Raw genomic sequence first — 72,089 nt, forward strand, 5'->3', positions numbered from 1 at the left:
CTGGCTCCAGTATCCTGAGGGAATAAATGGCGTATGAATCAATCGTTGGTCACCGGCTACCATGGGACTGCATCTCCTCACGATGCTCCACTGCCTTGTGGATCAGACATTTAGGTCAAAGGCTCCGGGTGTGGCCTCCTAAGAAAACCACCTGCTTCAGTTTGTGCACCCGGGCAGTATCACAGCCCTCACATAAATCATATGAGATTTGTGTGGCGCGTATATATCTGGTGCCCCTTTGTACCAATATTTATGTGTTTAAATAAATAAATTAAGGGTAGTCGATAATCACAAGTTAATATGACCACTAGACAGATTTATATATATTCCCTAAAGTAGAATGTATTTATTTGATTTATTTACAAAACACTGAGAAGTATCAAAGCAATCATGTTACTTTACCAGATTTCAACATAACAAATTAATGCATTTTACATTCAACATCTTGTGAATGTATTTGAATGAAAAAGTAAAACAAAACTGAACAATGAATATTAATGAATTACAGTCAAGTTGATGATTATGCAACAAAAGTTATTAGTTTGATTATGCAATTCAATTAATGAGACGAATAAATAATGGTGACCAAAAAAAATATTGTATATACACATAGTTTAAACAAAAAGTCAGTATTCCAATGAGATTTAGAAATTATATTTCAGCTTTCCAAAGCTTGTCGATTATTAATCTTTTAATTAACAATATAGGAGAAAATCAACAGTTATATAGATTTTAGACAACTCAACCAGGACTCCTAACTAATGTTATATTGTCAGGAAAGAAATCACTGATGGAAAGAGATTTAAATAAATCGTCATACCACATGTTAATTTAGTAAACTACGTTCACTGAAGACACGAGTACGTTGTGCTTCAACATTTCCTTTCCAACGCTGTTGTTGATCTCGAACACGATTTACAACACTAGATACTCCAACAGATGTAGAAGGTATCGTGGTAAGATGTAATCCATTAGGATCTTCAATTTGATCATTTGAAATTAGGCCGGAGCGACTACGTAATCGCCCCCGATTTGAAGGAGCTGCTTTAAAGAAAGTAAAACCGAATCCTCACTTTTTACAGTAAATGGGTGAACATAACAAAATCAATAAAATCTGAGCATAAATTATCTGAACGGCAATTATTTTGTATATAAAGTCAATGAAATTGTGATAAAGTACTAAGGTCATGATGGGAAACAGTTATCTTTATTTGAACGTAAGGTTGTGATATCACGTTTCGAGTGAAGTATATTGCAGATGGATAGAAAAACAATAAAATTATGATGAAAATTACAAAATAAAACCATCAATGAATACTGATAAAGCAATAAAACGTGTAAGCAAGATGTTGGAATGTCATGATCTATTTGATAATTTATAATAGATTGGTTATTTGGACAAAAAGTAGTGGAAATTAAAGCACTGTTGATTGACTTAATTCTGGTTAATCTGTTCGAAGTAGTGCATTTGTTGAAAGATTAACATACTACCCTAGCGCAACAGTAACAAAAATTCTGTTAACAATGTACCATGTATGAAGCTCCCTGAACGAGAACTTAAAACCAGGTTACTAAGAAAAAATATGATGGAGTTATAAGTAACGTTTAAAATCTTTTTATTATTGAATTAAGATACTGATTAGAACATCGATACGAATTGTGTACCAGTATGGGTTGAGTTAAGTGGATAAGGCAACTTTTAACAGCGTATGATACAAGCTGCCATAACCAATAAGTGGTAGCAACCACAAGTCTGTGGTCAAAATCACGCAAGAAGGTATGGACAACTCTCGGGTCGATAATAATCAGCAGTTGAAGTTAAATTCATCAAAATGGTACACGATATGATAAAAACTAGTCAGTCTGATATTCAGGTAGTAATTTTATAAGTTGGTTAATCGTCAGCAAAACAAGAATCACATGACCAATTTACGTCTTACAAGAATTTTAGTTATGCTTGTTTTGTGTTCAATATTTTGTACGTGTATAGTCTTGCTTTGATAAACGACTTGTTTTTTGTTGACGAGTTATCGCCTTTTGAAACTCGTTCACTAGGTGCTTATCGTGTTAATAATCCGGAATTTCGAAAGTAATCTTCACAAATCTATTCTATCTATATTAATTCGGGCGTTTGATTACATAATCCATGGAACAAATTTTCAACTATAATAACACAGGTTCATTCAATCATCATACGTCAAAACTTAGGAAATTTTGTTATTCGACAGCTATTTTTCCTTCTGGACTCGTATTTTTTTTGCTTATTTTGAAACATAGATTTCCTCTAGAAATACTATTAAGAATGTGTTACATTCTATATTTGTCTGTTTATCTGATAACATTTAAGAACTATTACATCAGATTTCTTATTTATGATATTGTTCTTGTTCAAAAATCAAACACCGTCCAGTTTGGCTCAGCAGAAGACAATTAAGATTGAATAAAAAATTTATTCTTGTTCACTTGATTGATAAAAGATATCAAGTTAACTTGAATAAAGCTTTCAAAGATATTCATCGTATTCCATCAAATTTACCGCGTTATTTAAGCGCAAATCTTTTGTATACTGTTGAAGTTATGGTGATCTGCATTTAGAAATCTCTGTACTCAAGAAAATTTGTACAACGGCTCTCTCTAGTTTGACCACAGATATATATATATATATATATATATATATATATATATATATATACAACCAAACACTTTAAAACTTACTGATTATTCTCAAATTGGAATCCATTAATTGTTTAGAATTCAACTTAGTTTTATCCCAAATAACGGCTTTATCAATCGCTTTAGAATAGACAGCTGAATTGCCACAGTCACTACTACTAACGGGAATATTTATATTAACCCATGAATTAGTTGATCTTGCATCATTTATCTTGTCATTATTATTACTATGTTGATTGATAGTAAAGTTACTTGGTTGTTGTGGTTCTGAACATATTCCCATATCAATTATTGTTTTATGTGATAAATATCTTGTGGATAGTAATGGTTCAAGTAGTGAGAGAAATAGCATATACAAAACTAATGCTGTAATGATTGTTAGAATAAGGCAAACAACAACCTAAAATAATATGAAAAGAAATAATAGTTGATAGATCAAACGTACTGTAAACGATTTATTGACCAATAAATATAATGTAATTAAATAAACATTTGCTGATATCACTATCTTGTATAATATAGAAAGAGACATTATTTAACCATTTAGTCATAGAAAAACATGGACAAAAAATATTTGAGCAGAGGAAAAAAATGTAACACGTACAGGCTAAACTGATCATTCTGACGCTGTTGGGGATGCTAGATCCCTAGAAATCACTTGGTAAACACCTTATTTTTGTAATTTCATTTTGAAAATTTGAATTCCTTGTTTTCGCACCGAAAGCGTCTATTTTCATCTTCATATTGTATTCCCCAGTTACTTACGCCTGTTACCCCTCGTGGAAGAGCATAGACCACACACCAGTATTCTCCATCCAACCCTGTCCTGAGCAATCCTTTCCAGTTCTTTCCAGTTGTTATTCATTTTTTTCATATCTGCTATTTCTCGGTGTAATGTGTTCTTTGGCCTTCCTCTTTTCCGCTTCCCTTCCGGATTCCAAGTTAGGGATTGCCTCGTGATGAAGTTTGGTGATTTCCTCAATGTACGTCCGATCCACTTCCAACGTCCTTCCCTAATTTCCTCTTTAGCTGGAAGATGGTTTGTCCTCTCTCATAAAACGCTGTTGCTGATAGTATCCGGCCAATGGATGTTGAGTATTTTGCGTAGACAACTGTTTATAAATACTTGTACCTTCTTGACGATGGATGTAGTAGTTCTCCACGTTTCAGCTCCGTACAGTAGGACTGTCTTGACGTTCGCATTGAAGATTCTGACTTTGAAATTAGTTGACAGTTGTTTTGGGTCCCATATGTTCTTCAACTGTAGAAATGCGGTTTTTGCTTTACATCTGCATCGGATCCTGCTTGTTCATCAATGATGCTTCCCAGTTACGTGAATGATTCTACATCTTCCTGAGTTTCTCCATTAAGTGAAATTGGGTTGGTGTTCTCCGTGTTGTGTTTGAGGATCTTGCTTTTTCCTCTTTTGTATGTTGAGACTTATTGATGCAGTGGCTGTTGCTACATTTGTTGTCTTCGTCTGTATTTTTGTTTGTGTGTACGAGATAGGAGGGGTAGGTCATCCGCGAAGTACAAATCGTCTAATTGATTCTGAGATGTCCATTGTATTCCGTGCTTCCCCTCAGATGTCGAGGTCTTCATAATCCAGTCAATTACCAGAAGAAAGAGGAAGGGGGAGAGTAGACAGCCTTGTCTGACTCCAGTCCTTACTGGAAACGCATCTGTCAGCTGTCCTCCATGCACCACTTTGCACTGTAGTCCATTGTATGAGTTTTGGATAATGTTGACAATCTTTTCAGGAACTCCATAGTGTCGAAGAAGTTTCCATAATGTTTTCCTGTCCACATTATCAAATGTCTTCTCATAGTCAATGAAGTTGATGTATAGTGACGAGTTCCACTCAATTGATTGTTCTACGACGATCCGTAGTGTCGCAATTTGATCTGTGCATGACTGATCCTTACGGAATCCAGCCTGTTGATCTCGAAGTTGAGCGTCTACTGTGTCTTTCATCCGATTCAGCAACACTCTGTTGAAAACTTCTCCTGGTACTGATAACAAACTGATGCCTCTGTAGTTTTCACATTTGCTCAGATCTCCTTTCTTTGGTATCTTGATGAGATATCCTTCTTTCCAGTCCATTGGCACTTGTTCCTGTTCCCAAATCTTCTTGGATAGAAGATGAAGCATGTTTGCTGTTACTTCAATGTCTGACTTCAGTGCTTCATCTGGTATATTGTCAGGTCCTGCCGCCTTCCTACTTTTGATTTATCTGATGGCCATCTTGACTTCTTCGATCGTTAGTGGATTGACAGCTATAGGAAGGTCTATGTGTGCTGCTTCGATGCCCGGTGGATTCAATGGGACTGGTCTATTAGGCAGTTCCTCGAAGTATTCTGCCCATCTTTTCCTCTGTTCTTGAATCTCCGCAATTGTCTTTCCTTCTTTGTCCTTGACTGATCCCTCTGGTTTATTATATTTACCTGCTAGTTTCTTCGTTTTATCATATCGTTGTTTCATACTCCCTTCTCTTGCAGCTTTTTCTGCCGTCATTGCTAGTTCACCCATGTATTTCTGCTTGTCAGTTTTAATGCTCTTCTTCATTTGCTTGTTTGCTTCTGCGTACTCTGCTTGCGCCTTGAGTTTCTCAGTTGGCAGTGTAGTAAATGAGAACACGGGTGGGGACAATCCAATGTATTTAACACGAAAATTACAAACTACGTCACTAAAATCTAATAACCATACAGTAAACAGTTAATTTGCAAAATAATAATCAATTGTCTCAATCTTGACTGTTCCTTTAACAAAAATCAGTTCATCTTCACTGATTTCATTGTTCATGCATTTTCATACCGATTGCGCTTCGTTTCTGTTATTTCCTTATCGATCTTCTGCCAAAATACATTCTCTGCTTGACCATCACCATATACTACTCATGTGGATATAAGTAACGCACACCACAGTAGGGCCATAAATGTCATTGGTTCGTTTCCTCCTTTGTGACGTCTCCCAAAGACATTTTTATGCGGTATATATATACGCCTGAGTTGCTTGATTTTTTTGTTTGTGCTTCTGGCTGCTAGTGGAATATTTATTTGCTGGAAATAAGCACATTTTGATTGCAACATATCTCCGCTTGCATACTCATGGTTATTTAAAACTAGTTACTACAATAGAATATTATTAGGTTTAACGGCTAAAACAGGTTTTAGATTACTTCTGACAGTCAGTCAGCGACAACGTGGGACCAGGCACATATATGCATCGGTCCAAGTTGCCATATCTCGTTAGCACAAGATGAATACCGAATTCATTGTAGTTAATTTAGTGGTGGCAATGTATAAAAGAAATATTGTATATGAGGATATAGTATAGGAAGGAAAAAAGTTATGAAGCAATTTTAATCTCAAGGTTTAAGGGAAGATAAAGAGTGTATACACCTACGCCATTGTGATCGATTCTGAGCCATGTCACCTAGAGTCTCCAACCATTGGTTACGATAGTCACGCGGACCCCAACCAGGTAGTCTGCATCTGCCAACATGGCTCAGACAAGAAGTTAGTGACTTCAAGCACTGATGCCATGTTTTGGTTTGGCCACCCCTAACTCTCTTCCAACCATCCCCTACACTAGTCAGCATTGCGCGTCGTGGTAATCGGTGTTCAGGCATACGTAACACGTGGCCCAACCATCTCAGTTGATGAAGATTCATCACCTCATCAACTGATTTACCATCATTCCCTAATACCCTGCGTCTAACCTCACTATTACTTACCCGGTTATCCCAGCAGATGCAAGCAATATTTCTAAGACATCTGTGGTCAAATACTAGTAACTTACGAGTATCTTCTACTCTTAATGGCCATGTTTCGCAGCCGTAAAGTAGAACAGAGCGAACTACTGCGCAGTATACTCGTCCCTTAATTGATAGACGGATATCTCGTCTTCGCCATAGGTGATGCAAGTTGGCAAAAGCCAAACGAGCTTTTTGAATCCGTGCTGAGATTTCGTCAGACACCAACCCATTAGGGCTGATCAGACTTCCAAGATAAGTGAAGTTGTCGACGCGTTCGACTACTTCACTCCCTATCCTTAGTTCAGGTGTTGACGCAGGCCAGTCCTGGAGTAACAATTTACATTTGGATGGGGAGAAACGCATCCCAAACATCCTGGCATTATTACTCAGTTCTAACAGAAGACTCTGCATTCTGCCAGAGTATTCACCAAACAGAACTATGTCATCTGCGTATTCTAAGTCGATAAGTGAACCTCCTGGTAGAAGATCAATCCCTGAAAATTCAGTCGACGAGAGTGTTATTTCCAGCAACAGGTCTATAATGAAGTTAAACAAAAATGGGGATAGTGGACAGCCTTAACGGACACCACTTGAGGTTGTAAAATCATATGACAGTTCGCCATAAGCTCTCACTCGACTGGTAGTGTTCGAGTAAAGAGCCTTCACAAGGTTTATGTACTTCTCAGGTACACCTTTCAATGACAGACACTGCCACAGAACCTCTCGGTCTACAGAGTCAAATGCTGCTTTTAAGTCAAGAAAAACTATCATTGTCGGACGCCGATAAGCATGTCTGTGCTCTAAAACTTGACGAATGGTGAATATGTGGTCGATACAGCCACGACCAGGTCTGAAGCCAGCCTGATTTTCTCGTGTTTGCAGTTCACGAGTCTTAGTTAGGCGCCCGATAATTATTGAGGCTAGTATTTTAGATGCTATGTTAGTCAAACTAATCCCTCTATGGTTATCACAGGATGATTTTGGCCCCTTCTTATATATTGGGACAATCAGAGATTGTGACCAGTCAGATGGGATTACGTCCAACTACCAGATTTTAGCCAGAATATTAGTCAACCTAATCGCTAAAATTGGACCACCATATTTAAAGACCTCTGGAGCCAATCCATCTGGACCAGTTGCTCTTCCTCGTTTCAGATTACTTATAGCCTTTTGAACTTCAAGTAGGGTCGGGGGGCCTACTTCAATGTTCCATTCAGGTTTTCTGGGAATAGTGGGTAGGTGTGCAGTAGCTGAAGGCCAGCTAAACTGTTCCTTAAAGTGTTCCGCCCATCGTTCTAAACATTTGGGTTGAGAGCAGATAAGGGTCCCGTCTTTTTCCGAGATTGTCTCACTTACACTTGATTTCTTAATTCCGGTTTCTTTTATTAGTCTGAATAGTTGCCTGGTGTTGCCTACAGCCGCTGCCTTTTCCATCTCTTTTACTTCTGACGGTAAAATACGATCCCATTATGAAAAATAGAGAACATACACGCATGTATTACACATGCCTCGTCGTAGCTTTTTATAGGTTCATTACGATTAAGAAAGAATAATTAATAGAAATCTTATTAGTTGGACTTTGAAAATACTTTCGCGTTATTGTGTATCCCATTTTTTATCCTATTAACCTACGTAACATTATCATCATTATCGACACGTAATACAAGTGACAAGGCAGATACTTATTAATGTACTTACCACCTAAAAACAAAGAAATAGCAATCTATTCATGATTACTTGGATTTGAAAACTGTTACTTCGTTAAGCAATTTTTTTATAGATACGGAAACTTCACAGCTTATTTTTAAGTCAACTCGTGATACAAAAGAGTAAACATGACACTAAGAAGTAAATTACTTGTTTCTTATACAAGTAGCAGAATATTGAGCTATTATTTACAAAATCCAACTAAATTCAATTAGTTACGGATTTGAATCAACCATCGGAATACATCAACTATCTGTCGACATGGATACAAGACGAAGTTTCTACAAATAGTGAGAAAGACGATTGTGAAGACAAGTATATTCATTCTTTTTTCCGACGGCTGATAAGAAATATTACAGTCCTGATTAATTTTTAAGATTCTTCTATCACTATTTTATAGTATTGAACAAGAAATCAACTAAAACAAAATTTTACAATACTCTCTTAACTATTTTTATAAACGTCAATAAATTAATTATTTTAGTACGAATAATAAAACCTACTTTTATGGTAGCGGTATTTCTAACCTGAAATTTGCATTCACAATAACGACAAAGGTCTTTATCATTTTGTAACATATATTCACAGGTACTATATTAAAGAAAAATATTGGACAAAAGTCAATTTAAAGTAGTATACCATTTCTCAGAAGGAATGGCCTTGACATATATCTTCTTTGATGATTTGGTATTATTCATATAGGAGCTTGGGAGTAAACAAACACATTTACATCGAGCGTCTTCATAAGCTGCCTATAGTGTGATAATGAAATTAGCCCAACAAACAATATGGATTACCGAAGCAGTATTTATGATTGATACACATATGAACACTGTATAAAACTTCATTTATAATGCGCGGTCCAGAATTATATCATGGATAATAATCTAAAAGATGATTAACAGATCAACAGGTCAAAATCTTCTCAAAATATATGTTTAAGAACAGGAGTGAAATTCATAAGGCATATGTACTAGTGTTCCACCTTGGCTGACAGTGACTACTTAATCTTCTAGACTGAAGCTTTACTTTGACGTTAAAAAAAGTGAAGCAGGAAAACCATGATGAAGTGCCGGATAATGTGACTATCTTCCAGGTTAACAATCTTATTTTACTAACTGAGCTTTACTCGCTTTATTCTTATCAGAGTTTACTAATTATGTAATCACTTGTTCCTTACCGTTTGAACTCTTGTTACAATCAATGTTGTAGAATGTTCTTCCATATAAGGTGTACATATACAAAATTCAGTCTATTGAATTTATTGACATCCTTACTATAGTGTACTGACATGTCTTCAAAATAACTTCCAACCAAACTCTTTCACGTAAGTAATTTAAACCAATTTTGTAAATATGCTTTTAAATATCACAGGTTGTAAGCAGCTGAAGACAACCAAACGAAATAAAGTGAGTTCATGCTATTCTGTTGGAATCTTGGTTTTTGTCCTCTTCCACATGAGTTTTCTCGTTAGCTATCCATTTTGAATCAAAGATGCAGTTTTTAGGTGTTAGTTGCTGTTCTCACGCAGTATCAGGGTGCGATCTTAGAAACCAAAGTTACCAAGAACTGTACGCCCCCGAATGCCCTGGTATGGCCGAGAGTGGGGAGAGTTCGCTCTCTCTCTCGAAATACTCTCACATGGCCACGCCTATATAGCCTCTGTCAAGGAAGTCCTACTCACTGCCTTCTCGTGCCATCACTGTTGTTTACGAAATTGAGAGGACGAAAAGCGAATTTCCGGCGCTCTAACTGGGTTGGTGGACACGGAAAGTTCACCTAGGGAAGTTGGAAAACCCTCATTCCAAACCAATGCTGCACATGGACTGGCTCCAGTATCCTGAGGGAATAAATGGCGTATGAATCAATCGTTGGTCACCGGCTACCATGGGACTGCATCTCCTCACGATGCTCCACTGCCTTGTGGATCAGACATTTAGGTCAAAGGCTCCGGGTGTGGCCTCCTAAGAAAACCACCTGCTTCAGTTTGTGCACCCGGGCAGTATCACAGCCCTCACATAAATCAAATGAGATTTGTGCGGCGCATATGTATCTGGTGCTTCCTTGTACCAACATATATATATATATATATATATATATATATATAAGAACTGTATGGCTAAAGAGTGATTAACAAAAGCCCTAGTGTGTATCCAATACAAGTATTCTCATTAGCGAGGCATTCGACAATGTATCACTTAGGAATTATGTAGGGTCCTCCCGAATTTTGAATGACAGACACACTACAATATTGGATAAGAAACAATGATTCAAACGAACCAAACGATCCCAAAGCTATGGTTTGGATATTTTTGTCAGAAATTGCGCACCGACGTACGTTGACCAATGTGGTAATCAAAAAATGGTCGATGGGACACTTGTTCAAGTGAAAGAACAAAAAGAAATGAAAGGCTAATTCTCATGAAAACGAGCTCATACAGCAGCAGAGAAAACAATGAAAGCCTTTATGTGCTATGATCGATGGGTATAAACTTTAAGTAACTTGATGAAGAGGTTTCGGATCATATAACCCACTTGTGCGAGAACTCCCCTAAATATTACATCCAAGCTGCAGGTCCGTATCATACTGAAGATTGTGAAAGAACCTTCTTTTCAGCGGAGAGAAAGAGCCAGTTTCAGTCCCTTCTAATTATACGATAAGTGAAAAAGTCAGTCAGTCACAACGTAAGTGAAAAAACGATTGAGCTATTAATTTTATTTGATAGCAAAACGCAAGGTGATCTTAAATTAATATCCAATATCTCATAAAATGTTTTGGATATTATCTAATCCCTTTGCTTTTTTATGATTACTTTCCAAGGCCCTGACGAAGGGCTCAGGAACTGCGACAGAAATAAACCAGATTTTGACCTCGTTCCTCTCTCCCTGAGGTCCGCGACTGAAAGACCAGCATGACCGAGTGGTATTACACATGACAGGCAAACGCATCCCAAAAAATCTTCATTTTTACAGTAAAAATAATACAGACACCAACACAGGTCAATCAACCTTAACGAAATCCAAACCAGAAAATTAGGTCGGTAAGGTGTTATAACTTGACTAAGCATTAATCTTATGAATTGACGAAGTGAACTTATCAAGTATGCCAAACCAAAGCACTTCTGTTTATATAATATTACATTTAGGTATAATGTTCATTCAACAAAACAATCTGAAAACTTACGTAACACACACTTCAAAAGGTACGCGTGACAACTCAAAAGTTTAAATCTGTTGTACATAGGTTAAATGCTCTCACTCTCATATATAGTGATAATGCATCTCTTATTTCCCCATAGACGTCTTGATATTGCCTGAAAAATCGTTGAGATGAGTTTGTCGAAAAACAAAGCTCTTGTCAAACACGACCTTGTGTAAGATTTCCGGACTGTGCGACATGTTTAGGAGTACCAAATTTCTCTGACGTTCCTTCCGACGCATCTAAGATTTGGCAAAACATATTGAAGTGTCAACTAGGACATTTCACACTAGTAGTAAGACTGAAATTCGGCAAGTTTTTTCAATGATTGGTATAATATATACATGGTGCTATATGTTAATAATATTATTTTCCGGCCAGAGCATGTAAATGCCATTTTTACAGGCATAGTCTGTAACTTACAACATTTGTCTGCATATAAGATGTTTTCCAAGCAGGGCAGTTGAATAGATGGAATCAATAAAAATAAAAGACCGTACATTCGTACAGATCTCCCAGAGGGTTAATAATTAGGCTTATGTTTTATTATTACACTGTGAGCACAGTTTCTATAATCTGTTTTCAAAATGGTATCGCGGCCTCGTTGCGACTATGGGAAACGCACATCATATTCAAACTTGGCATTGTTGTGTTGGGATTCTGGTCCTGCTAGATATTTCTGCAATACAACTTCTCAAGAAATTTATAGTCGGCATAAAGTAAAGGGTGCTTGATATGGGCTGTTACCTTCAAAAATGAGTACTTTGACTTTGTTTTAGGATTACGAGGCTCTAAAGCTGTGAAATAAGAGCTTGATACTGAAAAACTGAGATAAAGGAACAGTAAAGCATTTGAATATAAACCCTAAAGAATGCCTAACAGTGGAGTAGATAGTGATATGTAACAAGGTAACAAGGTGGAATGGGTTCAAATGATGGAAGGGAATTATAAGTTAGGATAGGAGAGACTGTTAATTAAGATAGGAAGTGCATCAAAAGAGAGTCAAGGGTCAATAAACGCTAGTCACCATATCTTTATTGCCTGTCTTTTCACCATCTTTTATCTCATCTGATGCCAACCACTAGGTCATAATTTAAAAGTCTGAGTTATAATTTTATAGATTATCTTAGTCGATTAGCAACATAAAACCGGAGATATGATTCTGAGTAGCAAGCGTAAGAGAACAACTTCAGTATCACTTATTGACTGCTTCGTCCTCAATTACAAACAGCCTGAAACAAACAAAATGTTGAGGATAAATATATAAAATAATAATAATTTGTTGCCGAAAAATTATTCCCGAATATAAATTGTTAGAAATTGCAATTATCATTAAACTAATCCGCACTTTATGCTGCAGCTTGTTCGTTTTAGTTTCATCTTTCGGTGAAAGGTCAGTTAAGTTGTTTTCTGATCTTAGATTTGGTCGTAAACATACCTACCATGACACCATAAATAAGAATATTGTCTCGAATATAGTTTAACATATAAACTGATTAGTCTGATGATAAACTTGCATTTGAAAACTAATCAACAAGTTTATGTATAACCATCTGAGAAAACTTAATTTTACTACAGAAAATTAGTGATAGGTTGTGTAAATTTAAGCCTAACCTACAAACTTAGATTTCAAACTATGATCTACAAAATGGTTTTTCTTATGTCATCGGATTATTAGTCTCTATATACTTGAGTTGGACAAGAATAATGACTGCTTTACATGCGTAATCCTAAGTTGAAATTACGTCCCTCAAGAACTCCCCAGTTTGACTACACGTGACCTTGCATAAATTCAATTAATCAATTAACATTCAGTGGGACGCCTCCTGAGTAGAGATATTTTCACTTCCTCCTAGATTTCAGTATTAGCTCACTGGTCCTACATAATGGGTTTATAACCACTAAGGCATTTAAGATACTACAGAAATAACTGGTTCAGACAATGCTGATTTTCAGGGACCCCAAAAATGATATTCCAAAGAAATGTAAAATAGAAAAGCTATGATAGATCCCGGAAACAATATGTTGGAATATAATACTAAATGGAAGAGACGCCCGACTATTGAGTTGTTAATCTAGGGAATAAGGTGTGTTTGCTCGACAGAGGCGTCAGGGTATTGCTATGGTATTTGACCAGGAGCATTTAGCTTATAGGGTATGTAAAAAATGACAGGTGCAGAAATGTTTTAGCCCTATTTCTATGCGTCCCAAACATTTTGATCAAACTTCTAAAAAATGTATATGTTTCGTTCGTTTACAGTCCATTGAATACTGACCAACTTCGTTTCTGTTCGGATGTGAATAGCTGCTTCCTTCTGGCTTAATTCTCTGGTGCATTTGAAATCCAGTATCCACCAACATTTCGTATCCGGAATCTGCAAGATTTTTAGCATAGGGAGTGTAAAATTATGGCTCAAGTTCGTTACCAGCACTGCTATAATGATAGGCCTAATCCCAAAATTGTAGATTCGTCATCGTGTGACTAGCTAATCTATGAGATCTTACGTGTCAGTTCCATCGTTGTGTACCCCGAATTGTCGCATCATAAGAATCAGCAATATAACATCAAGCGTGTTTGAAGAACACATTTAGGCTAAAGATAGAATCATATATATTTATTATGAGTAAAGAAACGTTATACGGAATGACCACGTCTAAAAGGCTGAGTCATGCCAGCAGATTGAATGAATCTTCCCGCGTTCACCATTCTTGATCATCTCTTGGCGTTACATGTTGAAAGTAGATCTTTTCAGTAATTATGTGTCTCGTTTCGAGGAAGGTGTGGTTGGGAACCAATACCAACACAGGATCACTTGCTAGGTGAACACTGGCAGTTTCAAGATCGGATCATGTATGGACACATTTTATCGCTCTTTTTTAACGCTTCTCATGAACTTTGCAATATCACTTTTACCTTTCTCCAATCATCAGCTTTAATCCCGTTGATTGTCATAGATGTCCCCGCACCTATCAGCTAAAAAGTATTTTCCGGCTTGTACTATTACTTTACATGGTCATTCTTACAAACACTGCAAAGGAAATTTGCCTTGGTCAACTCTGAACCTCTCAAGATGCTAAAGGATGTACGTTGCACGTATGTACTGAAAGTCGTTGATCGAAAATGTTATTGTCAGAGAGCTTTGTCTCATGTACTGGAGGAACCAGCTTTACTGCAACAGTCAGGTTAGTCCCATGAACAAATCGAGACTGTGTGCTCTTTAGATATCTATTAGTTATGAACCAGATACTAAGTAAGATGGTGAGACTATAATTCATGGACGGCCTTTGAGGGACGCTAACGTAACCCTAGGAATGGCCATCTACTAAGACTAAATGAGGGTTATAATCCAGTGTGAGGATTTAGAATTATGATTCACGGTTGATGGTTAAGATTGGGAGTTAGACTTAGGGTCCTCATCATGAACTGACATCAGCTTAAATGCCAAAACGCTATTTAGCGAAATAAATGAATTTCGCGTCAAAATCCGAAACTTTCTATCCTAAATCTGATTGGTTCGTCCACAATTATATTCTCGCCGCTATGGGCTTTTGTGAACATTTTGCATGTTATAGAAAGATTTTGATGCCCTTATTTATCAACTGTTAACAGCATTTTTGCTGTCACATGTCAATTTTCGCAATCTCTGTGCTTGTTAAAAAGCTTTTATGCCAGTTTATTAGAAGTTTGAAGTTGTTGTTGCTGTTCACTAACTGAGAGAATCTTAAGTCTATTTTAGTGTGGTTACTTGTATCATTCTGAATCCAAGCAAGTGTAATGCGCTATTTGTAAAGTCCTAGATAGACTATAATCAAAAATTTTTATACAAAAAATGAGTCCTAAAAACCCTTAACATATGATTTGTCACCCCCAAATAATGCTGATCAACAAGGATATCTGTTAGTTGTTTAGTAAGTGAAGGTTGAGGCAACTCTGCGTTAAACTGTTTTTGAACATTATACAAATTCATAGTATACAAACATAAACAATTCTAACCGTTGTAAGTAATGTGTTTTGGATCATAACTAGGAACAAGATCTTCATTTCTGAATGCCCGCTGACGTTACTTTATATTCTACCTGAGCGAACAATTGCCGTGTTGATTTCTGCAGCAGAAGATTCGCACTTGATACTCCGACTGTGAATTTCAGTTAAACTCAAGGTAGTTAATCCATTTGTTTATACTTATAAATATAACAAGTATCTTCACAAGATCATAACCAGGAACTGATAGTTAATAAGATGAAAGAGCCTTACAGCTGGGTGTCACTATCATCCTTAAGAATGAGATAATTGAAGGATACATGGAGTAAGGAGATTAAGTATAGACTGTCTCAACTCTGTGACAACAGAGCTGATTAATTATATACTTAATTTCAATAACAACAATTGACAACTAGATAAAACAGCATAATTGTCAACAAAGACGGCCACACGACAGTCAAAGAAATGCGAGAACAATTAATAGAAGTTTTACTCAGATTTGTATAACCCCCACAATCCTTTAATATTTTTCCACAGCGAACATACGTGAGTTAATAAAGAGCCAATATTTATGCACTAACTAAAGGCAGTTAGATACGACCAAACAATAGTCGATGGTTCTAATATTTTATCTTTATTGACAATGATGTTTATAGTGCTCAAAAAGTCACTAGCCCACCATTGTCTTGAACTTACATGAAGGTGTGTTATAGAGTGCATATGTTTGGAGGGTAAGATTTCCAATATTTAGCCTTCAATCGACTAATTGAACGAGTAGATATGAGTCAATGGAAGAAGGGAAGGCTTGTTTGCAGGAAGTATTCAACACACTAGGAAAGCGGAATGGGGAGTGCTGAGATAAAATCACAACTCGTACTCCCACCAACAGATAACATCAACTGAAAGACAACACCTGAAATAGCTTTCAAAATGAGCAGCCACAAAGTTGTATCTTCAGAACGAAAATTGATCAGACAGTTAAATACTCTTAACAGAGAATTAATAAAAAGAAGCTAGATCAATGAAGTAATAAAGTTAAAATTTAATTGATTTCTTGAAACTATCGAAAATAACATATTTACAATAAATCATATGAAAAAACAACAAAATAATCTTAACGTTTCAATCAACATCTTCAAGTCCAAGTGAGTCATTATCTGTATCAGAATTTTCTGGATCTGATGAAGATGTGGAGAGTGACGATGACGAAGAGTCCATTTCCTCCAACAACTGAAGTGATGGATCACGGTAACTACAGGGAATAAAGAAATAATATTATCAAGACATAAAGAGTGACTTTATAGAACAATAAGAACTGCTTAATATTTGTATGATATGTAGTTTCAGTAGTTAGGACTCATCAGCTAGCAATAGTATATCAACTAAAAAAACATTTCCGTTGGCCTGTCATATAACGAAAAATAAATGGTTCATGAATCTAATTTCAAAGACAATTCAGGAAAATACCATGAAGTCGTAAGACTGAATGTAAGCGGTTAAGAGTCAACCGATAATCTGGTGCTAGAAAAGAACCATCATAGCTAGAAGTTTGGATAATTTGCTCCTCTATTTTATGTAAGCATTACATTCCTTACTTTCCTCTACTGAATGATGAAATGTTTGTGTATTGAAATATTATAGACATGTAATAAACGGCACAACAAAACTCTTAGACCATTACATTATTTAATGAGGGGGTAAATATTGTTCTAAAAAGGCAAATATTGCACAAAAATTGGTGTTATATAACACACACAAAGAATCGAAATTAAAAAGTGAATTCCACTAACTAGATATTTTTATGCAGAATGATTTCAACTATTTTATATAAGGGACAATAAAACCACTTAATTCCTCAAAATTTGGTAGATGAAATGGAATAGGAACCTACAGTTCAATAATACAAACCTTGAGATAAGTAATAATAGCACAACTCGATTTAGACTTAAATCATGTACTGTACGTTAGTACATGATAAACGTATGTCCAAATAAAATTATATGCATATATAATCCACTAAAATAATTTTCAGATAGACCAAGTAGGCTAAAATGGAAAGAATCTTGTTACAAATAGTGATTGAATCATTTTCACTGCTTAAAATAGACAGTTCTTTTGGATATTTTCCTAGCTTCTATAACGGATCACATAATATTAGTTCGAATTTAAAAGTAGAAAAAAAAACTCACCGATTCAAATTGATTGGTTCTGTCGGCATACTGGGATAAGGCGGTAATTTAAATTTGATTCGAGATTTCTAAATAATAAAAATAAAGGTCATATAAAAGGATAAAAAATAATACACAACTATTATCTAACAAACCACATTTTAACGTCATTTATACTTCATTACGCCTGTCACCCCTCGTCGAGGAGCATAGGCCACACACCAGCATTCTTCATCCAACTCTGTACTGAGTAATCCTTTCCAGTTGTTTCCAGCTGCCATTCATCCTTTTCATATCTGCTTCCAGTTTTCGGCACAGTGTGTTCTTTGGTCTTACTCTTTTCCTTTTCCCTTTAGGATTCCAAGTTAGCACTTGCCTCGTGATGCAGTTTGATGACTTCCACAATGTATGTTCTATCAAGGTCCAGCGTCTTTTTCTAATTTTCTTTTCAGCTGGAAGTTGATTTGCTCTCCCCTACAGTAGTAGGTTGTTGCTGATAGTATCAGGCCAACAGATCTGGAGTATCTTGCGTAGACAAATATTTATGAATACTTGTACTTTTTTATGATGGCTGTGATAGTTCTCCAAGTTCCAGCTCCGTACAGTAGAACCGTTTTGAAGTTCGTATTGAAGATTCTGGCTTTGATATTGGCTGACAGTTGTTTTGAGTTCCATATGTTATTCAACTGTATGAATGCAGCCCTTGCTTTCCCAATCCTTGCCTTTACGTCTACATCGGATCCTCCTCGTTCATCGATGATGCTGTCCAGGTACGTGAAAGTTTCCACCTCTTCCAGAGTTCCTCCATCAAGCGTGATTGCGTTGGTGCTCTTCATGTTATATTTCAGGATCTTGTTTTGTCCTTTTTTATGTTGAGGCATTTTGCTGCAAAGGCTGCTGCTACGCTAGTGGTCTTCATCTGCATTTATTGGTATGTATGGGATAAAAGAGCAAGGTCATCTGCGTAGTCTAAATCGTCTGGTTGCACACAAGCTGTCCATTATATTCTGTGCTTCCATAATCTGTCCAACCACTAGAAGAAAGATAAAAAGACAGGAGCAAGCAGCCTTGTCTGACACCAGTCTACATATGAAATGCATTTGTCAGCTATCCTTCAAGCACTATCTTGCAGTGTAGTCCGTCGTATGAATTCTGTATGATGTTGACGATCTTCTCAGGTACATCATAGTGTCGAAGAAGTTTCCATAATGTCCTCCTGTCCACAATGTCAAACGCTTCCTCATAGTCAAGGAAGTTAATGTATGGTGATGAATTCCATTCAATTTACTATTCAACAATGATCCGTAGTGTCACGATTCAGTCTGTGCACGACCGATCCTTACGAAATCCGGTCTGTTGATCTCCAAGTTCGGCGTCTACTGAATCTTTCATTCGGTTCAGCAATACTCTATTGAAAACTTTCCCTGGTACCGACAGTAGTGTGATGCCTCTGTAGTTTTCACGTTTTCTCAGATCTTTCATTGGTATCCAGATAAGGCATTCTTTTTCTAGTCTGTCGGCTTTTGTTCTTTTCCCAAGTCTTCCTGAACAGAGTATGGAAAATGTTTGCAGTTGCTTGTAAATCTGACTTCAATGATTCAGGTGGTATATATTACCAGGCCCTGTTGTATTCCCACTCTTGATTTATTTGATGGCCATCCTGATTTCTCCGACCATTGTTGGAGTGACATCTGTAGGTTGGTCTCTAGGTGCTGCTCTGATGTCCACTAGATTCAGTAGAGTTGGTCTATTCAAGAGTTCTACTCATCTGTTCCTCTGTTCCTGAATCTCAGGATTGGTTTGCCTTCTTTGTTCTTGACTAGTCTCTGGTCTACCATATTTCCCTGCTAGTTTCTTCGCTGTGTCATATAGATAGTTGTTTCATATTTCCTTCTCCTGCAGCTTTTTCTTCTGCCACTGTTAGGTCTTCCAAGTATTTCTGCTTGTCGGCTCTAGACGTCATTTATACTGAATGCAAATTTACAAATAAATTATCGGTTCACCATTTTCTGTCGAGAAAATAAAAACAATCTTATTATTGCTTAGCTAGCGATTTTATCAGTTAAGCGATAGAGCGAAAATATAGGTTATCAAATACTAGCAAGCTTCTCATATCAATGACCTTCGAAGAAGACAGATGTGAACGAGGATATAGTGCATATTTTATATCCCTTTCCTTAACAGACAAATGACTCTTGATTATCGTATCTAGTGTAAGCACGTTGACCATTTCTGTTTACTAAAATGAACGAAACTGTTAATTGTTTACAACTCACATAAAGTTAGTTTTAAGGTATGTACATGTGCCAGTATTAAGAGGTATCAGTCTGTACACCAGGATAAGCTTAAGATGTTAGGACACGTTACGATTTCTGAGAAATGACTTTTCGTAACTGTAACAATCGCTGTTCTTGATAAAATCCTTTAGAAGACTTTCTTTTTATGTGTCTGATGGTCGCATTATGGTGACCTGCACGGTTTGATCAACATTTTTTCCAATCTCGCTGTTGTTATAATCGTAGATGGTTAGAGAAATTATGAAGTAGGATTGAAATGAAATTAAGAATTTTACAAGACATTTACTGATAAGTAAACGTTTAGTGACTAACGCGTAAAATCAGATGGCAGAGAATAGCTGTCTTACGACTCAAGAAGGAAACTAAGATAACCCACCCGTTTGATACACAGGTGAATGACGGTTGACTAAGGGTCCTTACAGATTACAAAAAGCTAAAAATTAAAACACTTCCTATGGACTATCTAATAACTTCAACTCAAAATGCTACAACAGATATGAGGAACAATCTAACATCTAATAAATACGTTGTTTTCTAAATGAATGTCCAACGACGGATATCCAGTTCAATGGACAAGAACTTTACTTAATATGTGTGACGTTTTTCTCAGTACTCGGTTGATACCACGTTCTCTATGTTTACTGAAACTACGTAAATATATGAAAGTTTGTATGATAAGCCATTAATTATACTTGTCATTGTTAAGACTAAAGAGATTATCCAACTGTTCAAATACTGAACTAGGAGATATAGACCGTATAGTTAGAGTTTATTTGTTAAATCAAGTGTTTAAACCAATAAAGAAAAATTGCAGCATTGGTTTATTGCTACCTAGAATTAGTAAATAAATCTATGTTTATGAGCACTCCTTCTCCTTTATTCAGGTTCCAGGGGGAGTTATAAACATATTATTAAAATAAAACAAATCTGATGTCTTACTTCATAGTTAGCTTGTACACTTTTCATTAGGTTTATTGATTGATTTATATTGAGTGGGCACAATTGACGATGCCCAAGTGGATCAAATAATTGATTACCAGAAGATATCCATGCTTGAATTTTATCACTTAATATATATTTTTTATCATGTTTATTAGTAACATCACTAAATTCGGCACTTTCATTATCACAATGATAATCTAAGTAGGACAATAAAAATGGATGATGCTGTTTACCAGATAACTTGGTCGATGGGAATGACTTCATTAGTTTATTATGATGATTACTGTTATTTTCTAAATAACATCTTTCATGACGATCAAGATGTCTAGTTAGAAAAAGAAACAACAACAACAACTAGTAGAAAAAGTGAACAGAATGAATGAGTTTAAAATGATCGTATCACGTTTTGTAGCAGAAGATGGTCTTAGAGAAGTATCTATTCGAGGTATTTAAAACAAAACTTTCCACCATGATAACTGTACGGGCTAAATAAAAACGGAAGCATAGGGTGTAGGTAAATGGAATAAAAAATGATAATTCGCCAAGATAAACAATAGATTTCACACAATTAGGCATTATTATAAATATAAATAAAACTATATTTAAATGTGATAAGTTTAATAAATTATGAAGTCCTAGAGACTGTGTGACTCAACAATATAAACCAATGATAACCAATATATAGTTTCAATGTTATCAAATGCCAACATTAATTTAGAATGAAGCTATTGTATTAAATCCAGACCAATTTTCATTCAAATAACTCCTGTACAATGGAAGTAACTAACAGTCAACCAACTAGTAGAGAATGAATAATTGCCAAGATAAACCGAATAAATTTCAACCTAATAAGAGAACACTTTCCAGCCAATCTCCTTCATACCACAGTATCTGAAAGCATACAACTCCGACTGAGTTAGTTAAAAACAATTCCGAATATTGAAAAATATTAGTAAACACTAGCTTACTTGTAAACATCACGAAAATAAATATAAAGTATACGAATAGTTTCTAGATCACCAGTGACGAAAGCATTTCTGACGATATCCGCTTCTTCATTTGTGTGACTAGTAATCCTGGAATTTCCTGAAATCGATGATGACGACGACGGATGATAAGATAAAAATCCAGCAAATTGTTTCCAACCGCCTAGACCAGCTAAACGGGTTAAACGAGTTCGACCTAAACCAACAAGGGCTAATCGGCGTAAAATATTGTCAGGTATTTTATTCAAATCATTGACTTTATTATTTGTTGAAGCCAAAGTAGATTTATTCGCCATGATATTGCAAGCAGTTTTAAGTTTACGCAAAAGATATAGCTCAATAGGTGCCTGTCAAAAGTGTATAAAAATTTAGATAAGTATGAAACAATGCTGATAAACATACCCATCGAAATAAACGATTTAGTCTTGCATTGTAAACATTTCAATGAAAACTAGTGGATACAGCAATATCTCAGACTTTAGATTTGAATATCAGGGTGTTTTGGTTGTGATAGCTTCAAACTCAGTTCAGTAAATGAATACAGTCCATGTTATTACCACAAATAAATAGTGGAACCTTGTTTCCCAGATAGTTTTTCTTAAATGTTCTAGTTATTTTTAGTAATCACTCGACTGACTTCATCAACAAGACCAGAGAAACAATGATACCAGCTATATGACTATTGAGAACCAAAGAATATGACAACTGTTTCTCCGTAGCTGGGAAATTCTCAAAAGCGCCACAACACAACGCCATATTTGGGGTCAGACCAACAACCTTAATGTCGTATGGATGATATAATACTGTTAGATCATGGAATCAGAATCAAACGGTTCAATGTGTCCTCACTAATGATTGGCTACCATATGAGTTTCCTTACATTCTAACAGGAAACTGTAACCTCTGGAATCAACTAAGTAGAAAATGTAGTTACTGAACGATGACATTGCTTAAGGATCGTTATAAATGACGAACAGGCTGAAGATGAGACTATGACTTAGTAGTCCAGCGTACAATGCTTGTAGCGATGCTTGAAGATCCTTTACTAAATCCCATAGGAATTCATAAGCGTCCATTACTGAAGAGTTCTAAGGTAGAAAGAAACAGTTCAAATGTGTTTTCGGGTTCTTAGTGGAAGTCGATAATGAAGTTTATTTGAATTAAAATAAGTAAGAATCAATAGTGCTGAGTATAAGTCGATAAATATATAGACAATCGCAGAAAATGCTGTTAGCCGAATCTAACAGACAATTAAAACTTTACAGTTCACTGCAAACAAGTGAAATGAAACAATTATAAGAATATTTATGTGTTTAAGTTAACAAACCCTATTTTTTCGTATTTACAGGGGATACTTCTGTAAACAAAAGAAACTCAAAGAAATCGGAAAGGTCAGAATTTATAAACAATTCGAATATTAAACAAATAAAAAAAGTAGTTTACCTCCATCCACATGATGGTTTTAGCTTTGGACAACTTCAAATATTCTAAAGAATTTGAAAAATACCGTAATACTACATTATTTATTGTCTTTTCATCGTTATTCGAAGGTGAAGGCAACTTGTCAAATAGCAATTCATAAAGTTTATAACATTCTTTAATAAATTTTTGACTGATGTGCGTAAGTGATGTTTTACTTTGTGACAAATGATCATCTTGTTTTTCCACATCATTCATGGATTGAACAATTTTATCAATTTCACTATTACTAATATTATTATTAGTAGTATTATTATTACTGAGAGTTATTGTATTTAAGGCATAAAAAGCATTAGAGAAGTAACAATCATGCGGCTGAGCTGAACGAACAATATTTGAATGACGCGTAGAACGTATTAACCGACTAAGATAGATTATATCATCGAAATTGTTAGAATTATTATTGTTATTATTTGAAGAGTAGCATATAAGGCAATAGGTCCTTGCATTAGATACTGCAACTTCATTTTTATCACTGGTGGTTGATATAAATAACCATAAATCATGCAATGCATGTGTTGGTTGACTAAGTGATACTTTTTTCGATGGTATCTCATTCAAAGTGGATTTCTAAGTTTTTTTTAAAAAAGAGAATAAAATAGAAAGTTAAAGTTCCTATAATGACAGATTTAGTTTTTGGAAAAAAAGGTTATAATAATATAATGAGTCATATTCATGTGTCCTATGAAGGCTTAAAATTACATGGTTTTCGTTAAGAAATGGTAGATCTTACGCGTTAGGATAACCGTGATAACTTTTTTCCAACCCATATTTCTGCACTAAACTTTCCGGCTATCTGATTGATTACCTCTGCTTTAGCTTGCTACTACTAAGATGTCTCAAGGTTATATAACTGTCGCTATGTAAACATAATTGTTTTTCTATTAAGGATATAAAAGCTATGCTGAAATTCCTATCTCCTCTCTTTTCCTTGTTTGTGAGTGCGGAATATTAATGTTGAAGTATTGCAGTGCATTAGTTGTTCAGTCCAACTAGTTTGCATGTATCCCGTCTTACATTACAATCTCCCAATGGTTTGCAATTTGGGATTACAATAGGCCATCGCAAATTGTAAAAGTGCGATTTCACCTATAAAAACTCAATTGTTACGAGAACTGAGTTTGATTATTCTTGTCTTGATAGTTGGGAAAATGAATTGCGTTGTCAATAAATAATATCAACGAATAAGGAAAAATTGCTTTCAAAAATGTTGGTAATAGGGAACTTTGCAAACAAGGTAAGAAAAATATATGCAGAAATGTGATTGGACTTCAAGAAGCTGAGATAAAAATCCGATGGTTAAAATGATCTTTAATTACAAAGGAAATAATAATTGCCGACAACTTATTTGTGTATTATTGAATGAAACAAACAGATTAGTACTTTACATAACATGGACTAAGTGTAATGTAATGCATATAACTATATGCGATACAAATTTCCCTATGATCAAACATTTAATGTGATGTCAATTTAGGATAGAATCTGGTCACATATTGCAACTAGATTAGTTAAACAGATCTGAAAGTTTATTTAATTCCTAAATGAATACTAGGTAAGTAAACAATCGGATAGAAACAGAAGAGAATCTTGTATAACACTGTAAAGATTGAAGTTGTTACACTTCACAAGCAATATAGCCAAAGAAATGAACAAGAAGATAGTAGTAAGCCAATTAATCAAAAAAAATAACATCAATAGTAGTAAAGGACTAAGAGATAAAAGAAGAAAAGATATTGGGATATTATTGTTTATTTAAAACAATAAAGATTAGATGTGTCTGCCATAACCCAATCAATTTTAAGCCACATAACAAACATCAACTTTACATATTTCGCTTGTCGTATTTACGAAATTAGTGTGGTTCCGATCAAATACTCGTATAATGAACAAATATTCTAACATAGATTGATGAATTCGGTGTAGCAAATGAGCAACGAGAAATTAAAAAATTTAATACACATTAATAACCAACTTGTATGAAACTTTGAGAAGGAATTGTGAGTCAATAATTTATTTCCAATGATACGATATTATTTGTGTACTTTATAACCGTCAGTGTGTTTATAAGTATAGCAAATATTACTTATTTGTACATATAAATTTACTCACTGTGTTAATACAATTCATATTAGGAAACCATGTGTTTACAAGACCAGCACGTAAAAGGCTTCGATTAGGATTGCTAAAATAAATAGAAATAATTCTTTAATAATTACTAACTAATTAACATATTTTCTCCGATTGGTAAATATTTTTGACCAACTCGCGCCATAAGAATATTAAAAGTGAACCAGACTACAGTATCTCAAATTGAAGCGGATCGAGTTGATAAAGTGCTTACAGATTTTAGGATATAAATTAAAAATGAATTTATGTCAGGAAACTTGACATGGATCTGAGATTCTGTTTCAGATGAATGCCTTTTACACCAATTGAAATTCAAATTGACCAACGAATGGTTGATTCTGAACTTGTAATTTCTGTGAACTACACTTAGAGCTCCATCAATGCATGAGGAAGATACTGTTCAGCTCTCAAGATTGACTCTCGAGGGAGAAATAACCATAGGGAGCTGAATACTTAATCTACAAGATGATATTTTCAGATCACAGTATCATTGTTTTTTAATGTTGGTCTTTTGAGCTACACAGTATCTCAAGCACCCAAACAGTGTGTGACTCAGAGCTTAATTTGAAAATAAACACAATTTACAATCTACGAAGTAAGCACAAGAAAAGTAGTTCATGATATCTGTAGAGCCTATAGAAGATTTTGTTTAAAATGTGTAGGGATTATTTTGGTGAAAAATTAGTCTTTTTTATTAAGCCGCTTGCTTGATAATGTAATGCGAAATCTCGATACTTCCTTTTTGTAAGAATTCTAGTAGAAAACATGCTTGTATTTTATGCAGCGATTATTAATCCACATATTTACCTACGAGGTGTCTGTACTTCATAAAGACCGACAAAGTACCTCAAAACACATTTATGGAGAATTCATTTTCATTTTCTTGAAATCGACGAATAAACGACTGTCAAAAAACATAAATGAGTATCTCATGAAAGGCACAGAGAGTTCTACAAACAACGATGAATTATCCGAGAATACCGTGGAAAACAAATGTATGGTCAACAAATTCAAACCAAACAAAAGAAATTTCGGGATGTCTAGTTAATGAGTTAAGGAAGCACATAAACATTAAATTTTCTAGATATGTGGTGATCATCACATCTACATGAAAAAAACGAAGTAAAATCGTATTGTCGCACATTACATTCCATTTGGTGTTTATTATCCCTAGCCAGATAATGGGGATCAGGTTGACCATAGTATTAACAGAAACCACTATCAGAGCTAACCGATAACTGCTAGTTATATTCCAGTTGTAATTTAAACAGCTAAACGATTGTGATCAATGAATCCAATAGATGCTGGAATCAACAGCAAACAGGTTCCTCAATATACTGAACTGTTTCTTGGCAACCCTCCATACTAGGTACCAACTTCATTTTGGTGATACAATTCGGTTCACAAATTAAATCTGCTTTCTAAATGTAAGTCATATGTGAATAATATGTTTTTGTTGTTACTCGTATTACTTTCCCGGAATTCTTTGAGTCAAGAACTGATTAATATGAATGTTTAGTTTTGTAAGGCGCTCAAATAAATTAACTGTAAACAAGCTCCAGAATACCATAACTTGGACATCTTTTATACTGACATTTGTACAAATTATGACGAATAAATAAATTCGTAGATTTAAAACCCACATAACCTTGTTCAAGCATAATTATCATGGGAGCTTTGACAGGTTGGGAGTGAATTAAATGTTCACAGTAATCAATACGTTATGCTGTTCTGCACAGAAAGTAATAGAAAAGAAAAACGAGGCAGCACAGATAAAATAGTTAATTATTATTTTTATACCGAATGCTTACCTACAATCCAATACAGATAAATATACTACATTCCCCACGAACCGAAATGAAAATGTGAACCATTGGAACAAACTTGAAATATAAGAGCATGGAAGATTTAATGATTGTCTAATACCAGTATACTCTTCGTAAGATAAAAATGGAATATTATCATATTTTTCATTCGAATCAGAAGTAGTACCATCACAAGCTGTAATAATATAATATAATGAAGTAATACATATGGAACTAGCAAAGTGCAAGGGATTTTTCCAAAAAATCAGCCACTGAATGATAAGGATGTTATAATGGAAGTTTTAAAATATATTCACAGTACCAATCATAAAACATGTGCCCGTGATTAAATGTAAACTACGAATCACATTCATCTTGAGGAACTTATTCATATTTTAACGGGGCCATGCATTGAGCTGATAAATTATGAAAATAAAGAGATCAGTTTTTACAGGATAATGAAAGCTGTTAGAAGATCACGGTGAAATTTATGAGTCTTGTATTTAGACTACCTATTCTTTTAAGATACGATAACATAATACATCATAGAAGCCTAAATATTAAAAGATATGAAGACCAAACTAGACTAAAATTGTATCTAGAATGACTTACATTTACACATGATCTACTACAATTAAATACTAACTACTTTAGCTGATGAAACCCTCAGTATATGTATTTTGGTCAACTAAATTACGTTAACTGATTTTTTTTAACTCAGTTGCGCATAGATCCACACACTCGTGAACTAACTATTCATTGAACTGGGACCATTATTTCAAATGGCATCACTTAACCTGTTCAAACCTTATGCCATTAGCATACATACAAAGTAACGCTAAACCTTCACATTACAAAGATCACATTTTTCCACACACACGTCTCTCATAGAATCCCCTCTGACCTGAATGACAGTAACATTATCACGATTAGACTTGTTTACGACACATAAAATATTTTGATTTTTTAATTCGTACTATTTAAACTTGTTCTAATTTAATTTGGTTTTTTATTCCATGAAGAAACAAATTACACTACCACAGGTCAGTAATCCAAATGAGATATTACAAATATACTATAATTCAAATGGATGTATAGGTCATTGGTTTTAAAATTCTTTTGAGAAGTTTGAGTGTTATGTTCACATCTGAATTAAATGTAACTAACAGTCGGATACGTGGACCCATGTACTACTGAGTTGGGAGACCAATTAAGTTAATTTAGTTTACCCGAATATGTTTTGGATTTTCTGTCTATTGGGGTACTACAAATATATTATTATTTCATTATCAAAAACAAATTACTCAGTGCTTAATTTATTTAAAACCATCAAATCAAACCTTAATAGTAAAACTTATGACTTTGGAGGCCAGATTTTACAAGGATGAATGGACTTGATCAAAATAGTATCAAATATGATCAAGATTGATGTGAATTGCTTTAGCTTTCCCTACATGAAGACTAATATCATTGATCGGTCCATTATCATAAGTCATGAAACTGTCCAGAAGTGAGAAATCAGAAATTAGGCTGACTAATTCACCGGATACTTCGGTACGAATCACACAAAGTGTGGGGGCTAACGATATTAACCAATTGCGTAAGGCGAATTAGATACGAGGGTCGAACCTGCGACTTGACGAGTAACAACCAAACCCCTTAGCCATCAAGCCACCGCTTCACACGAAATTCTTGATAATTTTCAATGGCCAATCACTAAGATAAACCTCAGATATAAGCTGGGTTTTTTGAAATACTTTATACTTTTACGGTCTAGAGAATATGTTATGTTTGTGGAAGTTGATAATCAAGTGATTGGATGCCATCACATAGTAAGACTTTACTAAAAGCAGAAATAAGTAGAATGTGTAAATGAAGGTTAAAAATATACAAGTACTTACGTAAACTAATAGATATATTGGAAAGATTATTTGATAGACTATCAATGGAATCTTCTTTAGGATCTGTATTAGTCCAACTTTCTGATTCATTTCCGTCATAATTTGAAGTCAAACTGGAAGCACATTTATTTAATCATATGAGATAACAGATTACTTTGATAATGCATGAGTGACCTTTGTCTCATTCGCTATGGGAGGGTTTTTATCATCATTGAGGAGGCAAGTCTATAGGAGAGAATCACTGTATGACTGTTTAAGACTTCAGTACCTTCTTATCAGATAATATAGCCTGAATCTTTTCAATTGAACTCACTAGTTTCTCACCGGAATCAGGCAACTTAGGAAGAAGACTAAAACAAATGAATCAAGTGTTCTTGTTTAATATACTGGTCGCGTAAGTGAAGCTGCTTTGAGAGCAATTCTTCCAGCTCCAAAACTGTCAGAGACTCTAGGGATCGTCGGTTTTCCATCCAAGGTTGAATGGAGAAGTCTTAAAAAGGAAGTAACGCCATGAGATTAAAGACTCAAATAGAATGTCATAAACAGCAGTTAGTAAACATAATGTGGTTTATTAAGTAATTATTGTGTGGAATAGATTCTAATAAGTACATAAAGCAAAAATCAGGCACAGATTTAGGGACGGGTATTCTAACGATAAGACATTAGACACAGTGGGTTCTTAATTAAGAAGCATGTTATGAAAATTCTGGCCAATAAATAAAAATGGATACTCATAAAGAACTGTAATTGAATAAATAGACATATATGGTAATAATGCATTTTCACATTCTTGACATAGTTATATAAACAACACTTTCTAAAAGCTACATATTCAATACCGATCTTTAGAAAACATTTGTCATAAAGTTTACCTCAGTGAATTTAAACCAAACTAACTCTCCTAAAGTAAAGTCTTGTCAATAGCAGAACATCAAATAAAAAGCGAACGGGCAAAAACTCAAAATTACGGATTGATGTAGTAAGCAGTAGTCAGATGGCGTATGAATAATCCCTGAAGACAAACAATAGCAAACAGAAAAGCAACAGCCTGATATGTGAGATGGTGAAAATATACTGTATCAGAATAAATCCAAGGTTCTCGATACTTAAAGTCGGAGAACAAACTGCAGATGTTTATCCACATATCTACAAATCCCTCGTTTACTTCGATTTTAACCTAGGCTTCTTCAGGTTTTTATCTGGTAAATTACTGATTTATATCACCTGCATTCTGATTAGTCAAATACCACATTTACTTGTCCGATCCCATTTTAAGAGTTGCTCGGGTCAGTTGGTAACAAAATTATTTTCGTCATAACTATACTCACCTGAGGCAAACTGAAGACGACAAGATGATAACTTGAAGATGACCTTTGAACGAATCTTAAGTGACCTTGAGAAACACTAGCCAATCAGGAAAGTTAGTATAGAATAAAAATATACTATGCAAAACCAAAGAATCGAAATGGATACACTTCCTTTACATGGCCCAAAACCTTGTCATGGTTAGAAATGAGTTCGAAGGCTCTAAAATCGTAATGTACACGGTAGAGGAACTCATCCATATGGCTACATAATAGTCGATCTCTGGAGCCTCGATAAGGTTGCGAATACTCTTTCAACCTCTACCACATAGCTTCAATATTGTTTGTGTGCATTCTGACTGTGTAAGCTTGTCATTTTTATTACGCATATACCTCTACAATACTCATACCACTGAACAGCCGAAGCTTCAGTAACATCTGCGAATATTGCAGCCAATGCTACTGGTGCTTTTATTACACAGTTCGCGGCAATTATTATAATTTGCCTTAATGTCAATTTGAATTGAGCGAAAAGATTCCTGTTCTAGCATACTTCATCCAAAATTTATTAAACCGTAAGACATCATAACGGTAGTCTGCATAGGGTTTCCAAGTCCTATGATTGTCGCAATTACAAACAAGGGAACTTCTTAGTAGTCCCATTTATTGTAGATGCTTAATTGTCAGGTCTCCCATAGAATCTGCTGTGAACAGATCATACGTGAGCATCATGTACTGTAATTGACGCTGTGACCTTGTAACCCTTCAAACGCTTGCGATTGGCTCGTCCATGGATTATAGTTTTGCTCTAAAGACCATAAAACGGTCAAGACAAACTACTGGAACGTCAATTCAGAGAAGTATATTAATGACACGAAAATGACACATCCTTAAAGTCTTCCGTTCGAACAGAAAACCAACAGGCGATATGAAACTTTATGGCTCTTAGTCATTTGCCCTGAAATTTCCCCAAACTTGACGAAATTTTCCCCAAAGTCGGGAGATTGTGCTCGCACTACAAGTTGTCCATACTTTTCGCCTACTGACCAGCCTATTTGTATCAAAATTTTTTAAAGGCTATTTTAGGAGTTTTCCAAGTTGGTCAGTATACTACGGTATTTCTACAATTGTCTAAAGGTTTCGGAAAGAATTTCAACATGGACATATTGAAATCGCAGCCTTAATCTTATCTATTAACTAACTCGGTAAAATAGAGAATTGCTAGGCAATAAGTTACCGAGAGACACAACTAGTGAAAATAAGGTTTCAAATGAGCTAGAAACACACCAGTAGCGTGAAGCGTAAATACCGCGCTTCCTACCAACAAGAAATTGTGCCTTTGTATTTCAGTCTCAATTTCTAAAGGACAGTAGGCTAGGTGGCTTGTTTTAGTTCCGGCAATAGTAGTCTCTCAGTTGACTCAACTGTTTTCGAAAGTGTCGACAGATGAGTTCATGTCGCGATAATGAATTCCATTCGTCGATTATTCTATGGGAAAGTTGATAGTCAGTTGACAAGTAACTTGTTCTGAACTTTCGGACTTTACCAGGGTGTTCTCATAAATTTTCTGCTTCCGAAGAAAAGAAATGTGGGGTCATATCAGAATCAAATTCATAACTAAGTAATTTAAAACTGTGATTAAATCGCCTCTGGTTCTTCATCAGTCCTCAGTAACAACAATCGTAGGTTGTTTATGGAGGTTCACTGATGAGGCTGATACCGTGTGTTTGGGTGAAACATTCCAATCATTGACCACTCGATGAGTAAAACGGAATCCCGCTTTAGGTTTGTTAGATAGCAGCTTATGAACCTTCTTGCTATCACCTCGGAGATTATCACTGCTGGAGGGAGAAAAAATATATGACATATGAACATTCAAATTTTAACTGAAGATGCCAAATGCTTATATAAGATCACTTCGCGTCCTACGATGCGATAAGGGGAAAGGTTTAGGCGTTTTAAGCGCTCACCGTAAAGGAGTTTGGAAAGACCCTTCACTAATTTTGTTCCCACACGCTGGACACGCTCAACTGAGTTAATATCCTTAATCAGACATGGGCCAGCTGCTTCGATACAGTACTCTCAGTGTGGTATTACATAGGTGAGATATAAAATTCTAAACATCTCTTCCGCACTTCTGAAGAACACATTCTGGCCGCGGATAGAACAATATATTTAAAGTGAGTGGTGGTAACTTACACATAATGACCACGGCAACGTGGTCGAGCCACGTCACTTCAAACTATTGTTCCCACGTTCAACATCACTGATCCCTTCCAAGTGTTACATATTGAATGTCGGTTTTCTTAGTAATTATATGTTCAGCTTCAAGAATCGTGTGGCTAGGAACCAATACCACTACAATATTCTCTCACCATAATCAACGTGACGTTGATTCGATGCCAAATCAAGTGGGATTTTGGCGCGCCAGGGGTTAACAAAAGAATAATAATAATCCTCCTGGTATTGATAAGCTGAAAGATAAATCAAAAAGAAGGAGGCGGCAGCTGATTTAGAATGTGTAATAGTCCCAAAATGTTCTGTTTAGTGCTTAAGAAGCTTAAAATGAAAATCTACGTAAACATTATTTAGACATCAAGTAGAATAAGTTATAATGATGAAGAATGATTTGGTATACAGATAGTTTAACAAGTCACATTAGGATGCATGATGATAGCCGTTGGTCTTCAGTTTAGCTTGTGATCAGTGGAAGTACTTTATGTTGAAAAATAGAAAAATAATCAATATTGTAGAAATTTTTATATTGATACTATCTTTGGTTTAAATCAGACGGTCAGTTAACATTTATGTTTGGATGCCGCCCGTATGAGTTGATTTCTAATTACATCTGCAATAGTAGGCTAATTGAAGGAACAAATGCATAATTCCGGAGGGTAAGAATTCCGGACAGTGTTTCAGTTAGTTTGTTAAGTTTACTACGGGTTATTTAGTTGTTGGGGAGATTTTCACGACTTCATTATTGTTTAACTATGATAGGGTTTAATAAGACTACTAATACATGTGAATGGTTGTCAAAGATCCTTTTAATACGTGAAGATAGTAATAATTACGTGAAATTCGAACAGATTGATGAAAGTAATTCGTTAAATATGGGTGAACTCATGAGAGACCTGCTCTAGACTCAATGTTTTGATGCGCAATAAACTCATTATTTATACTCATACTTATCGGATGATGATGTTTGCTAGTTAGTTGTAAGTATCGTGCTTGGCTCAAGGTAGAAATCGACTTATTTGGAACAGAATGATTATAAGTTGCTGAAATTGACGAAGTGTATGTGCCATAAATAAAGGTGACATGATATTGTACGGTACTTTCGGCTAAATAAATTTTTACAACATGATGAACAGTGAGTGCTGCTCATGTGATTATCAGAGAGAGTATAAGTTGTAATCAAAGGAAGTACAACTCCCAACCTACCCCTGTAATAATGGCACGAATCTTTATCAGTGTTGAAGTAACTCCAACTGTGATGTTTTCAATGTCCAGGAGATTCGCTTGACTGCCGATACAGACGATCTGCAAGCATAATTGTGTTGCTAAACCTAAAATTAGACTGACAAGGTTTTAAGATGTCCGCTAATTGAGCGAATGATAGGAAAGCATACTGAAATCATCGACAATAGATTGAGATAACCATTAATATTGTTAATCATATTACGTGATTGCCAAGTCATGACAATGCTTTATGACTACAACCTGAAAACATTACGAATAACTAGTTACAGTGTTGATTGAGGATTGGCCAGTGTTAAAATGGTAATGTTGCTTTAGGTGATTCTGAAATATCAGAAGTTTGTACCACGAACAGCTCTAAGCTGCCTGACGATATTACAAACTACGACCCAGAAATATCCGTCTACTTGGTATTAGTTTTAGTTGTAAGCTCTAAAATTTATCTCGAGAGATTGTTTGACTAACAACTATTTAATGGTTCAGTCATCATAACAATGTGGCGCTGTAGTACACAAATGCGGTGACTTTATTATCTGGACTATGTCAAACGTCTTTTTAGGCAACTAATATGATAGCCCTTTTCTTAAACCCAAACACTCACAGCAATAAAGATTATAATGGGTTTAGTGTGAAATGTTGCAGGCGGTTCAAATGATTATTAAATTTAAACGAGATAGATATGATGCAATGCATGTTTAGGCCGGGTTAACATTTGGGTTGATGAGGATTTTAACAACTAAAGAAAAGAATAAACTTGGCCGAAAAATATTTTATGAGTCGAGACGACTGATGGAACTACTATTGGGAATGTGAGGGGTTATAGTGTACAGGTTGTTATAGTTAGCTTAGTAACTCTATGACTATGTAGCAATGATTATCAGAACTTTACTTACTTACGCCCGTTACTCCCAATGGAGCATAGGCCGCCGACCAGCACTCTCCAACACACGCTGTCCTCGGCCTTCCTCTCTAGTCCTATCCAATGTTTGTTCATTCTTCTCATGTCTGTCTCCATTTCTCGGCGTAATGTTCTCCTTGGCCCTCCTATTCTCCTTTGGCCTTAAGGATTCCATGTGAGGGCTTGTCTTGTGACGCAATTAGGTGATTTCCTCAATGTGTGTCCTATCCACTTCCGGCGCTTCTTCCTGATTTCTTCCCCCGCTAGATGGAATCTGGTTTGTTGTCTCCCAAAGTAGCTTGTTGCTGATAGTGTCTGGTATCTTGCGTAGACAGCTGTTAATAAACACCTGTATTTTCTGGATGATGGCTTTCGTAGTTCTCCACGTTTCCGCTCCATACACTAGAACTGTCTTGACATTTGTACTGAAAATTCTGATCTTGGTGTTGATTGATAATTGTTTTGAGTTCCAGATGTTCTTTAGTTGTAAACACGCTGCTCTCGCTTTGTCGATCTGCGCCTTGACATCTGCATCAGATCCACCGTGTTCATAGATTATACTGCCCAGATATGTAAAGGTTTTCGCATCCTCCAAAGCTTCTCCGTCAAGTGTAATGATCAGAACTAAGAAGTGTCAAATCAATTTTCAATCCTCCCATTGATTATATGTTCAGCCTCTAGAATCGTGTGGTTAGGAACCAATACCGCTACAAGCTCGTCAACTCAACCGTGGACCAGTATCTATGAGTCACGCTGGCTAATAATTTGATGGTAACGTCTGTAGTCCTCTTAAGTCTACCGGCCTGGTACATAAGAAGAGATTAGGCTTGTCAGATGCAGAATCATTGTTAAGTTATTTCAAATCCGTTTTGAAGACCCTGAGGTTTAGTTTATCCAACTTTGTGATTCTATGAATTTAATTAAGTGGAGTTTTTTTAAACTTATCTACCAGCTATGCTTTTTCAGGTAAGGGCTTACTATAAGTGTATGATACATAACTTTTCATCAGATGAACACTATGTGTAACCCGATGAGTTCTTAACACATACATGACTCAAAAATCTTTGCGCATACCAGAAGGTCCTTAAACGTTTAGAAGCCACTGCGTGATAGTGCTCACTGGTTTTCAAGCCTCTGCTAATAATGACTTAATGACAGATGGCATAACTTGAACATCCAGACGTGATCACTGTGCGACTTCGTTCTTTTCATGCTAAATATATTACTTTATCTGCATCCCAGTTCTTCAGGAATCCTGAGTATAATATTGCCGACTGTCAACACAGGACGAGTCAGTATAGACAGTTATGTGACTTCAGCGTATGATCTTAAAGATTGGGAAGTCAAATCATGGAAAATCTACAATTTCGGGATTACGGCTTTTATTTTAGGAGCAAAGAAAAAGTCACTCAGTACCGACCTAGACAACAACCTTGCATTGTGAGACCAAGCAAAGCCCAATTGTCCATATGCAAAATCTCATTGCAATGTTTACTAGCACTCAAGACTGACCATTTATCTGAATAACGATGGCTCAACATCACTCAATGTTGATGCATCTCTCGGTAGCAGAAAAGTCAATAATTTTGAATGTCAGTAAAATACGGTGTTTTTATAGCTTTTCGAAGTATATCAAAACGGAATTTATTCACTTTATTTCGTTAAGGGGCACGCAGAATGTTTCTCTTGACCCTCAGATGTTTGAATTAACTATCTTCCAACATAGTCGTATTCTGCACTAGTGACGACAACCCTGACCGTATATCACCGGGGTGTTGTATGAATTTTGGGTCGATTTTCACTTTGCAGAGTTGTCGGCTATTTCCAAATTCAAAGACATTGTGAACTGCACATCACATAAGCACTGTTTATCTCCATTTCCTCAGATAAACTATCATCCACTGTGTGAATTTGTAGAATTTAGGTCCAGGCCGGTACCAGTGCAAGTATATATGTTGCCATAATATATCTGATCTAATGTTGTGGGGTTCCTGTGATAAGATTGCTTAATTAACAAAATTTTATTTGAAAGCATGTCATCGTGTATACTGACTCTTACTATCTTGATAGTCAGTGATATTTGAGATGACTTTTGATGAACACAGTTGAGTTGGTATTAGAGTAATATCTGGCATAATGATCGAGTAGTTACATGGAGTGGTCGCGCCTACATGGACGAGCCATGCCATTATTATGAAAAATGTCCACGCGCTCACTTTTTTGATGTTCTTCAGGTAGCACCAAGTGGTTTATTCAATCTGTTCTTTTGAGGCTAAATTCACATGAAGGTGATTCTCAAGAGAGAAAATTTATGTTTCATATCTACTGTAGATCTGGGGGATGTCATTCTGCTGTGTACAATCTTTGCTTTGAAGTTCACACACTATGACTTTGCAACCACGTAGGTTGATTAGTTAAGAGTTGACCGCGAACGTCTAAGTAAATGTTAGAACACTGAAGCTCAAGTATTCATTCACCTCTTTATTTTGTATAGGGATCATACTTTCTTTTGTTTTATATTGAATTCTAAAAAGATCTATTTGTTCAAAAAGGTAACCGAGCCCTCCAATCCACTTTCCAGGATTGAAACACAAAGACCTGTTCACTATTAGTCTGGTTTCTTCTATAGATAGAACACGAACTACCCATGGGCACTAAAACTTCACTGCGAGTTCGATCAGAATACAGTGGAGTGCCAGGTTACTTATTTAAACACACAAAGCCACTCAACACTTTTTGGAATGTCCGAGTTTGTACGCATGCCATTTGGCCTGAGGAGCATGGCACAAGCATTTCAAAGATTTATGGACAACCTTCTTTGGGATGTGTCATTTACACAGAGGTATATGGACGACTTGCTAATTATCAGTCCCGATTTAAAATCACACGAAAAACATACGAGGGTAATGTTAAAACGGCTGGATGAAAATGGAATGAACATGCACCAAAGTGTGTTTTAGATGTTTAAACTCTGGAATTTCTTGGATACACAGTGAGCATGAAAGGGACTACACTGATCAAAATAGTTGACACCATTATGCAATATTTAATACCAGGTTTTCTAACACAACTTAGAAATTTTCTGGGTCTAATTGACTTTATTGAAGATTGATACTCTGTTGTCTACAATTAATGTAGCTTTTGACAGTTTTCCTTCAACAAACCAGACTAGTAGCGAATAGGTCTTTTCTTTAGATCGTCTTGCAGGATACAGTGGAGCACCAGGTTACCTGTTTAAACATGCAAAGCCTTCCAACATTCAATATCAGATATTGGAAAACATAATACCTGAACAAATTAAGAAAGTGAATGGATACTTGAGCTCTATTGTTTCAACACATACTTAGATGTCTGAGGCCAGCTCCTAACCAGTCAACCTAAGTTGTCACAAACGAAGAATTTGGAGAGGGCTACTGATGGATATAACCAAAAATATTGCACATGTCAAACGCTTATGATAGCACACTATTTTTGTTATAGGACTCATTTTATTTTAGAAACACAAGCAACCGGAACAAAATAAAAATGCCACGGGTATTCTGGGTTTGATGACGCTTTTGTCTGCGACAACTTTATAATCAAATATTACTAAACTACTCAAGTCAGAAGCAGGAATGGAGGGGCTTGAAAATACACTTGTAAAGTTGTCGATATGTTCAGAAGTTTTTGATCTAAGCCAGTCAGTAGTTGAGAACGATATATAGCACGGCGTACCTACTCGTGATTTGGTGTGGATGCGTGGCCGAGAGCCTTCAGTTGGAGTGTGTCCAGTGAGACTGATGAGGTCAGGGTCCATGTAGAGGACTTGCAGAACCATTTAATTTCGGAATTTAACCGTGGCTACAAGAAGTGTTTAAATGAGCCTTTTTCGCTTTATTTGCATTGTAATCGCTTAGTGGTTCTTTGAAACAGAAATTTTCCCATTCTGTTCTACTTCTGTCTAACGACTCTTGCCACACCTTTTCCTCGGCCGGCTGAAGCTTCACGGAGTCTTAACCGCTCAAAATCAAGGAGATTCTGAGGCGCCTGATCTCACATAAATCTGGATTGGATGGTACTCGACACACTTTGTGGCACTTTAAATGTCTCTTCTTATTGGCATTCTACAACCAACAAAACATAATTACTCTTGAGGTTTCTTTATAGAATATACCGTAGTTTTCAGTGCTTGTCTGAGGCCTCATCTGGAAAAGTGGTCACATGTTCACTCGCCGTAAGAAGAACATTTCCCTCTAAAAACGTGTTTTAAAGGAAGCGACTAAGAGCTAACTAGGAAAAAAGATAAATCATGCTCAGTTCGGCCGGAAGCTCTCGATTTACTGCCATTTCAACACAAGTGGCGTAACTTGAATATGATCAGAGTCCTCTTCACCCAAATAGAAGAAAAAGATCAAACAGACAGTGTTTCATTATAAGTCACACTTAGGATGATACTGACATAAAAATAGAACACGAAAGAGCTCGCACAAAACCAAACGTAAAATTCAGTTACTAGTGCAACTTCCTACTTGAAGATATAATGATGAAACCCTCTGATGAGTCCTTGGAAAGTAGGATTGATGATTACCTAATCTCTGAAGGTACTTTGGAAGGACTGCTTTAAGTATTACTCCTCAATCAATTAAGTTATATGTAAAATTGTTTTCCTCTTCAACTGCATACTTCTCTGTAACAAAGCGTGGTCCTCAATTATTAAGCCTCATATCCAAAACCATGGATAATAGACTAATTCTGTCAGGAAAATCCAAAAATAGGTGTTTTCCAGATTCACTAATACATTTTTCTCAGAAAAACCTTATAAATTGTAAACTTAATACCTCCAGACGTAACCAAACTAGTCGATATTAACATATTTATGGACAGTTCATTCTACTGTTGGGCAGGTATACCATTTTATAAGCAACCATTAGTTATTTTGTTTAAGTGACTCTTCTACCTTGCGGATGCGGGTGGTTTGTTTTTGCGTACTTTTCGAGGTAACTTGTCTTTTACAATTCGCCTTCTCTTTTTGGTCCGACCCAAAGCTTTTTATTCATTATACATGTTTGCATTTGTTTGTCTCAGATATTCTCTTCTTGAAGCATTGCTTTAAAGCATATTTTGTTGGAAAGGACTAGTTTTTATACACATTAGTTTTAAGCAGGTTTGATCGGGTTCTCGATTGTTTGGTGACATCTGACTTTGTAGTTAAGTACAAACTGCGTTTCCAGCATTCTATTGAGTTGTATTAGTCTTCGTCAGTACTGCTGGCACATCCACGGGGTAGTGAGTTTTGTACTAAATATCCCAAGGAAGTGATGTTTATATTGACTCACTATTTTGACCATCCTACTAAATAAATTTCTTTTATGACTGCAACGAGCTGTTAGCTTTGCCCTTTTTTCATAAAATCAACTCATGATGCAAGCTTGTCATGTTCAGTGTTTGCAAAACAACCATGCTTTGTTGATACTAGGCAGATCGTACACGAAAAATATTTGGTTTATGGGCCGTTCATTTAAATGTGTCTTTGGATTTTAAGCTAATTTAATCAGGAGTTCGGTAGTCTTCATTTTAGCTTTGTTAAAAGACTTTCAATGCATCAATAGTTATTGAGTATTATTCATACACTCGTTTTCAAAACATTAAACGGTTGTCTATCATATAGGAAATTGTTATATCTAAAGGTTGACTATAAGATTGGCGATTATTCCCAAAGTTAATCAGAGAGATGAATCTATGCACAATGCTCCCAGTTCTTGTCCTTTGTAAAAGCATATGCTTTTGTAAAGTGGAAACGTTCAAATAGATGAGTTAAGAGGAAAATAAAGATAAATTCAAGTATTTTTGTTAAATTTTGAACCACTCTATTCCTGCTCCATTTGTCACTGTAGCTTCTACCTTGGATGTTTAAATAGCTCAGCGAAGCTACATCGATATTAACTAATTGTTAGGTCTTACTATTCCAGACAGGTCAGTTGGTAAACAGAGAGAACTTGATTCCTGAGGGCAAAATCGTACTGTAAGCTGTGAAGAGACATAATGGTAGTATGATGTTTACTTCAGACAATTAGGACGTACGGTGATGCTTCCTCTTAAAAGGAGGGGTTGTAAAAAGGGTCGACCCTAAAACTGACACCCCCGTGTATGTCCATCGCTGGCGGCAAGGTCTTTAAGGTACAATGCTAACACATTTAAAATTCTCAAAGAATTATGGCCCGTCTCATAAACTTGTCCTTAGGGCTCTCAGGTCGTTAGGACCGACCCAGTTTTTCTTTTCAATATCCTAGGGAAACGTCGTTCTTGTGGATAACCGGGAAGCGAATACCACCCGCACGCCAAATAGCTTTCGTGACTTACTGTTACAACCTTGATCTGTATACCCATTAATTTACAGATAACTTGTCTTAATCTAGATTGAGACCCTCACGCTATAGGCTGGTGGTTAAAACTTGAGGCTAAAAACGCCTGAGCTCAAAGTGAGACTAACTACTTTGGGTAGAGAGACGATAACTATTCTATCGTCTGATTGGTTGATAAGCGCGCGCGAGAAAGAAGACAAGTCAATTGGAACACCTTAATTTATTCCCGATCTTGTTCAGATTAGTGTAAAACAGTATATGAATAAGTAGGTAACTAACGGGATCACAACGCACAGACAATTAGAAAAATACAGTTGTGTCCAAAATTGAGTACAAAAGATTGCGTTTAAATCACAGTAGCTTTGTAACGGAAAAGGCTATGGTAGTGTCAAACGAAAGCTCATAGTTTATAAAGTAAACTAGGGACAAAAATGAATGTTAGCATTTTACAAGCTTTGAATTAAGTGAAATAACATCCTCGAAAATAGCTTCCGTTGTTTGTCATGACTTCTCGTTTCTCCGTTCACATCACTCATTTGTCTGATATTTTTTCCATTACTGTTTCACACCTGTTTTAAGTTCTTATATTTACTCCCTGTTGTTAGTGTGACTTTCATGCAATGTCCTGCATTTCCTATTTTACAAGGTCAGAAAACGAAAACTTGTTCTTGATTTGCTATGTCCACTTGAAAATTTCGTAATATCGTGTTTCCAATACAGGAAATGTTTATGTAGAACAATTTAATATTGGTGTAGGCTAGCGGGCTAGTTTATACTGTGAAACCTATCCCACTACTGGTTGAATCCGACATTTAGATGGGGATTATTTTATTCTAATCCAAAATATGACTCAAAATTAAGATATGAGTAGTGAAGGTTCCTCATTTCTTAATAATGTTGGTTAAATTCAACCTCATACTTAGGTTGATCCTCAACTGTCTAACTTGGAAATTTGCACACTGTACTGAATCACATAATGTACCTACTTATATATTTAAACACAAACATTGGCACAAGAACACGCGAAGTATACGTGCGCCACACTCCATTTTATTTGTATGAGGGCTGAAATACTGTCCGGACGTCCAAACCTAAGCAGGTTTAGTAGGATTAAACCGGGTCAAAGGTTCGGGGAGGGCCCCCTAAGAAAACAACCTGTTTGGGCACCTGGACAGTATTCCACCCCATATGTATTTGGTGCCTCGTTGTACCAATGTTTATGTTTAAATAAATAATGGGAGAGGACAAACCAGCTTCCAGCTGAACAGGAAATTAGGAAAAGACGTTGAAAGTGGATCGGACATACATTAAGGAGATCACCAAACTGCATTACGAGGCAATCCCTGACTTCGGGTCCGGAAGGGAAGCGGAAAAGAGGAAGGCCAAAGAACACATTACGCCGGGAAATAGAAGCAGATATGAAAAGGATGAATAACAACTGGAAAGAACTGGGAAGAATTGCCCAGGACAGGGTCGGATGGAGAATACTGGTGTGCGGCCTATGCTGCTCCACGAGGGGTAACAGGCGTAAGTAGATAAGTAAATAAATAGAGAACCACTTTCTGTGCCTTTGACCCAGAAGTCCAATCGACAAAGCAGTGGGGCAACGTTAGGAAATGCAGTGCAATGGTAACTCGTGACCAACGATAGGTTTATACTCCATTTGTTCCTTCAAAATCCTGTAGCCCATTTATTTGTTTATTTATTTAAACACATAAATATTGGTACAAGGAAGCACCAGATAAATATGCGCCTCACAAATCTCATTCGATTTGTGTGAGGGCTGTGATACTGCCCAGGTGCCCAGACTGAAGCAGGTGGTTTTTTTAGGGGACCACACCCGGAGCCTTTGACCTAAAGGTCTAGTCCACAAGGCAGTGGAGCATCGTAAGGAGATGCAGTCCCATGGTAGCCGGTGACCAACAGTTGGTTCATACGCCATTCGTTCCTTCAGGATCCTGGAGCCCATGTGCACCATTGGTTTGGAATCAGAGTTTTCCAACTCCCCTAGGTGGATCCTCCACATCCACCAACCCAGTTAAAGCGCCGGACATTCGCTTTTCGTCCTCACTTTTGTGAACAACATCCCCGCCACGAGAAGGCAGTGAGTAGGACTTCCCTGACAGAGGCTATATATTCGCGTGGCCATATGAGAGCATTTCGAGAGGGAGAGCAGACTCCCCACTCTCGGCCGTACCAGGGCATTTGGGGGCAAACCTGGAAACACTGGACGGCCGTTTCGTCCTATTATGGGACTCCTTAGCAGTGCGCATCCACGGACCCGCTCTCGCGAGATTCGAACCCAGGACCTACCAGTCTCGAGCCAGAGCCCTTTACCGATAGACCACTGAGCTCCTGTAGCCCATGTGCACCATTAGTTTGGAGTCAGAGTTTTCCAATCCCCTAGGCGGATCCTGCTTATCCACCAACCCGGTTCAAGCACGGGACATCCGCTTTTCATCTTCTCAATCCCATAAACAACACATCTGCCGTGAGAAGGCAGTAAGACTGCTCTTGTAGTGGCTGTATACGCGTGGCCATGTAAGCGCATCTCTAGAGGGAGAGCTGGCCCCTCACTCTCGACCGTACCAAGGCACACCTGATGTCTGAAGCCTCATGACAAAATCGGTCATTTGAATGACCTTTAATGCTTAAGCTCGTCAAATTGCTAAAAATTCTATCATCCAATTCTTAGTCATACGATAGCTTCTAGATGTTTATTTAATCTAATAGTTACCAGTAGCCCCCCTACTTATTGACTAGTCACCATTCTAGTCACGCTTGTTACTAATTCGTTGGTGCTTAACTAAATCTTAGGATCTATGTGGTTTATGCTTCGCATTTGGCAAACTAGAATACACGGCGTCAGTAAAACATTGAGATTCATTCTTACCCACTTTTGATTTGCTATCCGTAGTAACTCTGTACGAATGTTTACGTTCGCCTGTTATGTGATCAGAGGTACCTCCAAAATCCATGGTATTTAGGCATATCAGTGTTACTATAGATTTGTTATAACACCACTTTCTCTGTTGCTTTCCTGTAGAAGTAGGCTCCATCAATTCGCTGTTGCTCACTCTTAACTGAGACCCCTAGTCATAGAGTCACTAACCTGAGGCTGTTTATTAAATTAAACTGGACCTGTAAACTTCAATGGTAGTAGTAAACTGTCGGTGTTGGCTTTACTTTGTAGCAATCAGTTTCAGTTTGTTGTGTTGGGCTGATCTTAGTACAGGACAAAGGTTGAACTACGCTATGGGGTTGTAGTGTCGCCAAAACTGAAGGCTCACGAATCACTACCTATCGACATTCATTAAGGTTTGGGCAGAAAATATGCGAGAAGTAAATTATTCCCCTGAAGAAGCGAAGACTAAAATGTTGGGACTATTTCAATTTTAAACACTTAGATTACTCCGTGTAACTACATCTAATGCATTAAGGATTCAGCTTTAATTTATCCGTATCCTTTGCAGGAATATCTAGCATCCCTGTGGTCATAAAAGCGTTTAGGTGACTAACTAGTGGTTTATTTCATATCTTTGACAATCCTTACACTTATCCAACGGTGTTTACAACTCCGGAATTTCTGTCTTGAAGATGTATTGGATCTCTAGTTTCTTTTTCGACAAACGGTATTGATTTTCACGTTATCAAAATGTTTGATTTCTATTGCTTTACAGGAAATGTTTGAGAAGTACTAGCCATGGCTAAAATTTCCAACCGTAAACTGTCAAAAAATGTCCATTCATCTCTTGAGTGGAATTTTCAGAATAACGATCCAAACTCTTCCAGCGATTCATGTTGGTCTTGGTCGGATGTCTATAGATATCAAAGAAACAACAGTGCTCAAGACAACCGTGTTAAAGTCGTAGTGTCTGTAGAACAAACTTTGTATGATGTCGCTGAACTGCTTGAAAGGAGACTAGGGATTTGTCTTACTGGCTGCCAGTTTTATCTTCAAGATCGAATCAAGGTAAATCCTTTTGCAAGCTATTTTATGTTTTAGCTTCGTGGAGAATCGCCTTTGGTTGAACATTGTGTAGAAATATCCGGTTTAGTTCAGCTATTACTTGAGGTAAAAACAGCACATGCAGGCTATCCCTTTCGACTCAATGTTGTCGATATTCAAATCCCAGAATCCGTTGATCATCATGGATCTAACTCCACTATGCCAACCGAAAAAAGCAAACGTTCTGGTATCGCAAAAGGACCAGGACAACAGGTGATTTCTCAGTTTTGGTATTTATTGTTATTTATACCGCCATTTTGTCATACTTGTCATTCCGAGTTGTATGTCCCAATCTCCGTTATTCGTATTTATTCAAGGTTCACCGTCTCTCGTTTGAATCTCCTCAAGTTGAGATATAATCTTAACAATCTTCCCATAATCTGGATCAAAAAGTTCATTTTCCGTAGATGTTGCAAAACCTTTAATCCTTGTCATTTATTTTAAGCACATATACTCTGGTATAACAGAGCACCAAAAAGTGTGCTATGAAGATGAAACGTTTTGAACACAATGAAGGGAAAAATAGTACAATCAAAAAAGGAATGGATGGGAGTAGCATTTAATGAGAGACAGCTCAGTTAAAGGTACGGTCAAAAAAGACCTTCATCTCACTTTTATGGATAACGTAATATTAAACTACAACAGAACACTCATCGGCTTTCATAATTAGCCGGTTGGAAAGAGGAAGAGCAGACTCCCTGTCATCGCCGTAACACGGCATCTGGACATCCTTGAAAACCGGCGACATTTCAGCTAGTATGCTTTTTGCGTAATATTTAGTTAGAAAAATTTTAAAAAATTTCTTTTTACTATGTCCCTTATCCAAAGTAGTCATACCCAATCATCTTATCACAAGTAGTTGGTTTTCATCTGACTAAGCTATGAAATTTCCCACATCTTTTTCATCGACTTTTTTCAGATATCCAGTGTAAATTCGGCAAAAAACGAGGAATCGAGGAATGATAGTGCTCTTTCAAGTTCTAACAGACCAACAAGTCCAAAACCCGAATGCATATCCCCCCTCACTGTTGCCGCAGCTGTGGCTGCGGCAGCTGATATTGCATCAGGAGGGTCTGGTTTGTTGGAATCACAGCCTTCTCTCAATGAAAATGGTATGGTCTCAGATGAATCTGTTATTTCAGAAGCATGCACTATTCTTGATATACACTCATCTCAAAATCCTTATTTAGGATCCCAGTTGGAACCTGGTGGAATTCCTGGAGCTTACGACTTGGAAAGCTTATCAAGATGGGTTCCTGATGGCCACTATCGTCGTTTAATGGAAATGAATGATATTCCACGTGATCCTATCGAGTGGAATTCGACACAGGTAAGTAGATTTTTATCTTAAGTTGTTTCAACCCAACCTATCAAGTCTGGTTTCAACAGTCAGGTTTTCAAGTTGACTTACAACCTAATGTTTTAATTTCTTTGTTACAGTATTTATGATCTTATTTTGTTTCAAGACGGGTTGATAGATCTACTTGTTGAATTAAGTGCTCATCGTTCCCGCATAGTTTAATTCTCCAATTAACAGAAATTTCACTAGTCTTATTCATCATCAAGAAATCCTTATGAAAGTATCGTTTGTCAGATTCATGTTTTGTAGTCACAGTCACACAATTCGGCAGTTACACAGGCTGAATTTCGAAATTCTTTACACTCCTTAGAAAATTTGTCGCGCCAATATCTTTGGAACATTACTGCCAGTTACAAGCTTTTGTTTCACAAACACCAAACAGGTTTTATTCTAATGCTAACTTACGCTTGTTGCCTCTCGTAAAAAAGCATAAGACGTCCACCAGGTTTGTCCATAGAACTGTCTCCTGGACAATTCTTTTCAGTTGTTTCTTCGATCGTTGGTGGAGTGACATCTGTAGGTTGGTCTCTAGGTGCTGCTCTGATGTCCGCTAGATTCAATAGAGCTGGTCTATTCAACAGTTCCTCAAAGTGTTCTACCCATATGTTCCCCTGCACTTGAATCTCAGTGACTGGCTTGCTTTGTCCTTGACTGGTCTCTGGTCTACCATATTTCCCTGCTAGTTTCTTCGCTGTGTCATATAGATAGTTGTTTCATATTTCCTTCTCCTGCAGCTTTTTCTTCTGTCACTGTTAGGTCTTCCAAGTATTTCTGCTTGTCGGCTCTAGACGTCATTTATACTGAATGCAAATTTACAAATAAATTATCGGTTCACCATTTTCTGTCGAGAAAATAAAAACAATCTTATTATTGCTTAGCTAGCGATTTTATCAGTTAAGCGATAGAGCGAAAATATAGGTTATCAAATACTAGCAAGCTTCTCATATCAATGACCTTCGAAGAAGACAGATGTGAACGAGGATATAGTGCATATTTTATATCCCTTTCCTTAACAGACAAATGACTCTTGATTATCGTATCTAGTGTAAGCACGTTGACCATTTCTGTTTACTAAAATGAACGAAACTGTTAATTGTTTACAACTCACATAAAGTTAGTTTTAAGGTATGTACATGTGCCAGTATTAAGAGGTATCAGTCTGTACACCAGGATAAGCTTAAGATGTTAGGACACGTTACGATTTCTGAGAAATGACTTTTCGTAACTGTAACAATCGCTGTTCTTGATAAAATCCTTTAGAAGACTTTCTTTTTATGTGTCTGATGGTCGCATTATGGTGACCTGCACGGTTTGATCAACATTTTTTCCAATCTCGCTGTTGTTATAATCGTAGATGGTTAGAGAAATTATGAAGTAGGATTGAAATGAAATTAAGAATTTTACAAGACATTTACTGATAAGTAAACGTTTAGTGACTAACGCGTAAAATCAGATGGCAGAGAATAGCTGTCTTACGACTCAAGAAGGAAACTGAGATAACCCACCCGTTTGATACACAGGTGAATGACGGTTGACTAAGGGTCCTTACAGATTACAAAAAGCTAAAAATTAAAACACTTCCTATGGACTATCTAATAACTTCAACTCAAAATGCTACAACAGATATGAGGAACAATCTAACATCTAATAAATACGTTGTTTTCTAAATGAATGTCCAACGACGGATATCCAGTTCAATGGACAAGAACTTTACTTAATATGTGTGACGTTTTTCTCAGTACTCGGTTGATACCACGTTCTCTATGTTTACTGAAACTACGTAAATATATGAAAGTTTGTATGATAAGCCATTAATTATACTTGTCATTGTTAAGACTAAAGAGATTATCCAACTGTTCAAATACTGAACTAGGAGATATAGACCGTATAGTTAGAGTTTATTTGTTAAATCAAGTGTTTAAACCAATAAAGAAAAATTGTAGCATTAGTGTATTCCGGCTTTCACCATGAGGCGTCATAATTCTAAATAAAGATCCTTCAACTCTAAGGAGAGAGTTTGAGTGGTGTAGATGGTTTTTTTAGCGTTTTTTTTAGCAAGGTCTTCTACGGGTAGAGGTTGTTGATCCTTCCCCAATCCTCTTCTTTTACCCAAACTCGGAACCGGCCGTAACCCTAAAAGAGCTGCAGGCCTGGTTTTTATTTTAATACATTATGACATTATTAACAGATGTTGGTGTACTTACCACTTGTTTAAGTTTCTTTTGGATTTTGAGTGGCCAGAAAATTGATTAGACTTCTTTGCTTATCACATCTGAAATATCAGGTTCCTTAAAACTATAAAAATAGTCATTCGTTCACTATCAGCGTAGGGCCTGGCGCTGATGTGAGTTGTTACAAGTCACTATCATACTGGCACGACAAAATGAATGGCGAACGAGACCGAAATAATGTTTTAGCAATGACATGGAGAAAGACCAAACATTGAGAATATGGCTCAGAAAGACAATGAGAAGGTGTGTATGAAGGGATATTAGGATTCAAGATCGAGAGGAAGACAGATGTATATGAATGATTATGGACTATTCTGAGCCGTATCACCTTAAGTCTCCAATCGCAGATCCTAGTTATCATGCGGACCTCAACCAGGTAGTCTGCATCTACCAACATGCCTCAGACCAGCAGTCAATGATATGGACCGATTAACTGTTGATCTGAATCATGTTGGTAGATCCAGACTACCTGGTTGAGGTCGTTGTGGTAACCACAATTAGTGGCTGGAGACTTTGGATGATATTGACTCGAAAAAATTTCACAATGGCACAGGTTGTTCCTTCGTGGTTGTATTCCTATAGAACCTGAGTCCTGGAATCTCTGTACTTTTTCTACATGTGGTTTTTTCTACTACTGTCGATACTATTCCTACTCCTACTACTCTGGGATTCGTCTTGAAATAATTTTCTCTCACTGTGCTAATGTGGCATAACAACTTAAACCGATGCACATGTGTCAGGTTCTACGTTGCGTGTAATTAAAAATGATCATTGTTTTTTTTATTTTAGTTGATTCATTGCCTAATATTATTGGGTTGTTTAGTCAAGCATTATAGTTTTTCTACACCTGAAATTTGTCTTTTATTGATGTGTATATTTTGACAAAGAAACGTTTAATAATGTTTTTTTTTAAATTTAGGTTATTATGTGGATAAATTGGGCTTGCAAACAATTTAGGATTGAAGGCCTAAAAGGCGAAAAGCTGTTCAACATGCCCGGGTCTCGCATGTTTGTTCTAACACCAGATGATTGGCGACGTTTAGTTCCCAACGCCAACGTTAACTTCTTAACTCACTTAGAGCTACTTAAACGGTGTCGAAATGTTTGTATGTTCTTATTATTTGTTTCTGTTTTACAGATTTTAAGATTTATTGTACAGTTTATGTATGGATCTAGCATTATAATGGAAAGTGACTGACTTAGTTATAGCTTACGTTTTTTTCTATACATTCATTTTTCGACTAACATTTTGTGTTTTTGTTCGGGTTAAATAGTCACTTGTAATCATCGTTGTGGAAAATGGCATAGTTATGTATCCGTTCAACTGTCCACATCACACCGGGAAATGAAATTAACAAGATGAATTACTAAGTATGAAATTATATTAAAACTAGGGAAAGGTAGAAAATAAATCCATTCTGGATACTGTGACCACTTTTGAGCCTTGTCACATAAGGTCATTAACGATTGGTCACAATTATCGTATTGGTACTAACTAGGTAGTCTTCAACCGACATGAATCAGTGATTTCATCTCCTGGTTTGACCGCCCCTAGTTTTTCTCCAGCCTCTTCCTACTCCAGTCAACATTACACATCAAGATAGTGGTTGTTGGGAATGTGGAATAGATATTTGAGCCACCACTGTCAAAGGTTCATAGTCTCACCAACCGATTCCCCGTTTCTTCATCGTCTGCTACTCTTAACCTCAGGATATCTCACTTGGTTGTTACACGATATGCTTAAAATGTTGTGAAAACATTTTTTATCTAAAATACCCAGCCTACGCATATCTTCTATTCATATTGGATATTTCTCACAGCAATAAGATGGTACAAAGCTTATTGTCGTTCAGTAGGTTCATCCTTTGATATACAGACGGATATCTCACCTACCCCACTAGTGATGGAAGTTGGTAAAAAACAAGTGAGGTTTTTCATTTTGTGCCGATATTTCTCTATACATTAATCCTCTGGGGCTGGTAAGACTTTTAAATGAAGTGATCGACACGTTTTGCTTTAATGTATCTATAAATATTTCAAGATGATTATTGTTAGACTTATACTGTTATGTATTATTTTTATTGATGTTATAGAAATAAGTTAATTTGTGTTTCTTATGATACGTAAAATGGGTTTTATGATGACATACACCTCTTTGTTTTAGGTGTTCCGTATTGTCCACAACCTCCACAACAGAGCGCAACCCAATCCCAAAAACTGTACAGACAAATGTCACGATCTCGCTTTCGTAGCTCAAGAAATTTAACGGAAACGAATTCAAGTAGGAGTTTTAGTGGAAGTAAGTATTCACAGTATGAGATTTGTTGCAGTATCATATTGCATTCATTGAGTTTTTCCACTGTAGTAATATGAAATAATCGCGTCTTAGTAAATGGATCTTTCACAATCTAATAAAATCCTGTTCATCATGGTAATATAGAATATTAGAAGGGATATCAGTGAAAATAACAGGTTTATCCACAGATAGTTTGAATTTAGTCTAGGGGCGTAATATTGTATTCATCATCTACACCTCATCACTTCCCTGGGAGCGTTTTGGACAGTTTTTTGTGTTGTAATTAAATGAATAAATAAAAATGGTTCATCGAAAGTACAACTCTAAATAATCTCTAACTACTAGTTACAGTAGGGCTCCGTTAATCAGAATAATCAATATTATGACGTTATGAAATGAAATCCGAGATCTAGATTATGCAATTAATTTTAGTTCTTGCCAATGCTTTCTGCAGTTATTTTTCTACAAGGTTTGGTTAATACTTTTTCGAATTTAACACCATGATATATAAGTTGACGTGACATCACAACACTTCGTTCATGTGTTCTGATCAGATTACATTCAGGATCGTTGTATAAAGTTTCAAACTAAGTCATGACATACTTGAGATTGTATATTTGATATTTTACATTATGATTCGGTCTGTACCCAACTAATCTACTCAACTTTTATTATTCTGACCTAATGAAATTCGTAGGAATAAGACTGATACCCATAATCATTGCTTTCGTTTCGTGGAGGCTTTATGTAAGGAAGGATCCGAATTAGATCTAAGAGTATTCTGGTTGGAGATAAAGGAATTCTGAAAACTTTCGAACTAAAGAAGTGTGTTATGACAAGATGTTTTTCAGTCTAATTTAAACCTCATAATTGCTTTTCTAAAAGTAAGAGTATTGATAACAATTATTACAAATACGTAAGTTCATTACGTTGGATTGTAGTCTATCAACTTCACAATAGATGATGCTATCTAGACTAGCTTGGCTGCTACATAGCATTTACTCGAAATTCTAAATCCTTATTGGTAATTACACAGAACAACAGTAATGTGTATCTAGCAGTGGGTTAATACTTAAAACGTTTGGATCTCAGCAACTAAGTCTAAGGGTCGTACTCCATTCCACTTCTGTTTGGGCAACCGGGTGATATCATCCCTCACACTTAAAGTGTGGCTCATTCAAGTACTTGGTGAATGAGTTAGTTTATAGTTACCTATTTTTCTCATCATCCTGTTTGTGGAAAGTTGATAACCATTATCACATTTTCAACAAGTTTTCAAGCTTTTAATGTATAGTTTGTTTGTTGGTATTAAAATTTTGGGTTTATGTCAAAGATATGATTTATTCGGTACTTACTATTCCGTATCAGTTCATTTAATTGTTTGTTGATTACAAAGGTATTGTGTTTGCGCCGTCGTACTCTGGAGCCTTAAATTCCTACGATATGAATAATGTTAATCCACGACTGATGTGTTCAAAACCAGTGTTTCTGTCATGTAGTGATTCTAATGGTCACGTTCCAACATCCAGTGCGGTTACACTAAACTCATTCATGAACGAAACGACTGCTAATCAGAATTCATCCAACTACACAAATAACGGGTTATGTGAGTCTTCAGGTGGTGGCCAGTTAGTTCATGTAAGTCTTTTATTAATCTTGCTTATCTTTGTTGAATTTCGGGTAATTATTTCAGTCTTGTTATTCAAAACCTATGACTCGATATTTTTATCATATGTTAACAAAAATAAATAGATATATTTTACGTATTGATTAGAAAACAATTACATTCAAATGGTATATGAGAGTCACTAACATCATAATGGTTAAAAATACTAGTCAAATAATCTCTCCCTACAACTTTTGTGAAGCACTGTTAGTCTTTAAACTGCACATGAACGTGTATATATCTTTGTTTTTGTTCATTTAAAGTGTTTTTTTTCAGCAAATGGCAAATGAAAAGTTAAAAAAAAACAGACTAATTACCAATCTATTAGTCCAGTTTCACTTAACAATAAACTATCATTTAAAAAATGTGCTAGCGTTAGTAAAGTAACAGACCTTAATTGAACATCATAACATATAACTGAATACTTAACTTCAAATCTCAAGGGATAATAATACTACGCGGTTGCCTAAACTTGAATTAGATGGAGCGGGGTCTGTAAGCCTCCCACCTTTTGGCTAAAAGTCAAACGCTTTAAACATGAAGCCATCGCTCCATCTCTCAGGATAAACATATATGCAAAAGTTTCTAAAATATTGTACATACATTTGGAGCGCTTGTGTTATTAATTTTATTAAGACTACTGTGAAGACACAGGATATCATCTTTAGCCGAGTTCATCATAGTTGATATAAGACTCATATGAATTCTACCCTGTTTAATATTTCTGTTACACAGTCTTCATCTAGGAACACCAAAATTTAGCTATATTCCATGAATATCATTAATGAAATAGTTTCTTTTTTAACTTTTCAGGGTGCATTTTTATTAACTCAAAATGGAAACGCTCTTCAACAAGGAATTTCTAATTCTCAATCATCTGCAGCTGGTCAAGTTCAACTGTGGCAGTTTTTACTTGAACTACTTACAGATTGGAGATATCGCGAAGCTATACATTGGATTAGTGATGATGGTGAATTTAAATTAAGTAATCCTGAACAAGTAGCTGCAATGTGGGGTCATCGAAAAAACAAGCCTGCTATGAATTACGAGAAGTTATCTCGAGCATTACGATACTATTATGATGGTGATATGATTTCAAAGGTATTGATTATAATAGTAATGCTTTTTCAAGTGATTTATACTTTTATGCCTGAAATTTATTTTGATCTCCAGATAAAATAATGCTTTTAAATGTGTGTTCTTAGTTTTCACTGATTGTTCAAGGATTATGTAAACCTGTCTCCCAAGCTGTAGTAAATGAAACACGATTAAATGTTTAAACCATCAGTTCACAAGGACACATATAATAGCCATTTGTCTTCATACTTTTACTTCAATTGGTTAATTGGGTTCTCATGAACTTCGTTTTTATCATAATTTTTAAACTTCTTATTCTTGTATTTAATTCGATGGCTCGTGAGTCGTATTCCATTTGCCTTTGTAGATATTAGGACTTTTCACCTGGAAAGTCTTTTCCCGTTATTTGAAGGTGACGACTAGTTTTAGTGACTTAAACGACCAGTGCATCAAGTGTTATCATTTATTCTTGGGTTTCCCTATATTGTGATCAGATTTCCTCCTAGATTACATCTGATACATCAAAATGACCGACAATTTAAAAGGTCCCGTAATTGTGTTTAGTAGAAAAATATAGGAGTGTTAAAAATAAATGGATAGCCGGATCAGTGCTATCATTTTGTGTGATCCTAGAATTATAGTACAAACGTAGCATATTGCAGCATTCATATCCCTCGATCTTCCTATGATGCATTCGTGGTCAGTTACAACTACTCGACAACCAAATTGTCCATTAACATTTACGTATATCGATTGACCCTTTCATGGATAAAGCTTTAATGCTCTTTGGATGTAATATTCTTCATTTAAGTTTTATGTAGAGATAAACCAGTTGCAAGTTTTGTATAGAAAGAAATACTTATTCTGTACACTGAATCATACATCGCAATCTTGATAATATTAGAACAACAAATATTCATTTAGACAATATGTCTAGAAATTGGGGATTTTGAATCACTTACTGTCCAAGCGATTTCGGACACTCTTTAATTGGAGATCCTACAATATCATTGAAAATCTTGTGTACTGACAACAAAGTAACAAGAACTGTATAAACGTTTTTCCGAGCCTGGTTTCTGGATTATTGGAATGATGTGAATCATATTTCTGCTATATTTGTACTAAACCACCTTAATTTGTTGTTTCTCCCTTTAGGTTCATGGAAAACGTTTCGTTTACAAATTCATTTGTGATTTAAAGACTCTACTTGGCTTTTCAGCCGGTGAGCTATATATGTTAGTGAAAAATTGTGCTGAAAGGCATTCACATCGAGGGAAAAAGCGGCGCTTGACTACAGGATCTACGTACTCGCCAGTAAACAGTCATACTCTGTCCACATTTCCTATAGACGATAGGGCTGTGTTCCCAATACCGGCAGAACATCCTCGTCCACTTAGTTTTTTAAACCGGTCTGTACAACGCAATTTGACCCTTGGTTACTGCGTCGATGTCGTAACACCTTCAGATCCCCTTTCTTATAATGTTCCGTTCTCACCTACATACCGTATCAGACAACCGGTCAAACCTGAAAATGGAGTAAACAGTAATACACCAGAACAACACTCTAGTAGTTCATTGGTCCGTCAGCCATTCCATCGAAAAAGATTTTTGGGTTTACAGTCGACTACCGTAAACACTGACAATATTGTTTTTGAAGATGACTCTATTAATAATAATGCTTCTGACTCTGAGCATCATGAGAACGATCGATCACGTGCCCCCACCAGTCCTTGGAGACTGCGACGACGCTGGTGGGCTCGCAATCCTTTGTCTGGTGTTTCACCACTTGGCTCTCCTCCTTACTCATCTCCTTCATACACCGAACGTCTATCCTCTGATTCTGCTCGACAACGAGAGGATGTTTCTGATCGCTTCAATGGTTCATGTGCATCGATAGCTGGTGCAAGTTCTCAGTTTAGTCATTCACAGTTCGCAGTTGACGAGGACTGGGTTGCTGCCGCAGCGTTAACGGAGGATATGGCAAATGAATCGTCCATGAATTCCTCCACTTCAATCAACAGTTCATTTCGATCTAATGGAATTTCTCTTCCCCAACCTCCCACTCCCAATGCTACTGTAACTGGCTTTGATGAGGGAGAGATAGCTTCAGCGGCTGCTTCATTATTCAGTCAATCAAACCAATCAGAAACTCCCTTAGTAGTGGATCAAACGAATACCATTCCGAAAAAGAGAAAGCTATCTTCAAACTTGTCTGATTATCGCTGTGAAACGAAAGAGGTAAGAGATGATTCTCTTATCGAAGATACCGTATACGGTTCTCGATTAAGTCATTTAGCTAGTAACAAGTACATCTCTAATAACCGGTCATCTATGCGTAATTATGGTCCTGTTTTATTATCTGGTTATAGTCAAGGCATAGATATCGATGCCTTTTTAGCTCATTGATGTATGATATGTATATGGAGTTTTTTTACAGCTACTTAGTGATAGTTTGTATCAAAAGTTGTACATTTATTCATCAATAGGTGCCTTCCGATTTGCATTGCGGAAGAATTCAGATGAAATTTCATTCATTATTTTCCTTCAATGGCTTTTCTATTTTCTGTTATATTTTTTTCTCTGAAAATCTATTTGCTCAGGATTCTGTTTACTTGTATGAAATTTATGTTTTTGCATATGTACAGTACATTATTATCCTCTCAAATCCGTGAAATATTTCACATTCAAAGTATTAATATCCTTTCTTTACATCTCCATAATGACCGATTTTTAATTGCTCATGTACAAAAGCATCTGCCTTTGATGTAACAAAAGGATTCTGGTGTTCATTAACAACATCAAATGTATACATAGCATTTCTGTTATCATAGAAATTCTATATGTTTTTTTTATATGTTTGATTTAATATCTCTGATTCAAATTGTGTCAACATTCCATTCACGGTAATCACTAAAATTCGTTTAAATGTGAGGGGAAAAAAGCAGAAGAAACGCTTGTGACTGATCATAGATTTTCTAATATTTCACTACTATATTATTGTTTAGTTTTATTGGAAAGTTTTCAAAACATTTGCATTTCAAATATACAGATAGTGTTTTATATAAATCTCTCCTCCTCCTCCTCCTTACCTACCTTGACCTCCTTATCCGTACATATATAATCTTGTTGTTAATTTCTGTAAATTTTACTGGCTAATAAATGCTATTCACATTTCTTAAATAGAACTATTTTGTACATTCTTTTTTTTAGTACGGAAAAGATTCATTTTTTTATATATTTATACAAGCGTGCTTTATTTAACATTTATTATTATTATTATTATTATTATTACTGTTATTATTATTGTTTAATTCAATTTACTAACTTGTTTGTTTTGTTTTCCCTTTTGCGTATAAGTTAAAACTAATTTGCATTTAGGTTATGATGTAATTCTTATTTTTTATCCATACACTCTAGATTTTACTTATATTAAGAACAATAATAAACGCGTAATCAAGTGTACTAATAGCACCTGTTTGGCTAGTATTTCTACCAAGTTTTGATTATAATACGTAGTTATTGTCTTGCTTGTAGATAGTTGTACTGTATTGTTTTAAATAGCCAAATGAATAACATATTTATTACATCTGACTAGATTCTTGAGTATGTATATATATGAATAAGGGATATGAAACCACTACTAGAAGTGTAAGGGAAGTAGTTTCCTATGATATATAATTGAGTTGATCTCTAATATTTAACTCTATATTCAAAGACTAAACTTCAGATCATTTACTTGAGTAGTAGGTAACCAAGTTCTAAGCTTATATTTAAACAGGCGATTGAAATGTTCAAAAGGAGAGTTTTGGAATTCGATCTCCAACTGTTTGTGTAGTGGTTTGAATTTCGTTAAATCCACCTGGTGTTGACAGGTGGGTTGTATCCTTGGTATTCATTATATGTGTGACTCAAAGTTGAGTGCACTAGATTTGGACTTATTGAATTCCATTATTTGTTTCAGCGAGTGTCGGAGTAATTTAGGAAACTCATTTTGTGGCTGTCAGGTATTAGTCGTGCAAAACGTCTGACTCAATGAGCTAATCAGTTCTTGTCCAGATTATTTATACGTTGATCATATCTGGACCCTCTAGCAAATTAGACAAACCGCTTTCGTTTCCTGATTGCGTATTGAATTTGTCAACGCATCAAAAGTTGTATTACACTGAGAAAATAATTAGTGGATGGTCTTGTTTTTAACCGATGGAGAATTACCGGATTTCGTATGCCTCAACAGTTTCGTTATTGATGGTATTTTGCAACATCCGGGAAATATGTTGTGGTTTTCAGGTGATGCGTTATTGGTTTATAGAATATATGACGTCTAAGGCATTGGTGGCCTTCACAATTATTGTATGTACTTGACACCAATAAAGTGTAACTTGCATCCTAGTGACTCACATTAGTCGGTGTTTGAATCCAATGTTTGTGGTAAACGTGTATTTCGTTAGGTATATGAGTATCCATGTGTACTACATCAAGTAGTACTGAGGCTACATCAAATGATCTCTCATTTCGATATTAAGATATTCCTCAGACTTTCTTCTTTCAAAATTCCTATGGAGAGAATATGGTGACATGAATTTTCTCAGTTGTACCAACTTCTTTACACCCTATAGATGTATACCCATAAAGTTTATGGAAGCAACATAGTAATGTTTTATCATTTCATGAATGGCCTAGGGAAAGTCGGAAATTAAAACTATTGAATGCATCCTGTTTGAGCACATACTAGAGTAATAGTTCGTTAAGTTCCACTAGACTAAAAACGAGAAGTTGGTTTAAAGTCACTCATTTTCTTAAGATACTACCACTTAATGTGAATTGTTACTGTCCTATTTGATGCGTAATCAATCTGTTAGATCCAGTACTCAGACAAATGGACTAACAATTATTTATTCAGTCTATCTGTTTAAGCGTTCATTGTGAAACATCGCAAAATTCTGAAGAAACTAGCTTAATAAGTTTTAAATTGAGATCATGAGTCGATCAATGGTAGGCCACCATCGAAAACCTGGAAACACTGGGCGACCGTTTCGTCCTAGTATGAGACTCCTCAACGGTGCTCATCTACGGTCCTGTACGTTGGATTACCTCGTAGATCGCTTCACTAACTTTGGTCTTGAATCTTTTTTTCAAACAATAATAATGCTTTTCGTTAATGAAGTCTAATTTTGGAATTTGTGGTTAGTTACAATACTTCACACAAGTTCCGCAAAGAATTCGTTATATTCGGCTTCAACTTTTGTTGTTGATTTTATTCGTCCTGTTATCTATTACTTCCTTTTTCTTTGATATATGTTTATAACTTGGTTACTAATTGTTGATAAGGTTCTCCACAATCATTTAAATTAGTAAACGAAACCATAAGTGCGTATTTGTAAGTTAAAGAATCAATTATTAACACGATTTTTCCCTTTTTTGAAGCCTTACGTAAAAAATCCAAACCTTGTTATTTAAAAACCAGGAAAATTCGTTTCTGTTGTACCGTAAAACGAATAGAAAATGAGAATAAATAATCAGAATATTGTAACAACTAAATTTTCTTTCAATTTATTCACTAACTGATTCTATAAAAGATGTAAGGGACAAGAAACATATGAAAGTGAACCGCATTATTTCCTCGTTATTTACTATTGATATTCATTACAAATAAATAACATGATTTACTACTTTTAATTCATGAAGTATATAAGATTGGACAGGATACATGTCCGTGAATTTATGGCACATCTCAATGTTCAAGCTCCAACTTTCATTTTAATTACATTTTCCATCCGTCATTTTGGGATTCTTTACAGTGTCATGTTCATGCAAGACATATGTATATAGTTTCAGATTGTTGACGCGACATCCATAGTGAAAATTACATTCTTATATTTAGCGCCAACCCATTCGATACTGTAATTTTATCAAACTTTGAAAATGATGGTCATTTTCGCAACACAAGAGTAGTATCTAATTCCAAGTAGTTCACAGGAGATCCAATCAGAAAGTCCAAACCATGGATGAGCTTCTTAGTCCACGTAACCAATAGATAGTCTACGTGTGTAATGTGGAATTCCGAGGATAAAAGGCTAATTAAGGTTCATTCAGAAATAATATACTAAATAGGGTTCTCAAGTGGTTTTTTAGGGAGTGGATAAGAACGTTGACATATTTTATGAACTAAGGCAGAATAGATTTTCCTTAGCTATATTATCATGATTAAGTCAATGCAAGGATTCTAACTCAAATCTCGGACTACAACTACAAATATGGAAAGCAAAAAATAATGTTGAAAGTGTAATACAATTTTCTTAAAACTCGAAATAGGAATCACAAACCTATTACTTTTGAATATCAAGTGTTTAGAAGTCAATTGCACTATCAAGAGAACAGTTTATAAATAAGCTGGAACCTCAGAAATTGGATGACTAAAATGTATTACTAATTAAAACACAACGAGCGGATACAATGCCTATTTATGTAAATGATTAACAAAAGATTTCACTAATGTTTCCAAATTACACAATCAAAGATGAATATAGTTTTGGATAGTGGCTTACACGAAGGGAAAAGCAATGTTATGACTAAGAAAAGTAGTTGGTGAAGGAATGTGGAAACACGTCAGTGTAAGAGGATAGTCTGATGGGATATATGGATGGTGACAATAGATTTTATTAGTACGTCTTTGGGAGGAAATGCTTGAACATACTCAGCATACTTGTTAGAACTAAGTACTTATTCCTGTTACCCCTCGTGGAACATCATAGGCCGCACACCAGCATTCTCCATCCAACCCTGAACTGGGCAATCTTTTCAAGTTCTTTCCAGTTGTTATTCATTCTTTTCATATATGCTTCTATTTCCCGGCGTAATGTGTTTTTTGACCTTCCGGATTCCAAGTTAGGGATTGCCTCGTGATGCAGTCTGATGATTTCCTTGATGTATGTCCGATCCACTTCCAACGTCTTCTGATTTCTTCTTCAACTGGAATCTGGTTTGTCCTCTCCCATAAAAGGCTGTTGCTGATGCCCATTGTAGAGAGTAGACAGCCTTGTCTGACTCTGGTCCTTAGTGGAAATGCATCTGTCAGCTGTCCTCCATGTAAGACTTTGCACTGTAGTCAGTCGTATGAGTTCCGGTTAATGTTGACAGTCTTTTCAGGAACTCTATAGTGTCGAAGAAGTTTCCATAATGTTCTCCGGTTCACACTGTCAAACGCTTTCTCGTAGTCAATGAAGTTGATGTATAGTGACGAGTTCCACTCAAGTGATTGTTCCACGTTGATCCATAGTGTTTTAGCTTGGTCTGTGCACGACCGATCCCTACAGAATGCAGCCTGTTGATCTCGAAGTTGGGCGTCTACTGCGTCTTTCATCCGATTCAGCAACACTCTGTTGAAAACTTTTCCTGGTACTGATAACAAACTGATGCCTCTGTAGTTCTCACATTTGCTCAGATCTCCTTTCTTTGGTATCTCGATGAGGTATCCTTCTTTCCAGTCCGTTGGCACTTATTCCTCCTCCCAAATCTTCTTGAATAGGTGAAGCATTTTTGCAGTTACTTCAATGCTTCAGCTGGTATATTGTCAGGTCCTGCTGCTTTCCCGCTCTTGATTTGTCTGATGGCCATCTCGACTTCTTCGATCGGTAGTGGAGTGACAGCTATAGGAAGGTCAGTGTGTGCTGCTTCAATGTCCGGTGGATTCAATGGAGGTGGTCTATTCAGCAGTTCCTCGAATTATTCTGCTCATCTTTTCCTCTGTTCTTGAATCTCCGCAATTGTCTTTCCTTCTTTGTCCTTGACTGGTCTCTCTGGTTTACTATATTTACCTGCTAGTTTCTTCGTTGTATCATATAGTTGTTTCATCCTCCCTTCTCTTGTAGCTTTTCCGCCGTCGTTGCAGGTTCTCCCATGTATTTCTGCTTGTCGGCTTCAGTGCTCTTCTTCACTTGCTTGTTTGCTAGTGTGTAGTCTGCTTGTGCCTTGACTTTGCTCTCGTTCGACTGCTGTTAATTGCTATTTTCATCTGCTTCCTTTCTTGAATCTTGTCCAGGGTTCCCATAGAGATCAATTCCTTATGGTGATGCTTCTTAGGACCCAGAGCCTCCTGACACACTAAAGTTAGTGCTTCTTTTATTTCTTTCTATTTGTCCTCCAAAGTAGTTTCTTGTTCATTCAGTAGATCCTGTAGAGCTTGGAACCTGTTGTTGAAAGTTATCTTGAATTCGTTGAGCTTGTCAGTTTCTCGAAGGAAGGCTGTATTGAACCTTTGTAGTGGTGTTTGTCCAGTCGCCCAGTGTTTCTTTAGGTTCAGTCTCATCTTGGCCACAACCAGGCGGTGAGCTAAAGCTATTTCAGCTCTTCTGGTTCTCACGTCTTCCATTATCCTTTGGAATTTTTTGTTTATACAAATATGATCTATCTGATTCTCCGTGGCGTGGTCCGGTGAGATCCATGTAGCCTTGTGTGTGCGCTTGTGTGGGAACATTGTGCCGCCTATAACCAATTTGTTGAATACACATAGGTTTGCAAATCTCTCCCCATTTTCATTTCTCTCTCCTAGTCCATGTCGTCCAATTACATCTTCATATCCTGTGTTGTCCACTCCGACTTTAGTATTTAGATCTCCCATCAGGATAGTGAGGTCCTTTCGTGAGCACTTCTCTATAGTTGATTGCAGCCTTTCATAGAACTGATCTTTATCATCGTCGTTGCTATCATTGGTGGGTGCATAACATTGGATAACATTCCTTGTGATCCCCTCCTTCTTTGTTTTGAATGATGCTGGATCCGTGAGATTCCCACCCAATAAATGCATTTTGTGCTTCTCTGGACAGCGTTAGAGCAAGTCCCTGAGTGTGTGGAGCATTTTCCCCTTCGTGACCAGAGTACAGCAGCATCTCTCGCATATCTAGCCTTTGCTGTCCAACTAAGGTCCAATGGGTTTCACTGATTCCGAGTACTGCCAAGTTGTATCTTCTTATTTCCATTGCTATTTGACTGGTCTTCCCTGTCTCCCACATTTTCCGGACATTCCATGTACCTATTAAAATTGTTGTTCTGGTTGTTAGAAGGGGCATTGACCTCGTGACTTCTGAAGAATCTCGGCTTTCATCCTGAGGCATCATAATTCTTCCCACAACTCCCAGGGCAGCGTTTAAATGGTTTAATTTGTGTAATGTAGTTGGCGTTTTTTTAGCAAGGTTTTTTTTCTACGGTATGGGGTTGCTGACCCCATGCCAAAACCCTCCTCCTTTACTCGGTTTTGGAACCGGCAGTAACTCTAGATGAACTACAGGCGAAGTTGTTATAATTAAGTAGTACGTTATAAATAGGATGAAGTTGAAAGATGAATTCTAACACCTGGTGAATAATGGCATTATATACTTAAAAAATATATATATTTCTCAATGTTCGCCGATTTTCAGCAGTTCTCTATTTTCACATTTTGTACTCGCTATGCAAAGCATATTCATATGTTTAGACACAATAAAAATTATATCAGTTATTTTAGGAATTAAATTGTAATAAAGAAAGCTTTCAAGGTTTCTACAGATGCTTACAGATTTGTTAAAAATGTGTTAAGTGGCATGCAAATCACATTTCATGTCTATTCTTTGGGTTTGGAAATTCCTCTCTGATAAATAAACGTAACAACGCAGAAACAAGTTGGAGACAGAACAAATTTAGTTAGTAGGCTATATTAATAAAAAAAGAAAGGACGGAAAAACAGCGGAATGTAGTTTTCAATAAAATGATAAGAATGTAGTAATTCTGCATAAGTTTAATAGTTACAAATCAAATCTATATATTAAGTCCCCCAAAAAGGTATGAAAGAGTTTTGTCATATATAAATACTATTTACACGTTAATGATTCTAGAAAAGAAACCTATGTTTTGTTTATGAGTCGAGCTGACACAGTAACTTCACAGATTGATATAACTTATTCAACGGTGTTCTCTTCACTTTCCCCATCATTAAGTAAAATGAATCCGACTAAGAGTTAACTGATGAGGCATATTTTCAAACTACAGGAAAGTTATACCGAAACAAATACAATCAAGAAGTGTATTAAAAGGTAAAGATCAAAGTTTATTTAGTCTATAAATAAATAATGGTATCATTTTATCTAGTGTATGCTATTTTGTTGTAGCTGTTTTTAATGTACCTATTATGAATAATGTGGCTTGATACATTCATTAGTCTGTAAGCGGATCTTATTTGGATGCTAGCACCCAGGTGTGAACAGAATTAATTTTTGTAGATCAAACGTATAAAATTTTGAATATCCAACGGCATTATTTTCTATGAGCTGTGATCCTTTTGTTAACGTAATCATCTTCAAACTTTATTCTTTATTTTATATATACTACTTAATAACATTAAGTACCTTGAGCTAAATGTAATCATTTTAGTAAGAACAATGTTTATTGCCAGAAATCACAATTTCCTACCTGATTATATTGATGGTTTGCTTCATTCCTATAACTAATAGTTATCTTTGTCATCCAACTGATAATTAAGTATTATTTATTATGTTTTAAAATAGGTGAGTATCCTTATAATTCAGAAATATAATACCGAAATCTCGCCTATATTTTACTAGACACTTATAAATAAAGTCAGTAATTAATATGATACGATTTACAGACAGAACTAAACTTTGTCAAAAAACCATGGAACTGTTTATCACCAATTCACCAATTTGTTTTAATTTTAATGCTACTAATGTGTCTTACGGCAAAATGATAAGATTGGTAAAACTTAGTCAACAATCTTGGTTTACAACATTCATCATTTACATTAAAATTTAGTTTTTGTAACTAAAATGAAACAGTTCAAATGAGCTAAAACTAACCCATAATTAATATTTTATTTCTATTTTCGTTCGTTTAGTTGAAAAATGTTTATTGATATGGGGATTATCATTGTTTGGTAATACACAAACAGTATATTTACATTCGTGTATTATGTTTACACAAATGGGATATTTCGGTGAGACTACAACACTTTAGCGACGCTAGATTGACTTTCAGAGTGTCCACCTACCTATTAGGGATTAATGAGGCTTATAAACCTTTCTGAAGAATATGGATTATGGTTTAAAATCGATGGTTAGGGTTAAGTATTAGATATAAGAATTTAATTACGAACTGACATCAGCTATAATGCCAAAACACGATTTAGTTAAATGGATAAATGGATTTCGTGCCAAAATCCGAGACCTGTTATCTTAAATCTGATTGGTTCGTCCATAAATTATAGTCTAGCCAAAAGGTCTCATTGAAGTAGCAGAGTGTTAAATTGAATTTCTTTCTGATAAACAAATAAATATATACTTCATATTAATGTAAATTTCTCTGCTAAATCTCTAATGGATCACAGCGAATTATTAAACAATTTTGTCAATTTACAAAGCTATTGCTTTATTCGTCAATGCGCCGATAGTTATGATTATTCTAATCGAAATTTTTTCCACGACAGCCAATGTAAAAATAGATGTCTATTTTGTACTTTAAAATTATCTGAAAAACTGAAATTCCTTAATTCCGTTTGGGAAAAGCGACATTATTATTTAGGCAATAAGTTTGTAAGTATCATTAACATGATAATAAGTTCCACTTAGTGTACATTTCGAACTCTTAGAGCATAGTGTTTGTTGGAAGTGATACGACAAACGAAATTGCAAACCATTAACAACCCAGGATGATGTGCAGTATCGACCATAGTTGAATAAACAGAGAATCCTAGATTTTCTATCTGTTGATCACCGAACTGAAAACAACAATGCAAGGTGATGCGATGACCAAACAACCATACTATGCTTTCAGTTTAAACATTTTCGCTGAATAAACGGAATAGTAAAGTACATATGAAACTAGTGAAATTGACATTGTATATTCATTTCTTGAGCTTGATTTTAGTTGACCGTCTCACTGACGACACAACATCCAATCTACCGCCTCTAAACAGTGTTCTCTATTAAGTCGTCAGAACTTTCACTTGGATTTGATCGATTCGTGATCTCACTCAAGAACCCAACAATCTCCACAACCTCACACTGATCAGAATTATTGTCATCATTATTCTCATTACAACGTCGTCTAGCTAGACTACACGTTTGATAGTGGTTAGCAGTAACATTGAAGAACTGACTGATTTATAGTTTGACTCTTTGTAATATACCGGCAAGTGTAAGTATCCACGAAAATTTCAATGACTAATCCTATACTACTATCCAGTGAATCATTCACCCTAAAAGTAGTTGAACGGTTTTATCCAGTAAAACGGTTTTATCCTATAAAACCAACCTCATCCAAAATGATGATAATTGTAATTGATTTCATATGGTCGATAACTGATTAAAAAGAAGGAGATGATCCGATTGGATAAAAACCCACAATCTGGTGATTACTTAATTAATTCACGACTCTATATTGCATTTGATCCGTTGGACACTACTTAAGCATGATAATTTATAATATAGAACCTGTCTAGTATTTCGGAATTTCCAATGAGTCTCTAACTGGTTTCTGTGAATGTTGAAAATTATCTTTCGAATTTGCTTATCGTTACTAAACAGCAACTGATGACATCAATACAGTTGAGATTCACGGGTATATTCAAAATCAATCATCATCCTAGTGGAGAACACACAAATCTATCAATCGTAGTAACTCAAAATAACAGTCTAATCAGTAATATAAATGTTTAAATGATATATCACGTATCAATGAATTCCAAAATTATACGTTTTACTCTATTAATTTGGATTTAGTTTAGATTAAATCAACTAGGTGAAAAGGATATGGACTATAGTTCAGTCTCGCTTTCAAATACCTCAATCATTAATGTAATAAATCAAATAGATTAGACAAAAATATTTCACGTTTTTGAAAGTGTAACCAATTCTCTATTTATTCATTCTCTTTATGATTCCAATGTATTTGACCTATATGCATGTATACATCTATTGTATACGTCTGTAAGTTCAACTTTGCAAGTATTACCACATAAGTATCATAAATGAGAAGTACACATGAATTTTCACAGATAAACTACCTTGATACATAAATTCACAATATGAATAATGAATTATTGAGTAGTTTTATAAACGTTAATTGTTTGTTTATATATATACATATATGTACGTGTGCATCAATGAAGATGATGCGAACATCGGATGTATAATTGCTCATGATTAATTATTCTGTGAAAATATACTCACTATAGTTGCACAATATAAGAAGGAGAACCATACTAGGAGAAAACGGAAATCCAGTGAATGTAAATTAGCAATTTCGGTCAAACTAAGATCTATTCACGATATGAAGACTATGAAAATTTCATAATCCTTACAAAGACCTTCACTGAAAATAGTTTTCTGTTATAAAGCTCTCTCACTGAACCAGAAGGACTACAGTCAAAACTAATAACTAGGATTTCGTTGACAGAGAAATGACTTATCTACAAACTGATTTTCTACAATTGTCTATCACAATTTATCATGTTTATTTTATAATGAATTCTTCATGTCATTTTATTGCATACAAAGCCTGTTCTCCAAACCATTGACGTTGTCTATTATTCCGAATCATTAGGAGGCTTGCGTCAATAATACGTTCTCGTCCTCGGTCATCACATCATGTCATTGAGACCATATATCAACTAGCATTCTACCCGTTGAGTTGAAACGTCGAAAATTCCATTCAACAACTCATAAAATCCTAATTCAATGCAGAGATCACATGCTTATTACTCATAGAGGACGCCATAACTATTACAAGAGATTCCATGTTCTGATAATCTCAGCAGAAAAACGTCACACGATTTTAAGTGCATTTATCATTTAACCCTGTCATGAAGCTTTATCTTGTTGGCTTATTACATCGTCTGGATTTGACGTTTTCTAGAAGAACAAGATACAAACTGATAATAAGTGAATGATTTTGCACTGAAATGATTAAATAATATAAACTAACAAGATATTCTTCACTAATGGGCTTGCATATTTGAAACTTCTAGATAAAGTACTCCACGACTGTTCGAAATGCTTATAACCAATAAAGTGAACAGATAATTGGATTAATGTTTCAGTCAATGGTAATGTCTCCGGCTGTGACAGTGAGTGGAACAAGTATGAATTTAGTAGGCGGCATCACTTCTCTTGAAATTCCAGATACACCTTACTGATAATTGTCAAGTAGCAAGTAACTTAGACAAAGAGGTTTTCTTTAATTACCTTCAATCAACTGATATGTATTTAAGTCATGGTATATTTTAAGGAGCGCATGGCTAAATTTCTACAAGCTTACTACAAGTTTTGGGATATGAGCTTTGTGTCATTATCTAAACTCGTCGATTCTTTAGGCATTGTCGATCTTCCATGTACCTGAATGTGATCTTTGGAAGTTTGTTACTATTTGACTTGGTCCCGTCAGATAAAATAATTTATTCCGTCTGTTATTGAGATTCGTGTTAAACAATGAGCAGAAGGAATCATTTTAACAATCCTCAAAACATTCCTTGATTTATATCTCTATCTGTGTAATCTCTATTGAATATTCATTCGACAGATCTTGACATGTCTAAATTTGACTTATATATCAACCAAAGAAGGGTTGATGATACACAGTTTCTCTTAAAACAGGGAATGTCACGCATTCACTGAGAAGTACATTCTATCTCTACATGGTTTATCGATAGAATAAAGTTTCAGTCACATATAAATTCAGTTTTGTTGTATCTGAATAAAGAGAGAATAGATCATTTGAAAAAATTACCAATGCAAGAGTTTACATAGAAGAGAGAAACCATTAGTATTTCATAACTAAATTCTATGAACAGTAAACAAAAATTTTGCTCGTTATGTTTACTTTACAGATCAATTAAACACATTCTGATTCATGTGGGTATGTGAAAAAATAGATTGTAATGAGAAGACGTTCCTCAAAATTTTTCATTTCTAATCTAAGGTATCGATTGTTGATAATGAATATCTCTACAACTATCTATAAACGAACGTAAAACAGATATGTGGAATAAATAAATTACATGAATCCTAAAAATGACAACCTTTCTAAATGATAGTAATAATAATAATAAATTTATTTCATACCATCCATTTAGTTACAGTGAAGCATTCTCAGTATTAATTGTGTCATGTCACAGAAAATGTTTTGCTATGATTCATTTAAATTGTAGTGATTAAAAACTATTAACGGTCTGTATCTTCCATTCGTATTCAAACATCAAATCTTTCGATCAATTCACCTGCTTCGGCTAGTGTCTAACTAAATTAGGTGAATATAGTTTGTCCGTAGTATATATGTAGTACGAATCACATACGCTAATTAAAATATTAGGATTATTATCAGTAGTTCACTAGTACAATTCTGGAGGTAGGGATTTCCATGGCTTCCACCTTTAATTTCAGCTCTGGTCTATCCACCGAAATCCAATGTAAGTACACTCATTTTCGATAGACAAACAGTACTAATTCTCGACTGCTTCCCTTCTCATGGTTCACTCCGTAGCAATTTGTTCAACTTGCATTCCTCTAAAAGCACTAAATCATAAAAGAAACATTTCTTCATCTCATGAAATTATATATTGTGATATATGGCTTCAAAATATCAGTACGAATGTGTTGACTATCCTATTTAATAATTTCAATACTTTTGTGGAATACATGTTATCACATTTGAGAGTAATTTACTCGGACATAGGTGAATAAACATTAAATTGTTTTTAGATTAATACATGATGAAAAATGGTTGAATAAACGGTTTTCACGGGTTATTTTCTTAGACATACTCATATGATTGATTGAAATTATCACATGGAAGCAGTATTACCTATCTAGTCATCATTGCACGTTGCCAACAAACGTTAGGAAAATAGGAGATTAGACAGTAAACGGACAATACTATCATGTTGCAGTCAAACGCAAGTGGTTTCTTCCTCAATCGCGATCTATGTCCAAGCGGAAACACATTAAATTACATTGTATTGGAAATCGCAGTTTAATAAGAAAAAATATAGAATATTATTGACGAAATTTACACTAGTATTGCTACTGAATATAAAAGACAAACATTATATAAGCTCACATTGCACAAAATAGATTTCTCAACTGGACTAACGAAGTAGTACAGGGAAGTGGACAACTTTCCTCTAAATCTTGTACAACCTGATAACATCAATCGACCAATGTAGGTTAACTGAAAGTCACTTTGACAATCACTCATCCTACTCTCCATTTACTTATACTGTTTCCGCTGTAAATTCACTGCAGTATATAGACGAACATTCACTAAATTACCATCAAAATCAGTAGACAACTTCTATCTGTCTGTTTCAACTGATGAATTTCTCACAGTTATCTATAAACCAAGCACGAAGACGAGTAATATGTGAGCCATTCATCCTCCTCACGTCCACACAATAATAACTGGTAAATCGGATGTTTCATTATTCTACAAATTCCATGAAAATACATAACAATGAAGCAAATATCCATTAAGTTGCATCTACAACCAGTGAGTGAATCCCGATCATGTGGCTAACTATATTTTACCAGTGCCTTAAATCTCAGGTGAATTACTCCATACGAATGGAACCACTTAAACGACATATTGATGATTATAGGAGATGTGAATTGTTGAACGACAGATGCACCAGTGCATCAATTGAAGTTGAACTCCGGATAAAACAAAAGCAACTCAAACTGTGCACAGTATACAAATTTTATTAAATTACACATTAAAAACATGTAGAAAGAAACGTTTTAGTTACAAATATAATTATTCGATTATGAATTATGTTCAATGGTTGATTGTCCATCCATTTTTATTGGCACAAACCGGCTGATTACTTGACTGACAGGTAGGTATTTGTTCATGAGCAATACTTTGTAATGCGTTTATTCAATCGTTGAAGAACTGAAATTAAGAAAAGTTGAAAATCATATTAAAAATTCTCATGATCCAGAATACAATGTCCATGATATAGGTTTCCAACGAAAATAAAATCACCGAAATCTGACCACCAGACAAAGGATTCTGTAGTGCATCATATGTAAATTTCCAACCCCTTGATTCATTAATACTTATGAGATTGATTACCACCCATTTCTTGAAAATATAAATCACTTCCAGTTGCACAGAAATGTTTTCTACTGTGTGCAACTATCAGCATGTTGCCTAATAGATCTGTTTATTAATTTATTTTATTTATTAATTTATTTATCTATCTATCTATCCATCTATCCGTCTATCTAATCTATTCGATTTATCTATCTATCTATTTATCTGTCTATTGGCCTCTATATCTCTCCGTTCGTGATCAGTTTATTGTAGAGCTCATTGTATATATCATTGAAATCTGAAATTTGGTAGTCGGACTTACGGATACTCAAAACCTCACTCGTCTTCTGACCCAAATCATCTTCTTTGATATAATCCTCCACTAGTCCATTGCCTTTGGTTGCACATGTTTTCAGGTTCCCAAAAGTTTTTATAGCCTCTAGAAACTGAACATTTGTGTTATTAATAGGAGTATTTTATTTCAAGAACCTACCAAATTATTCATCGCTGGTTTGGGGTTACATCTAGACGATGAAAGGAGGAAAAGAAAACAAAGTAATGTTATAGAGTAGTTTACATTTCAGTACAGTATAAATAAAGTGTGTTACATATAGTGGTTATTAATTTATGTTTCATATACACCGTTTTATATCTGTTCTGAGAAAGTCACTACAGTTTCGATCCAGAGGCAGATAATTGGACAGCAAATATGTTGTTCTGTTCAGAGTGAATATCCGAGGAATTCAGAAATAAATTTCTCAGAAGGGGTTTTCTGGATATTATAGTAATTTCAATAGTTGAGATCATGAGTCAATTGAAGCTAGACCACTATGGTAAACGTGGAAGTGCTAGACGACCGTCTCGTCCTATTGTGGGACTCCTCCCACGATAGGCCGTCCAGGTTTTCCATGGTGGTCTAGCTTCAATTGACTAATGATCTCAACTATTGTAATAAATTTCTATCATTTTTAACTCAATTCGATTAATTATATGGCAAGAGCTAATGCGACATCATTTGAAATGCTGATAATAAATTTTTACTCTCAACTGAAAGGTACATGCATTTGCAAACACCATGAAAAGTTGTTTTGATAAGAAATGAAAACCGATTCATTCATAGTCCATATATATTCACTGATACATGTATTCACACTAGATATCCATGATTATCAGTGATTATATGTATATTTAGGCATATAATATAGCTTCATATCAACATGAAAATGTCAAGATTTATTGTCTTACTCGGTTTGAACAGCGAAAAAGCAGACAGCCAGTGAGACAATGAAGATTGTTTTCATAATGATATGGAGACTTTCAACCATACAAAT

General features: G+C 35.7%; 4 protein-coding genes across 4 annotated transcripts; 2 read left to right on the forward strand and 2 right to left on the reverse strand.

Annotated features, from left to right (window-relative positions):
- Positions 1 to 377: 377 nt before the first annotated feature.
- Smp_085830 (hypothetical protein) lies at positions 378 to 9,017 on the reverse strand. The gene is made up of 5 exons (XM_018792861.1): positions 8,935 to 9,017; positions 8,777 to 8,889; positions 8,641 to 8,728; positions 2,716 to 3,073; positions 378 to 1,041 (listed from the first exon to the last, which is right to left on the reverse strand). The coding sequence occupies exons 1-5, from the start codon at positions 8,983 to 8,985 to the stop codon at positions 827 to 829; spliced, it is 825 nt and encodes a 274-aa protein (XP_018644362.1). The 5' UTR covers positions 8,986 to 9,017; the 3' UTR covers positions 378 to 826.
- Positions 9,018 to 16,440: 7,423 nt separating this feature from the next.
- On the reverse strand, positions 16,441 to 29,496 carry Smp_168820 (hypothetical protein; the record flags this gene model as incomplete). Its single annotated transcript, XM_018792862.1, has 11 exons — positions 16,441 to 16,570; positions 17,508 to 17,575; positions 20,723 to 21,050; positions 21,694 to 22,058; positions 23,521 to 23,760; positions 25,303 to 25,375; positions 27,132 to 27,321; positions 29,027 to 29,139; positions 29,181 to 29,251; positions 29,295 to 29,376; positions 29,414 to 29,496. The coding sequence occupies 11 exons, from the start codon at positions 29,494 to 29,496 to the stop codon at positions 16,441 to 16,443; spliced, it is 1,743 nt and encodes a 580-aa protein (XP_018644360.1).
- A 10,150-nt stretch (positions 29,497 to 39,646) lies between these two features.
- Positions 39,647 to 46,504, forward strand: Smp_168830 (hypothetical protein; the record flags this gene model as incomplete). Its single annotated transcript, XM_018792863.1, has 5 exons — positions 39,647 to 39,681; positions 44,727 to 45,019; positions 45,053 to 45,268; positions 45,975 to 46,385; positions 46,496 to 46,504. Exons 2-5 carry the CDS (start codon positions 44,750 to 44,752, stop codon positions 46,502 to 46,504), a joined length of 906 nt encoding a protein of 301 aa, XP_018644361.1. The 5' UTR covers positions 39,647 to 39,681; positions 44,727 to 44,749.
- A 2,083-nt stretch (positions 46,505 to 48,587) lies between these two features.
- On the forward strand, positions 48,588 to 56,550 carry Smp_168810 (ets, putative; the record flags this gene model as incomplete). The annotated part of the gene is made up of 6 exons (XM_018792864.1): positions 48,588 to 48,605; positions 49,566 to 49,740; positions 50,811 to 50,945; positions 52,339 to 52,580; positions 53,422 to 53,709; positions 54,841 to 56,550. The coding sequence occupies 6 exons, from the start codon at positions 48,588 to 48,590 to the stop codon at positions 56,089 to 56,091; spliced, it is 2,109 nt and encodes a 702-aa protein (XP_018644359.1). The 3' UTR covers positions 56,092 to 56,550.
- Between the last annotated feature and the right edge of the window lie 15,539 nt (positions 56,551 to 72,089).

Source organism: Schistosoma mansoni (genome assembly GCF_000237925.1).
Source record: "Schistosoma mansoni, WGS project CABG00000000 data, chromosome 1 unplaced supercontig 0210, strain Puerto Rico, whole genome shotgun sequence".
Classification (NCBI taxonomy): Eukaryota; Metazoa; Platyhelminthes; class Trematoda; order Strigeidida; family Schistosomatidae; genus Schistosoma; species Schistosoma mansoni.

What these genes read in the sequence shown, in the direction of transcription:
- Smp_085830 (XM_018792861.1), bottom strand. Translation starts at nt 8,985, where the DNA reads ATGAAGTTTTATACAGTGTTCATATGTGTATCAATCATAAATACTGCT. An exon ending in GAAATACCGCTACCATAAAA is followed by an intron (nt 3,074 to 8,640) that starts GTAGGTTTTATT and finishes ATATTATTTTAG; the next exon opens with GTTGTTGTTTGCCTTATTCT. An exon ending in TTCCAATTTGAGAATAATCA is followed by an intron (nt 1,042 to 2,715) that starts GTAAGTTTTAAA and finishes TCTTTAAAGCAG; the next exon opens with CTCCTTCAAATCGGGGGCGA.